Below are 72,089 nucleotides of genomic sequence, written 5' to 3' on the forward strand. Positions count from 1 at the left end.
TCAAATCTGAATTTTATAAGCGGTTTTTCCCTGTTTCGTACCGAAAGGACAAGGGAGCCGAGTTTGCCAATCTGAGGCAAGGGAATATGAACATTGAGGAGTACGTAGCTAAGTTTGACAGCTTGTTGCATTTTGCACCACACATTGCCGACAGTGAAGAAGCCAAAGCCAATCATTTTATCAACGGCTTGAATCCCGACATCTTCACGTTGGTAAACAATGCTAGACCTGATAAATTTGCGGATGCTATGAATCACGCAAAGGGAGCTGAAGCGGGTTCGTGGAGACAGAGAGGGAATCAGATGGTACCTCAGCAGCAGACACAGTCTCAGAACCAACCGTCTCAGTATCAAAATCAACCACCTCAGTATCAGAACCAACAGCAGAGGTATGAAGGTGGAAGCAGTGGGGGAAACAGAAAGGATCAGTACAAAGCAAGAGGGAAACAGTTCAAGAGGCAGGGGAACAGTTCTTCTAGTTCCAGTGGTTCCATGCAATTTGGTTCAGGAAAGAGTTCTGGATCATCGTCTTTGTATTGCAGCAAGTGTGGAGGTAGACACTCACCAGATCAGTGTGTAGGAGTCTTTGGTAACTGCAACACCTGTCAGCAACCGGGACACTTTTCCAAGGTGTGCCCTCAGCGTAGTAGAGATCGAGCTCAGAGTGGGAGTTCATCTAGTCCTACAGCTCAGCCTGAGAGACAGTCTTCTGCAGTTCACTCCTTCCAGCCTCAGAAGCAGAACAGACAGGGAGGTAACCCTAGTGCAAACCAGCCTCCGAGACAGCAGGCATGAGTCTTTGCGTTGACAGAGGATCAGGCTCATGCATCACCTGACGATATTATTGAAAGAGTGGGTGCCCGGTTAGCCAACTTGTGGCTAAGGGCTTTTATGACTCTATGTAAAACAATCTTTTGTTTAATATAATTTACACTTTTATAATGGCATTGACTTTATCTTTCTTCATAATGTTATATTATGATATACTATTGTTTTTTTGATAAAGACCTTGAATATACTATAGTGTATGTAAGATGTGGTAGCACATGGGGATGGCTATCATGAAACACATCTTATAGTCACTGTATATTCTAAACTGTTCCTAGTCAATTGAGCCGTCCGCAAATAAGGATAAGGATCGCTCGAGATTGAGACTAGCATTTGCGATGCCGAGTACCACGTTTCATTGGTATGGAACATAGAGATGTTCAAAGCATGCAAATGGATATTCATATGATGAATGATCGAACTACCCTATTCGGACTTTCCAAGTGGTTATCACTTATCGAGTGGATAAAGTCCGCGGTTTTGGTTGTACACCATTAGTCCTTATTACTTGAAACATCATTGAGACTCTATATGCTAGTACTGTACTTTGACTCATTTACCGACTCTATTGGGGTCATCAGGTGTCGGGATTATGTACAGTTACGACACATATAGGAGTCGATGCTTTGTTGTCAAGGATTCACCACATACTTGCGAGTGTGGATATCCTATACGATCTGAGGAGATATTAGTGTGACGAATCTCTGTCCAGAGTACATGATGTGTTTTAGGTTACTTGGTGTTCCTAGTAACACATGCGATGTCACTAATAGATCTCCAAGATGTTATGCATAGTTATCGAATCTCGAACGACTCTCGATATACCAATGGTTGTTGATTCGATCGGGATATATGGATGAAGGGACCGTACTGTACGCTAACCAAAATCTACTGGTTCTTGCAGGCACTATCAGTAATACCTAGGGAATCATGGGGCGATGTTGCTAGGCGCTCTTACCATGATTCGATGGGTAAGTCGGAAATTGTTGTTCCGAGTCACAAGGAGTTGTGAGCCCACGGCTAGCTGTATTCCTGAACCATTGAGGGTTACACAAGTAATGGATTACTAAAACCCCGTAGAGATAGTTAAATTTAAAGAGTTAAATTTAATGAAAGAGAAGTTGGACTTCTTAACTAAAGGGAGTGGGATTTCCTAAAATGACATAGGGATGGACATTTTTGGAAATTACTGAATTCGGATTCAGAAAAATTATCTTGACTTTAAAAGATGTAGAAATGATTTCTGTGCACATTGGTAAAATCAGTTTATCAATCGGAGTCACGATAAATTTTATATTAATTTCTAGAACAACGGTCTTGGCTTGTTGGGCTTAAGTTATGGATTGTGGGCCCTAAGGAGTTAGAGTCCTAATGCAATTATAACTTAATCTAGTCTAGAAATTATCTATAAATATATGTACTGTGTTTGAAAATTACATGAGATTTCAGTCTTGCAATTTTCGAATTTCAGCCTATATTATTCAAGGGGATTTTCGAAATCCTCTGTCCTTTTTGGAGAAAATTCGGGTTGTGTTTTTGTGAAAAATTACAATCTGAATTAACAGATCATATCTGTTTATTCTCTACGCAAACTTCTGATTGATTTCTAGTGCAGTCAATCGGAGGGTTTTGTTTTCTATTCGTGGACCTGATTGAAGAAACGTTCGTTCATCAGTTCTTGGGATATACAACAAGAGCAGATTAAATTCTGTTGGTGTCCATAATCTCGCTTCGAGATTTCAAGGTAAAATATTTAATAGTGATTATTTGTTTTACTTATACAAATTTAATCGTAAAGTTTTGATACCCAGATATGGAATCGTTCCATATTAATAAAATAAATTTTTAAACTTCCGCTGCACCGGGTATCAATTCTAATTGATCTGAACACAGTTTTCCAACAGTGGTATCAGAGCCAGGTTGCTCAGATCAAACGATTAAATTAATCGATTGTACAAAATTTTTAAGCCTCGATTTTTGAAACAAAACAAAATTACATTGGATCAAGATTAAAAATCCCTCATTTTAAATATGATTTAAAATTGATATCAAGATTAATAAAAAGAGAATTTAAATATTGTTTAAATATTCCTACCTTCCATCAACGATCAATGTATGAGATGTTACCCACGGATATGGTCCGGCTTATATTATTGGGGGGGCCCGTTCGTCGGAAAGCTGTACATTGGATCGACACATGTTGTAAGTTGGGTGGAACTCCCATGGGATTGGCTCATATTATTGGGGATCCACATGGTGACCGTCCATCACAACTTAATATTGATGGGTTATCTTGACATGTCACAATAAACAGCGTCATATTATTGGGCCCTTATTGGACATGAGGTAAAAACATGGGGGTTGCTTTGGAAGTAATTGGGCTCTACCTTTTGAAAATTATGGTTGGCTGATATTATTCGGGATCATGATTTGTCAATTGGACTCCATGTTCTCACTAAGGAAAATAGTTTCCCGTTTTCACTAGAGGGTAGTGAAATCGTTAAAATAGTGGGAGTGTAATTCATAAAATAAAATTCGCCATATTTTATGTCTTAGTAAATTAATTAAACAAATCACTGATTATTGTCTGGTTCCTTTTCAGTATTATATTACGATGAATCCACGCAATCCACTGTTTTCAATTCTCGAACAAAACAAATTGACTGGCGCAAACTATACGGAATGGTTCCGTAAGTTGAAAATTATTCTTACTTCGGAAAAAGCTTTCTACGTGTTAGAGAAGTCGCCTCCGAAGGAAGCCCCGGCTAATACAAGTTCGAAAGAGTTGGCCAAACTTGATTTATGGTGGGACCATGATATCAAGGCCAAATGCTACATGCAGGCTTCGATGTCTGATGAGTTTCAAAGGAGATTCGAGGATGCCGTGAATGCTGCTGACATTCACAAGAACCTCAAGGAACTCTTTGGAGCTCAGTCAAGGTCGGAGAGGTATGCCACCGTCAAAGAGCTCATGACGAGCCACATGCGAGATGGGACTTCGGTCCGTGAGCATGGGGTGCGCATGATTGGGCTCATTGAAAAGTTGGTAACACTCGACTTGACTTTGGAGCATGAACTTAGCGCGGACTTGTTGCTTCTATCACTTCCTTCATCGTTTGATGGTTTTGTGATGAACATCAATATGAACAAGATAGAGGCCACCCTTGAAGAGATGGTCAATATGCTTGTCACATATGAAGCCACACTAAAGAAGGATAAACCGGTACTCTTGGTTGGCTCCTCTTCTAACTCTAAGAAAGGACCAAGTGGAAAGGGTAAGAAACGTTCTGCCCCACCCAAGAAGATTGTACCAAATAAGAAGGGAAAGGCCAAGGCTTCAATTGGGATAAAAGATGAAAACGTTTGCCATTACTGCAAGAAACCCGGTCATTGGAAACGTAACTGCAAGAAATACCTCGAACAGTTGCGAACTGCAAAGGGTATGTTTTACATTGAAATAAATGTTTCGCTTAATACTTCTTCTTGGGTATTGGATACCGGATGTGGATCTCACTTCTGCAATGATTTGCAGGTGATGACAAGGAGTCGTAAGCTAAGGATGAGTGAGACCCAGCTAAGGCTCGGAAATGGTTCTAGAGTCGAAGCCAAAGCTATAGGAGACATTTATTTAGTTTTGCAGAACAATTTTAAGTTATTTTTGAGAGATATTTTATATGTTCCGGATTTGGTCAAAAACATTATATCTATTTCTATACTTGATAGAGATGGTTTTTCTTGCAATTTTGTGAATGGGAATTGCAATATTTACAAGAATGAATGTTTGATTGGATGGACAACTTGAAAACGATCTATATAGCTTAAAATTAAAAGACGTTCCAATTAATTATGTTGATAAACCGGTAACAACAATTAAAAGGAAGGACGATAGTCAAAACCCGGCAAACCTTTGACATGCTAGGCTAGGTCATATTTCCTCAAGGAGGATGAACAATCTAGTGGGAGAGGGCATGTTTGATATGTCTGATATTATCTCTCTATCTACTTGTGAGTCCTGCTTAAAGGGAAAAATGACTAATTCTCCTTTCAAAGGGAAACCTGAGCGTAGTCAAAATCTGTTGGATTTGATCCATACAGAAGTTTGCGGTCCATTTAGGATTGGTACTAAATGTGGCAACACCTACTTCATTACCTTTACTGATGATCATTCTAGGTATGGGTATTTATATTTAATGAAATATAAGTCTGAAGCATTTGAAAGGTTCAAAGAATTCAAGGCTGAAGTAGAAAACAAACTAGGTAAAAGTATTAAGGCACTTCGATCGGATCGAGGTGGAGAATACTTAAGTACCGAGTTTTTGGACTATCTAAAAGAGAATGAGATTCTCTCTCAGTGGACTCCTCCTATGACACCTCAGCTTAATGGTGTTTCGAAGCGTCGCAATCGAACTTTGTTGGACATGGTTCGATCCATGATGAGCTTCACTGAGCTCCCACCTTCGTTTTGGGGCTACGCGCTTGAAACGGCGGTATTGTTGTTAAACAACGTCCACACTAAAGTAGTAAATAAAACACCATATGAGTTATGGAATGGCAAAGTGAAAGAGTGGGTGCCCGATGAGCCAACTTGTGGCTAAGGGCTTTGATGACTCTTTGTATAAACAATCTTTTGTTTAATATAATTTACACTTTTATTAAAGGCAATGACTTTATCTTTCTTCATATTGTTATATTATGATATACTATTGTTGTTTTGATAAAGACCTTGAATATACTATAGTGTATGTAAGATGTGGTAGTGCATGGGGATGACTATCATGAAACACATCTTATAGTCACTGTATATTCTAAACAGTTCCTAGTCGATTGAGTCGTCCGTTAATAAGGATAAGGATCGCTCGAGATTGAGACTAGCATTTGCGATGCCGAGTACCACGTTTCATTGGTATGGAACATAGAGATGTTCAAAGCATGCAAATGGATATTCATACGATGAATGATCGAACTACCCTATCCGGACTTTTCAAATGGTTATCACTTATCGAGTGGATATAGTCCACGGTTTTGGTTGTACACCATTAGTCCTTACTACTTGAAACATCATTGGGACTCTATATGCTAGTACTGTACTTTGACTCGTTTACCGACTCTATTGGGGTCATCAGGTGTCGGGATTGGGTACAGTTACAACACATATAGGAGTCGATGCTTTGTTGTCAAGGATTCACCACATACTTGCGAGTGTGGATATCCTATGCAATCTGAGGAGATATTAGTGTGACGAATCTCTGGCCAGAGTACATGATGTGTTTTAAGAAATGGTTTCTTAGTAGCACATGCGATGTCACTATTTGATCTTCAAGATGTATTGCATAGTTATCGAATCTCGAACGACTCTCGATTTACCAATGGTTGTTGATTCGATTGAGATATATGGATGAAGGGACCGTACTGTACGCTAACCAAAATCTATTGGTTCTTGCAGGAACTATCAGTGATACCTAGGGAATCATGGGGCGATGTTGCTAGGCGCTCTTACCATGATTCGATGGGCAAGTCGGAAATTGTTGTTCCGAGTCACAAGGAGTTGTGAGCCCACGGCTAGCTGTATCCCTGAACCATTGAGGGTCACACAGAGTAATGGATTTTTAATCTCCGTTGAGATAGTTAAATTTAAAGAGTTAAATTTAATGAACAAAAAAGTGGGACTTCTTATTTAAGAGTAGAGGAGTAAGATTTCCTAAAACGACATAGGGATGGACATTTTTGGAAATCACTGAATTCGGATTCAGAAAATTTATCTTGACTTTAAAAGATGCAGAAATGGTTTCTGTGCACATTGGTGAAATTGGTTTATCAATCTGAGTCACGATGAATTTTATATTAATTTCTGAACATGCGGGCTTTGCTTGTCAGGCTTGAACTTATGACTAATGGGCCCTAAGCTGTTAGCAGCCCACATTATAAATAAGTTATTGCAGTACAGAAATGCAACAGAGGTCACAAAATATTTTTGAAAACCCTAGCTGTGTTTTCTTTAAGTGGCCGCCCCCCTTCCCTCTCTTCTCGGGAAAATCCAGCCTGTGAATTTTGAATTTGCAGTCTGGTTTAACGGATCAAATTCGTTAATTCTCTTCATAGAAACTTCTGATAGATTTTCTAGTGCAATCTATCAGAGGGATTAAATCTCTGTTCGTGGACTTGATTGAAGAACAGTTCGTCCATCAGTTCCTGGGAGATACAACAAGAGCAGAGCAATCTGTTGGTGTCCATAATCTCGATTCGAGATTGGAGGTAAAAATTTAATTGTGATTTAATTTTTACACACACAATTTAATCGTAAAGTTTTGATACCCATTATGGAATCGTTCCATATAAAATTTTTAAACTTCCGCTGCACCGGGTATCAATTTTGATTGATCTGATCACCGTTCTCCAAGAGTGGTATCAGAGCCAGGTTGCTCAGATCAAGCGATTAAATTAATCGATTGTACAAAAATTTTTAAGCCTCGGTTTTTGAAACAAAATAAATATTTTAAATAAATTTTTTTTTTTCGGGCAAAACACGGGCAGCGACGGGCTGCCCGGCCCGAGCCCCTTTGGGGCGCGGGCTGCCCGGGAGCGTCCCGGGCGGCCCGGAAAAAATTAATTTTTTTATTTTAAATTAAAATTTTAATATGTTAAAATTCTATTTTTGGTCCTATCCGAGTCCGAAAATTTTAAAATTGATTTTTGGATAAATTTGAATTTTTGGAAAATTTATAGATTTTATCCGTTAAATCAGATTTTATAAAATTAATTATTTTTGGTACAATTGATGATAAGATATGATCTTATGGAAATATTGAGTAAAATATGATTTTATGTATAAAATGGTATTTTATATGTAAAATATGATTTTATTTAATAAAAAGATAAAATATGATTTTGTATGTAAAATAAGATTTTATATATGGAATATGGTTTTATCCTTTTAATTTAAATTGTCATTGCATGTTATCCAATAAATTAATTTTGAATTAAATATTATTGGATAAGGATGATCGATTGCCATGACCAATTTTGTAGGTGTATGTTAGGAATTTACATTTGTTTTTATTGTTGTTGGATTTATTAATGGGCCTGGTTTATGGCCCAATATGAATTGTCATATGTAATAAAAGTGGGCCTGGTTTATGGCCCTTTCCCACCCCTTAAAATGTATCCCCTATTTGTCATGGTTATTTATTGTAAATACATTAGACTTAGTGGGAGATGAAGATTTGAAGACGGAGGTGGGCCCAGCAGACAATAAAGACTGAAGAAATGTAAATTGGAAGCTCAATGTAATAGGATTGCATTGCATACCTGCATATTACCTAGGATTGGACTTAAACTCGTGATTGGCAACCACGGATCGATTAGAAATGGAATCGATCATCCTATATAATATATGATATTATAGACAAAATTGTATGAATCCCGCAAGCATACAAATTTTTAAAATGATGAGACAAATTTTCAAAATTAAAATCCCTCATTTTAAATATGATTTAAAATTGATATCAAGATAAATAAAGGAAATTTAAATATTGTTTAAATGTTCCTACCTTCCATCAACGATCAATGTATGAGATGCTACCCGCGGATACGGTCCGGCTCATATTATTGGGGGGGGCCCGTTCGTCGGAAAGCTGTACATTGGATCGACACATGTTGTAAGTTGGGTGGAACTCCAATGGGATCGGCTCATATTATTGGGGGATCCACATGGCGACCGTCCATCACAACTTAATATTGATGGCTCATCTTGACATGTCACAATAAACGGCGTCATATTATTGGGCCCTTATTGGACATGAGGTAAAAACGTGGAGGTTGCTTTGGAAGCAATTGGGCTCTACCTTTTGAAAATTATGGTTGGCTGATATTATTCGGGACCATAGTTTGTCAATTGGACTCCATGTTCCCACTAAGGAAAATAGTTTCCCGCTTTCACTAGAGGGTAGTGAAATCGTTAAAATAGTGGGAGTGAGATTCATAAAATAAATTTCGCCTATTTTATGTCTTAGTAAATTAATTAAACAATCACTGATAATTGTCTGTTTCTTTTCAGTATTTAATTAAGATGAATTCGCGCAATCCACTATTCTCTATCCTCGAACAAAATAAACTGACTGGCGCAAACTATACGGAATGGTTCCGTAAGTTGAAGATTGTCTTGACCTCGGAGAAGATGCTCTACGTGTTAGAAAAATCTCCTTCGAAGGAAGCACCAGCTGATGTAAGTCCGGAAGAGTTGGCCAAACTTGATACATGGTGGGACCATGATATCAAGGCCAAATGCTATATGCAAGCCTCGATGTCTGATGAACTCTAGAGGCGATTTGAGGATACCGTGAATGCTGCTGACATTCACGTACAACTCAAGGAACTTTTTGGGGCTCAATCGAGAGCTGAAAAGTTCGCTACTGTAAAAGAGCTAATGACGTGTCGCATGCGTGAAGGGACTTCGGTCCGTGATCATGAGGTACGAGTGATTTGGCTCATACAGAAGTTGTTAACGCTTGATTTGGTGTTGGAGCATGAACTCAACGTGGACTTATTACTTCTATCTCTTCCTTCTTCGTTTGACGAATTTGTGGTGAATTTCAATATGAACAAGATAGAGGCCTCCCTTGAAGAGATGGTCAATATGCTTGTAACATATGAATCCACTTTAAAGAAGGATAAACCGGCTTTCTTGGTGGGCTCCTCTTCTTCTGCTAAGAAGGGGCCAAGTACAAAGGGTAAGAAACGTTCTGCCCCACCCAAGAAAACCGAACCCGAGAAGAAGTACAAGACAAAGGCTTCAAACATGGAAAAGTCCAAGGATGTTTGCCATCACTGCAAGAAACCCGGTCATTGGAAACGTAACTGCAAGGAATATCTAGAGCAGTTGCGAACTGCGAAGGGTATGTTCTATATTGAAATAAATGTTTCACTTAATACTACTTCTTGGGTATTGGATACCGGATGTGGATCTCACATTTGCAATGATTTGCAGGTGGTGACAAGAAGTCGCAAGCTTAGAATGGGTGAGACCCAGCTGAGGCTCGGAAATGGTTCTAGAGTTGAAGCTAAAGCTGTAGGAGACGTTTATTTAATTTTGCAGAACGATTTTAAGTTACTTTTGAGAGACGTTTTATTTGTTCCAGATTTAATTAAAAACATTATTTCTGTTTCTATGCTTGATAGAGATGGTTTTTCTTGCAATTTTGTGAATGGGATTTGCAATATTTACAAGAATGAATGTTTGATTGAAAATGGACAACTTGAAAACGATCTATATAACTTAAAATTAAAAGACGTTCCAATAAATTATGTTGATAAACCGGTAACAACAAACAAAAGGAAAATCGATAGTCAAAACCCGGCAAACCTTTGGCATGCTAGGCTAGGTCATATTTCCTCAAGGAGGATGAACAAGATAGTGGGAGAGGGCATGTTTGATATGTCTGATATTAACTCTCTACCTACTTGTGAGTCCTGCCTAAAAGGAAAAATGACTAAATCTCCTTTTAAGGGGAAACCTGAGCGTAGTCAAAATCTGTTGGATTTGATCCATACAGATGTTTGTGGTCCATTTAGAATTGGTACTCAATATGGCCACACCTACTTCATTACCTTTACTGATGATTATTCAAGGTATGGGTATTTATATTTAATGAAATATAAGTCTGAAGCATTTGAAAAGTTCAAAGAATTCAAGGCTGAAGTAGAAAACAAGCTAGGTAAAAGTATTAAAGCACTTCGATCGGATCGAGGTGGAGAATACTTAAGTACCGAGTTTTTGGACTATCTGAAAGAGAATTGGATTCTCTCTCAGTGGACTCCTCCTATTACACCACAGCTGAATGGTGTATCGGAGCGTCGTAATCGAACTTTGTTGGACATGGTTCGATCCATGATGAGCTTCACTGAGCTTCCACCTTCGTTTTGGGGCTACGCGCTTGAAACGGCGGTGTTGTTGTTGAACAACGTCCACACCAAAGCAGTGGACAAAACACCATACAAGTTATGGAATGTCAAAGCTCCTAAGTATTCGTACTGTTGGAGAACGCGGCGATCAGATCAATTAGGATTGATACCCGGTGCAGCGGAAGTTTAAAATTTTTGTATGGAACGATTCCATAATAGGTATCAACCTTACGATTAAATTGTGTGTGTGTAAAAATTAAATAACGATTATAAAATTTTTACCTTTAATCTCGAATCGAGATTTTGGACACCAACAGATTACTCTGCTCTTGTTGTATATCCCTGGAACTGATGGACGAACTGTTCTTCAATCAGGTCCACGAACGGATATTTAATCCCTCTGATAGATTGCACTAGAAAATCTATCAGAAGTTTCTACGAAGAGATTAACGAATTTGATCCGTTAAACCAGACTGCAATTCAAAATTCACAGACTGGATTTTACCGAGCAGAGGGGAGAGGGGTCGGCCACTTCAGAGAGAAAAATAGGGTTTTTTCGAAATTTGTGACCTTGTTGTGTATAATTTCTGTACTGCAATAACTTATTTATAATGTAGGCCACTAACAGCTTAGGGCCCATTAGTCATAAGTTCAAGCCCGACAAGCAAAGCCCGCATGTTCAGAAATTAATATAAAATTCATCGTGACTCCGATTGATAAACCGATTTCACCAATGTGCACAGAAACCATTTCTGCACCTTTTAAAGTCAAGATAAATTTTTTTTAATCCGAATTCAGTGATTTCCAAAAATGCCCATCCCTATGTCATTTTAGGAAATCTTTCTCCTCTACTCATAATTAAGAAGTCCAACTCCTTTGTTCATTAAATTTAACTCTTTAAATTTAACAATCTCAACGGGGATTAAAAATCCATTACTCTGTGTGACCCTCAATGGTTCAGGGATACAGCTAGCCGTGGGCTCACAACTCCTTGTGACTCGGAACAACAATTTCCGACTTGCCCATCGAATCATGGTAAGAGCGTCTAGCAACATCGCCCCATGATTCCCTAGGTATCACTGATAGTGCCTACAAGAACCAATAGATTTTGGTTAGCGTACAGTACGGTCCCTTCATCCATATATCCCGATCGAATCAACAACCATTGGTATATCGAGAGTCGTTCGAGATTCGATAACTATGCAATACATCTTGAAGATCAAATAGTGACATTGCATGTGCTACTAAGAAACCATTTCTTAAATCACATCATGTACTCTGGCCAGAGATTCGTCACACTAATATCTTCTCAGATCGCATAGGATATCCACACTCTCAAGTATGTGGTGAATCCTTGACAACAAAGCATCGACTCCTATATGTGTTGTAACTGTACCTAATCCCGACACCTGATGACCCCAATAGAGTCGGTAAACGAGTCAAAGCACAGTACTAGCATATAGAGTCTCAATGATGTTTCAAGTAGTAAGGACTAATGGTGTACAACCAAAACCGCGGACTTTATCCACTCGATAAGTGATAACCACTTGGAAAGTCCGGATAGGGTAGTTCGATCATTCATCATATGAATATCCATTTGCATGCTTCGAACATCTCTATGTTCCTTACCAATGAAACGTGGTACTCTGCATCGCAAATGCTAGTCTCAAACTCGAGCGATCCTTATCCTTATTATCGGACGGCTCAATCGACTAGGAAAAGTTTAGAATATACAGTGACTATAAGATGTGTTTCATGATAGACATCCCCATGTTCTACCACATCTTACATACACTATAGTATATTCAAGGTCTTTATCAAAACAACAATAGTATATCACAATATAACAATATGAAGAAAGATAAAGTCATTGCCTTTAATAAAAGTGTAAATAATATTAAACAAAAGATTGTTTATACAAAGAGTCATCAAAGCCCTTAGCCACAAGTTGGCTCACCGGGCACCCACTCTTTCAATCTCCCACTTGCCCTAAAGCCAACTAGTCATACTACGTAGACCCATTGCTTCGCGATGTTTGTCAAATAATGGTCCTGGCAAGGGCTTAGTAAGTGGATCAGCGATATTGTCTGCAGAGGCCACTCTTTCGACAGTGATGTCTCCTCTTTCCACAATCTCCCGGATGATGTGGTATTTCCACATTACGTGTTTGGATCTTTGAGGAGACCTTGGTTCCTTTGCCTGAGCAACGGCACCCATGTTGTCACAGTACACCGGGACTGGACCAACAACTTCAGGAATGACGCCCAACTCTTGGACGAAATTCCTCATCCAAACGGCCTCTTTAGCAGCAGCTGATGCTGCAATGTATTCTGCTTCAGTGGTGGAATCCGCTGTGGTGTCCTGCTTGGAACTCTTCCAAGAGACAGCACCGCCATTGAGCATGAACACAAATCCAGAGGTTGACTTTGAGTCATCCACGTCACTTTGGAAGCTAGAGTCGGTATAGCCTTCCAATTTTAGTTCTCTTCCTCCATATACCATGAACATTTTCTTAGTCCTTTGTAAGTACTTAAGAATGTCCTTCACGGCTTTCCAATGCATTTGACCGGGATTAGCTTGATATCTGCCCGTGAAACTCAGAGCAAATGCTACATCCGGTCTGGTAGATATCATCCCATACATGATACTACCTATGGCTGACGCATATGGTACATGTGTCATTTTCCCTATCTCTTCATCAGTCTTGGGACACATAGACTTGGATAGAGTAACTCCATGACACATGGGTAGATGTCCTCTCTTGGACCCATCCATTGAAAACCGTTTCAATATGGTGTCGATGTAGGTTGATTGAGTGAGTCCTATCATTCTCTTAGATCTATCTCTATAGATCTGTATCCCTAGAATATAGGATGCCTCACCCAAATCCTTCATCGAGAATCTACCTGATAACCATATCTTTGTTGACTGCAACATCCCTACGTCATTCCCAATGAGTAGGATGTCATGAACATAAAGTACTAAGAATGTCACAGCATCCTTAACTACTTTCTTGTACACGCATGGTTCCTCCGGATTCTTGATGAAACCAAAATCTTTTATTGTTTCATCAAATTTCTGGTTCCAACTTCTTGATGCTTGTTTTAGACCATAAATTGATCTCTGAAGCTTGCATACCTTATGCTCGCTTCCCATGGATGTGTACCCCTCAGGCTGCTTCATATAGATTTCTTCCTTAATGTCTCCATTAAGAAAAGCAGTCTTCACATCCATTTTCCATATCTCATAGTCATACCATGCAGCTATGGCAATAAGGATTCTTATGGACTTGAACATTGCAACTGGTGAAAAGGTTTCATCATAGTCAACTCCTTGTCTTTGAGTATAACCTTTTGCCACCAATCGCGCCTTGTAGGTCAATACCTTACCATCAGGCCCAAGCTTTCTCTTGTAGATCCATTTACACCCTATTGGAACAATTCCATCGGGAGGATCTACTAAAGACCAAACTTGGTTTGTATGCATCGAATCTATTTCCGACTGCATAGCTTCAAGCCATAAATTTGAATCCGCATCAGAAATTGCTTCCTTGAAGTTTCTTGGATCACATCCAACATCGGGTTCATCTTGATCCCCTTCAAGAAGAAGACCATATCGAATAGGAGGTCTAGAAGTCCTCTCGGATCTTCTAGGTACAGGCGTGTCTATCAATGGTTCCTGAGGTGTAGGATCGTTATTTTGTATTTCGGGTTCTTCTCGAATTTCTTCGAGTTCCATCATCTCGCCTTTCTTATCCAATAAGAACTCCTTCTCCAAGAAGGTGGCATTCGTTGAAACAAACACCTTTGTTTCAGCAGGATAATAGAAATAATATCCGATTGAATTCTTCGGATGCCCTACAAAATAACATAAGGTGGATCGACTATCCAACTTATCTCCCACTGTCCGCTTCACGTAAGCAGGACATCCCCAAATCCTCAAGTACGAATACTTAGGAGCTTTGCCATTCCATAACTCGTATGGTGTTTTGTCCACTCCTTTAGTGTGGACGTTGTTCAACAACAATACCGCCGTTTCAAGCGCATAGCCCCAAAACGAAGGTGGAAGCTCAGTGAAGCTCATCATGGACCGAACCATGTCCAACAAAGTTCGATTACGACGCTCCGATACACCATTAAGCTGTGGTGTCATAGGAGGAGTCCACTGAGAGAGAATCTCATTCTCTTTTAGATAGTCCAAAAACTCGGTACTTAAGTATTCTCCACCTCGATCCGATCGAAGTGCTTTAATACTTTTACCTAGCTTGTTTTCTACTTCAGCCTTGAATTCTTTGAACTTTTCAAACGCTTCAGACTTATATTTCATTAAATATAAATACCCATACCTCGAATAATCATCAGTAAAGGTAATGAAGTAGGTGTGGCCATATTGAGTACCAACTCTAAATGGACCACAAACATCTGTATGGATCAAATCCAACAGATTTTGACTACGCTCAGGTTTCCCCTTAAAAGGAGATTTAGTCATTTTTCCTTTCAGGCAGGATTCACAAGTAGGTAGAGAGTTAATATCAGACATATCAAACATGCCCTCTCCCACTAGCTTGTTCATCCTCCTTGAGGAAATATGACCTAGCCTAGCGTGCCAAAGGTTTGCCGGGTTTTGGCTATCGATTTTCCTTTTGCTTGTTGTTGCCGGTTTATCAACATAATTTATTGGAACGTCTTTTAGTTTTAAGTTGTATAGATCGTTTTCAAGTTGTCCATTTCCAATCAAACATTCATTCTTGTAAATATTGCAAATCCCATTCACAAAATTGCAAGAATAACCATCTCTATCAAGCATAGAAACAGAAATAATGTTTTTAATCAAATCCAACAAATAAAACATCTCTTAAAAGTAACTTAAAACCGTTCTGCAAAATTAAATAAACATCTCCCACGGCTTTAGCTTCAACTCTGGAACCATTTCCGAGCCTCAGCTGGGTCTCACCCATTCTAAGCCTGCGACTTCTTGTCATCACCTGCAAATCATTGCAAATGTGAGATCCACATCCGGTATCCAATACCCAAGAAGTAGTATTAAGTGAAACATTTATTTCAATATAGAACATACCCTTCGCAGTTCGCAGCTGCTCTAGATATTCCTTGCAGTTACGCTTCCAATGACCGGGCTTCTTGCAGTAATGGCAAACATCCTTGGATTTTTCCATGTTTGAAGCCTTTGTCTTGTACATCTTCTCGGGTTCGATTTTCTTGGGTGGGGCAGAACGTTTCTTGCCCTTTGTACTTGGCCCCTTCTTAGCAGAAGAAGAGGAGCCCACCAAGAAAGCCGGTTTATCCTTCTTTAATGTGGATTCATATGTCACAAGCATATTGACCATCTCTTCAAGGGAGGCCTCTATCTTGTTCATATTGAAATTCACCACAAATCCGTCAAACGAAGAAGGAAGAGACAGAAGTAGTAAATCCACGTTGAGTTCATGCTCCAACACCAAATCAAGGGTTACCAACTTCTGTATGAGCCAAATCACTCGTACCCCATGATCACGGACCGAAGTCCCTTCACGCATGCGACACGTCATTAGCTCCTTTACAGTAGCAAACCTTTCAGCCCTCGATTGAGCCCCAAAAAGTTCCTTGAGTTGAACGTGAATGTCAGCAGCATTCACGGTGTCCTCAAATCGCCTCCGGAGTTCATCAGACATCGATGCTTGCATATAGCATTTGGTCTTGATATCATGGTCCCACCATGTATCAAGTTTGGCTAACTCTTCCGGACTTACGTCAGCTGGTGCTTCCTTCGGAGGAGATTTTTCTAACACGTAGAGCATCTTCTCCGAAGTCAAGACAATCTTCAACTTACGAAACCATTCCGTATAGTTTGCGCCAGTCAACTTATTTTGTTCGAGGATCGAGAAAAGTGGATTACGCGAATTCATCTTATGAAATACTGAAAAGAAACAGACAAATATCAGTGATTGTTTAAGCAATTTACTAAGACATAAAATAGGCAAAATTTATTTTATGAATCTCACTCCCACTATTTTAACGATTTCACTACCCTCTAGTGAAAACGGGAAACTGTTTTCCTTAGTGAGAACATGGAGTTCAATTGACAAACTATGGTCCCGAATAATATCAGCCAACCATAATTTTCAAAAGGTAGAGCCCAATTGCTTCCAAAGCAACCTTCATGTTTTTACCTCATGTCCAATAAGGGCCCAATAATATGACGCCGTTTATTGTGACATGTCAAGATGACCCATCAATATTAAGTTGTGATGGACGGTCGCCATGTGGATCCTCCAATAATATGAGCCGATCCCATGGGAGTTCCACCCAACTTACAACATGTGTCGATCCAATGTACAGCTTTCCGACGAACGGGCCCCTCCAATAATATGAGCCGGACCGTATCCGCGGGTAGCATCTCATACATTGATCGTTGATGGAAGGTAGGAACATTTAAACAAATTTAAATTTCCTTTATTTATCTTGATATCAATTTTAAATCATATTTAAAATGAGGGATTTTAATTATAAAAATTTGTCTCATCATTTTTAAAATTTTGTATGCTTGTCGGATTCACACAATTTTGTCTAAAACATGCATACAACTATAATATCACATATTATATAGAATGATCGATTCCATTTCTAATCGACCCGTGGTTGCCAATCACGAGTCTTAGTCCAATCCTAGGTAATATGCAGTATGCAATGCAATCCTATTACATTGAGCTTCCAATTTACATTTCTTCTGTCTTTATTGTCTGCTGGGCCCACCACCATCTTCAAATCTTGATCTCCCACTAAATCTAATGTATTTACAATAAATAACAATGACAAGTAGGGGATACATTTTTAAGGGGTGGGAACGGGCCATAAACCAAGCCCACTTTTATTACATATGACAATTCATATTGGGCCATAAACCAGACCCATTAATAAAACCAACAACAATAAAACAAATGTAAATTCCTAACATACACCTACAAAATTGGTCATGACAATCGATCATCCTTATCCAATAACATTTAATTCAAAATTAATTTATTGGATAACATGCAATGGCAATTTAAATTTAAAAGGATAAAATCATATTTCATACATAAAATCTTATTTTATATAAAAATCATATTTTATCTTTTTATCAAATAAAATCATATTTTATCTATAAAATCCAATTTTATACATAAAATCATATTTTACTCAATATATCCATAAGATCATATCTTATCATCAATTGTACCAAAAATAATTAATTTCAAAATTCAATTTAACGGATAAAATATTTAAATTTTCCAAAAATTCAAATTTATCCAAAAATCAATTTTAAAATTTTCGGACTCGAACAATTCGATCCGACGCCTCGTGGACCAATCAAAAACAATTTTCGATCGGACCAAAAATAGAATTTTAACATATTAAAATTTAATTTAAAAATTAAAAAATTAATTTTTCCGCGGGCCGCTCGGGACATTAAATAACGATTATAAAATTTTTACCTTTAATCTCGAATCGAGATTTTGGACACCAACAGATTGCTCTGCTCTTGTTGTATATCCCTGGAACTGATGGACGAACTGTTCTTCAATCAGGTCCACGAACGGATATTTAATCCCTCTGATAGATTGCACTAGAAAATCTATCAGAAGTTTCTACGAAGAGATTAACGAATTTGATCCGTTAAACCAGACTGCAATTCAAAATTCACAGACTGGATTTTACCGAGCAGAGGGGAGAGGGGGTCGGCCACTTCAGAGAGAAAAATAGGGTTTTTTCGAAAATTGTGACCTTGTTGTGTATAATTTATGTACTGCAATAACTTATTTATAATGTAGGCCACTAACAGCTTAGGGCCCATTAGTCATAAGTTCAAGCCCGACAAGCAAAGCCCGCTTGTTCAGAAATTAATATAAAATTCATCGTGACTCCGATTGATAAACCGATTTCACCAATGTGCACAGAAACCATTTCTGCACCTTTTAAAGTCAAGATAAATTTTTCTGAATCCGAATTCAGTGATTTCCAAAAATGCCCATCCCTATGTCATTTTAGGAAATCTTACTCCTCTACTCATAATTAAGAAGTCCAACTCCTTTGTTCATTAAATTTAACTCTTTAAATTTAACTATCTCAACGGGGATTAAAAATCCATTACTCTGTGTGACCCTCAATGGTTCAGGGATACAGCTAGCCGTGGGCTCACAACTTCTTGTGACTCGGAACAACAATTTCCGACTTGCCCATCGAATCATGGTAAGAGCGTCTAGCAACATCGCCCCATGATTCCCTAGGTATCACTGATAGTGCCTACAAGAACCAATAGATTTTGGTTAGCGTACAGTACGGTCCCTTCATCCATATATCCCGATCGAATCAACAACCATTGGTATATCGAGAGTCGTTCGAGATTCGATAACTATGCAATACATCTTGAAGATCAAATAGTGACATCGCATGTGCTACTAAGAAACCATTTCTTAAATCACATCATGTACTCTGGCCAGAGATTCGTCACACTAATATCTCCTCAGATCACATAGGATATCCACACTCGCAAGTATGTGGTGAATCCTTGACGACAAAGCATCGACTCCTATATGTGTTGTAACTGTACCCAATCCCGACACCTGATGACCCCAATAGAGTCGGTAAACGAGTCAAAGCACAGCACTAGCATATAGAGTCTCAATGATGTTTCAAGTAGTAAGGACTAATGGTGTACAACCAAAACCGCGGACTATATCCACTCGATAAGTGATAACCACTGGGAAAGTCCGGATAGGGTAGTTCGATCATTCATCATATGAATATCCATTTGCATGCTTCGAACATCTCTATGTTCCTTACCAATGAAACGTGGTACTCTGCATCGCAAATGCTAGTCTCAAACTCGAGCGATCCTTATCCTTATTATCGGACGGCTCAATCGACTAGGAACAGTTTAGAATATACAGTGACTATAAGATGTGTTTCATGATAGACATCCCCATGTTCTACCACATCTTACATACACTACAGTATATTCAAGGTCTTTATCAAAACAACAATAGTATATCACAATATAACAATATGAAGAAAGATAAAGTCATTGCCTTTAATAAAAGTGTAAATAATATTAAACAAAAGATTGTTTATACAAAGAGTCAACAAAGCCCTTAGCCACAAGTTGGCTCACCGGGCACCCACTCTTTCACGTACTTGAGGATTTGGGGATGTCCTGCTTACGTGAAGCAGACAGTGGGAGATAAGTTGGATAGTCGATCCACCTTATGTTATTTTGTAGGGTATTCGAAGAATTCAATCGGATATTATTTCTATCATCCTGCTGAAACAAAGGTGTTTGTTTCAATGAATGCCACCTTCTTGGAGAAGGAGTTCTTATTGGATAAGAAAGGCGAGATGATGGAACTCGAAGAATTCGAGAAGAACCCGAAATACAAAATAATGATCCTACACCTCAGGAACCATTGATGGACACGCCTATACCTAGAAGATCCGAGAGGACTTCTAGACCTCCTATTCGATATGGTCTTCTTCTTGAAGGGGATCAAGATGAACCCGATGTTGGATGTGATCCAAGAAACTTCAAGGAAGCAATTTCTGATGCGGATTCAAATTTATGGCTTGAAGCTATGCAGTCGGAAATAGATTCGATGCATACAAACCAAGTTTGGTCTTTAGTAGATCCTCCCGATGGAATTGTTCCAATAGGATGTAAATGGATCTACAAGAGAAAGCTTGGGCCTGATGGTAAGGTATTGACCCATAAGGCACGATTGGTGGCGAAAGGTTATACTCAAAGACAAGGAGTTGACTATGATGAAACCTTTTCACCAGTTGCAATGTTCAAGTCCATAAGAATCCTTATTGCCATAGCTGCTTGGTATGACTATGAGATATGGAAAATGGATGTGAAGACTGCATTTCTTAATGGAAACATTAAGGAAGAGATCTATATGACGCAACCTGAGGGATACACATCCATGGGAAGTGAGCATAAGGTATGCAAGCTTCAGAGATCAATCTATGGTCTCAAACAAGCATCAAGAAGTTGGAACCAGAAATTTGATGAAACAATAAAGGATTTTGGTTTCATCAAGAACCCGGAGGAACCATGCGTGTACAAGAAAGTAGTTAAGGATGCTGTGACATTCTTAGTACATTATGTTGATGACATCCTACTCATTGGGAATGACGTAGGGATGTTGCAGTCAACAAAGATATGGTTATCAGGTAGATTCTCGATGAAGGATTTGGGTGAGGCATCCTATATTCTAGGGATACAGATCTATAGATATAGATCTAAGAGAATGATAGGACTCACTCAATCAACTTACATCGAAACCATATTGAAAAGGTTTTCAATGGATGGGTCCAAGAGAGGACATCTACCTATGTGTCATGGAGTTTCTCTATCCAAGTCTATGTGTCCCAAGACTGATGAAGAGATAGAGAAAATGACACATGTACCATATGCGTCAGCCATTGGTAGTATCATGTATGGGATGATCTCTACCAGACCGGATGTAGCATTTTCTCTGAGTGTCACGAGCAGATATCAAGCTAATCCCGGTCAATTGCATTGGAAAGCCGTGAAGGACATTCTTAAGTACTTACGAAGGACTAAGAATATGTTCATGGTATATGGAGGAAGAGAACTAAAATTGGAAGGCTATACCGACTCTAGCTTCCAAAGTGACGTGGATGACTCAAAGTCAACCTCTGGATTTGTGTTCATGCTCAATGGCGGTGCTGTCTCTTGGAAGAGTTCCAAGCAGGACACCACAACGGATTCCACCACTAAGGCAGAATACATTGAAGCACCAGCTGCTGCTAAAGAGGCCGTTTGGATGAGGAATTTCGTCCAAGAATTGGGCGTCATTCCTGAAGTTGTTGGTCCAGTCCCGGTGTACTGTGACAACACGGGTGCCGTTGCTCAGGCAAAGGAACCAAGGTCTCATCAAAGATCCAAACACGTACTGAGGAAATACCACATCATCCGGGAGATTGTGGAAAGAGGAGACATCACTGTCGAAAGAGTGGCCTCTGCAGACAATATCGCTGATCCACTTACTAAGCCCTTGCCAGGACCATTATTTGACAAACATCGCGAAGCAATGGGTCTACGTAGTATGACTAGTTGGCTTTAGGGCAAGTGGGAGATTGAAAGAGTGGGTGCCCGGTGAGCCAACTTGTGGCTAAGGGCTTTGATGACTCTTTGTATAAACAATCTTTTGTTTAATATAATTTACACTTTTATTAAAGGCAATGACTTTATCTTTCTTCATTTTGTTATATTGTGATATACTATTGTTGTTTTGATAAAGACCTTGAATATACTATAGTGTATGTAAGATGTGGTAGTGCATGGGGATGACTATCATGAAACACATCTTATAATCACTGTATATTCTAAACAGTTCCTAGTCGATTGAGCCGTCCGTTAATAAGGATAAGGATCGCTTGAGATTGAGACTAGCATTTGCGATGCCGAGTATCACGTTTCATTGGTATGGAACATAGAGATGTTCAAAGCATGCAAATGGATATTCATACGATGAATGATCGAACTACCCTATCCGGACTTTCCAAGTGGTTATCACTTATCGAGTGGATAAAGTCCGCGGTTTTGGTTGTACACCATTAGTCCTTACTAATTGAAACATCATTGAGACTCTATATGCTAGTACTGTACTTTGACTCGTTTACCGACTCTATTGGGGTCATCAGGTGTCGGGATTGGGTACAGTTACAACACATATAGGAGTCGATGCTTTGTTGTCAAGGATTCACCACATACTTGCGAGTGTGGATATCCTATGCAATCTGAGGAGATATTAGTGTGACGAATCTCTGGCCAGAGTACATGATGTGTTTTAAGAAATGGTTTCTTAGTAGCACATGCGATGTCACTATTTGATCTTCAAGATGTATTGCATAGTTATCGAATCTCGAACGACTCTCGATTTACCAATGGTTGTTGATTCGATCGGGATATATGGATGAAGGGACCGTACTGTACGCTAACCAAAATCTATTTGTTCTTGTAGGCACTATCAGTGATACCTAGGGAATCATGGGGCGATGTTGCTAGGCGCTCTTACCATGATTCGATGGGCAAGTCGGAAATTGTTGTTCCGAGTCACAAGGAGTTGTGAGCCCACGGCTAGCTGTATCCTTGAACCATTGAGGGTCACACAGAGTAATGAATTTTTAATCCCCGTTGAGATAGTTAAATTTACAGAGTTAAATTTAATGAACAAAGAAGTGGGACTTCTTATTTAAGAGTAGAGGAGTAAGATTTCCTAAAATGACATAGGAATGGGCATTTTTGGAAATCACTGAATTCGGATTCAGAAAATTTATCTTGACTTTAAAAGATGCAGAAATGGTTTCTGTGCACATTGGTGAAATTGGTTTATCAATCTGAGTCACGATGAATTTTATATTAATTTCTGAACATGCGGGCTTTGCTTGTCAGGCTTGAACTTATGACTAATGGGCCCTAAGCTGTTAGCAGCCCACATTATAAATAAGTTATTGAAGTACAGAAATTACACAACAGAGGTCACAAAATATTTTCGAAAACCCTAGCTGTGTTTTCTCTAAGTGGCCGCCCCCCTTCCCTCTCTGCTCGGGAAAATCCAGCCTGTGAATTTTGAATTTGCAGTCTGGTTTAACGGATCAAATTCGTTAATTCTCTTCGTAGAAACTTCTGATAGATTTTCTAGTGCAATCTATCAGAGAGATTAAATCTCTGTTCGTGGACCTGATTGAAGAACAGTTCGTGCATCAGTTCCTGGGAGATACAACAAGAGCAGAGCAATCTGTTGGTGTCCATAATCTCGATTCGAGATTGGAGGTAAAAATTTAATTGTGATTTAATTTTTACACGCACAATTTAATCGTAAAGTTTTGATACCCATTATGGAATCGTTCCATATAAAATTTTTAAACTTCCGCTGCACCGGGTATCAATTCTGATTGATCTGATCACCGTTCTCCAACAGTTTGCTCCTAAGTATTCGTACTTGAGGATTTGGGGATGTCCTGCTTACGTGAAGTAGACAGTGGGAGATAAGTTGGATAGTCGATCCACCTTATGTTATTTTGTAGGGTATCCAAAGAATTCAATCGGATATTATTTCTATCATCCTGTTGAAACAAAAGTGTTTGTTTCAAGGAATGCCACCTTCTTGGAGAAGGAGTTCTTATTGGATAAGAAAGGCAGGATGATGAAACTCGAAGAAATTCGAGAAGAACCCGAGATACAAAATAGCGATCCTACACCTCAAGAATCTTCACAAGACACACCTATTACTAGGAGATCCGAGAGGACTTCTAGGCCTCCTATTAGATATGGTCTTCTTCTTGAAGGGGATCAAAGTGAACCCGACATTGGATGTGATCCAAGAAACTTCAAGGAAGCAATTTCTGATGCGGATTCGAATTTATGGCTTGAAGCTATGCAATCGGAAATAGACTCGATGCATTCTAACCAAGTTTGGTCTTTAGTAGATCCTCCCGATGGAATTGTTCCAATTGGGTGCAAATGGATTTATAAGAGAAAGCTTGGGCCTGATGGAAAGGTATTGACCTACAAGGCACGATTGGTGGCAAAAGGTTATACTCAAAGACAAGGAGTTGACTATGATGAAACCTTTTCACCAGTCGCAATATTCAAGTCCATAAGAATCCTTATTGCCATAGCAGCATGGTATGACTATGAGATATGGCAAATGGATGTAAAAACTGCATTTCTTAATGGAAACATTAAGGAAGAGATCTATATGATGCAGCCTGAGGGATACACATCCATGGAAAACGAGCATAAGGTATGCAAGCTTCAGAGATCAATCTATGGTCTCAAACAAGCATCAAGAAGTTGGAACCAGAAATTTGATGAAACGATAAAGGATTTTGGTTTTATCAAGAACCCGGAGGAACCATGCGTGTACAAGAAAGTAGTTAAGAATGCGGTAACATTCTTAGTACTTTATGTTGATGACATCCTACTCATGGGGAATGATGTAGGGATGTTGCAGTCAACAAAGATATGGTTATCAGGTAGATTCTCGATGAAGGATTTAGGTGAGGCATCCTATATTCTAAGAATTCAGATCTATAGATATAGATCTAAAAGAATGATAGGGCTCACTCAATCAACCTACATCAACACCATATTGAAAAGGTTTTCTATGGATGAGTCCAAGAGAGGACATCTACCTATGTGTCATGGAGTTTCTCTATCCAAATCTATGTGTCCCAAGACTGACGAAGAGATAGAGAAGATGACACACGTGCCATATGCGTCAGCCATAGGTAGTATCATGTATGGGATGATATCTACCAGACCGGATATGGCCTATGCTCTGAGCGTCACGAGCAGATACCAAGCCAATCCCGGTCAAATGCATTGGAAAGTCGTGAAGGATATTCTTAAGTACTTGCGAAGGACTAAGAATTTATTCATGGTTTATGGAGGGAGAGAATTGAAGTTGGAAGGCTATACCGACTCTAGCTTCCAATGTGACGTGGATGACTCGAAATCAACCTCTGGATTTGTATTCATGATCAATGGTGGTGCTGTCTCTTGGAAGAGTTCCAAGCAGGACATCACAACGGATTCCACCACTGAGGCAGAATACATTGCAGCATCAGCTGCTGCTAAAGAGGCGGTTTGGATAAGGAAATTCATCCAAGAGTTGGGTGTAATTCCTGAAGCTGTTGGTCCAGTCCCGGTGTACTGTGACAACACGGGTGCCGTTGCTCAGGCAAAGGAACCGAGGTCCCATCAGAAGTCCAAACACGTACTGAGGAAAAACCACATCATCCGGGAGATTGTGGAAAGAGGAGACATCAGTGTCGAGAGAGTGGCCTCTACAGACAATATCGCTGATCCGCTTACTAAGCCCTTGCCAGGACCATTGTTTGACAAACATCGCGAAGCAATGGGATTACGTAGTATGAGTAGTTGGCTTTAGGGCAAGTGGGAGATTGAAAGAGTGGGTGCCCGGTTAGCCAACTTGTGGCTAAGGGCTTTTATGACTCTATGTAAAACAATCTTTTGTTTAATATAATTTACACTTTTATAATGGCATTGACTTTATCTTTCTTCATAAGGTTATATTATGATATACTATTGTTGTTTTGATAAAGACCTTGAATATACTATAGTGTATGTAAGATGTGGTAGCACATGGGGATGGTTATCATGAAACACATCTTATAATCACTGTATATTCTAAACTGTTCCTAGTCAATTGAGCCGTTCGCAAATAAGGATAAGGATCGCTCGAGATTGAGACTAGCATTTGCGATGTCGAGTACCACGTTTCATTGGTATGGAACATAGAGATGTTCAAAGCATGCAAATGGATATTCATATGATGAATGATCGAACTACCCTATTCGGACATTCCAAGTGGTTATCACTTATCGAGTGGATAAAGTCCGCGATTTTGGTTGTACACCATTAGTCCTTATTACTTGTAACATCATTGAGACTCTATATGCTAGTACTGTACTTTGACTCGTTTACCGACTCTATTGGGGTCATCAGGTGTCAGGATTGGGTACAGTTATGACACATATAGGAGTCGATGATTTGTTGTCAAGGATTCACCACATACTTGCGAGTGTGGATATCCTATGCGATCTGAGGAGATATTAGTGTGAAGAATCTCTGGCCAGAGTACATGATGTGTTTTAGGTTACTTGGTGTTCCTAGTAACACATGCGATGTCACTAATAGATCTCCAAGATGTTATGCATAGTTATCGAATCTCGAACGACTCTCGATATACCAATGGTTGTTGATTCGATCGGGATATATGGATGAAGGGACCGTACTGTACGCTAACCAAATAACCTAAAACACATCATGTACTCTGGCCAGCTCTCGATATACCAATGGTTGTTGATTCGATCGGGATATATGGATGAAGGGACCGTACTGTACGCTAACCAAAATCTACTGGTTCTTGCAGGCACTATCAGTAATACCTAGGGAATCATGGGGCGATGTTGCTAGGCGCTCTTACCATGATTCGATGGGTAAGTCGCAAATTGTTGTTCCGAGTCACAAGGAGTTGTGAGCCCATGGCTAGCTGTATTCCTGAACTATTGAGGGTTACACAAGTAATGGATTACTAAAATTCCATAGAGATAGTTAAATTTAAAGAGTTAGATTTAATGAAAGAGAAGTTGGACTTCTTAACTAAAGGGAGTGGGATTTCCTAAAATGACATAGGGATGAGAATTTTTGGAAATTACTGAATTCGGATTCAGAAAAATTATCTTGACTTTAAAAGATGCAGAAATGATTTCTGTGCACATTGGTAAAATCAGTTTATCAATCGGAGTCACGATGAATTTTATATTAATTTCTAGAACAACGGGCTTGGCTTGTTGGGCTTAAGTTATGGATTGTGGGCCCTAAGGAGTTAGAGTCCTAATGCAATTATAACTTAATCTAGTCTAGAAATTATCTATAAATATATGTACTGTGTTTGAAAATTACATGAGATTTCAGTCTTGCAATTTTCGAATTTCAGCCTATATTATTCAAGGGGATTTTCGAAATCCTCTGTCCCTTTTGGAGAAAATTTGGGTTGTGTTTTTGTGAAAAATTACAATCTGAATTAACAGATCATATCTGTTTATTCTCTACGCAAACTTCTGATTGATTTCTAGTGCAGTCAATCAGAGGGTTTTGTTTTCTATTCGTGGACCTGATTGAAGAAACGTTCGTTCATCAGTTCCTGGGATATACAACAAGAGCAGATTAAATTCTGTTGGTGTCCATAATCTCGCTTCGAGATTTAAAGGTAAAATATTTAATAGTGATTATTTGTTTTACTTACACAAATTTAATCGTAAAGTTTTGATACCTAGATATGGAATCGTTCCATATTAATAAAATAAATTTTTAAACTTCCGCTGCACCGGATATCAATTCTAATTGATCTGAACACAGTTTTCCAACAGTTATAGCAGGTAACTGTTCGATTTTCGGTTATTCTGCTCATGTTTTGATAGATACAGGTGCTTCCCATTCCTTTATTTCTGAGAAATTTGTGTTATTGCATGCTTTGCCTACTGAGTTGTTGCCTACTGTAGTAGCTGTTACTTCGCCCTTGGGTGGAGGAATTGTTTTTGTTCGATTATTCAGGAACTGTGAACTCTGTTTTGAGGGAAATTTGTTAGATTTTGACTGTATTGTACTTGGGATGTCAGATTTTGACTGTATTGTCGTTATAGATTCTTTAACCAAGTACAGGGCAACAGTCGATTGTTTTCTGAAGGTGGTCAGATTCAGACCTGAAATGGCAGACGAGTGAAAATTCTTCGGTAAGGGTTCTCGATCTAGAATTCCTTTGATTTCAGCGTTATCTATGACTCGTTTGCTACAGAGAGGTGCAGAAGGATTTTTGGTTTACACAGTTGATGTACTGAAATCTAGCCCAGCATTGGTTGATATACCAGTGGTTAGAGATTTTTCGGATGTGTTTCCGGAAGATGTTCCTGGATTGACGCCTATTAGAAAAATCGAATTCAGCATTGACTTAGTGTCAGGTACTCAACCTATTTCCAAAGCTCCTTATCGTATGACACCTATTGAACTGAAGGAGTTTAAGGAGCAGCTTGAGGATTTGATTGCCAAGGGATACATCAGACCTAGTGTATCGCCTTAGGGTGCTCCTGTTCTATTTGTTCGGAAGAAGGATGGTTCTATGCGACTCTGTATTGTCTATCGTCAATTGAATTAGGCTACAGTCAAGAACATGTATCCTTTACCCCAAATAGATGACCTTTTTGATCAGCTGCAGGGTTCTTCTGTCTATTCCAAGATTGATCTGAGGTTAGGTTATCATCAGCTGAGAGTGCGAGAGGAAGATGTTCCTAAGATCGCATTCAGAACGAGGTATGACCATTTTGAGTTTATAGTCATGCCGTTCAGTTTGACTAATGCTCCAGCGGTTTTTATGGGTTTGATGAACCGTATCTTTCAGCGTTATTTAGATGAGCTCGTCATTATCTTCATCGATGATATTCTTATCTACTCGAAGAACCGTACTGACCATACCGAGCACTTAAGGATCGTCTTGCAGATTTTGCGAGTTGAACAGTTATTTGCCAAGCGATCTTAATGTGAATTCTGGTTGGATCGAGTTGTCTTTCTCGGTCATATTATTTCAGGAGATGGGATTTCTGTCGATCCCAGCAAGATTGAAGCGGTTATGAATTGGCCTAGACCGACATCAGTAACTGAGATCCAAAGCTTTATGGGATTAGCTGGTTACTATCACCGATTCATCGAGAGTTTCTCTTCTATTGCCAAGCCGATTACCCAGCTGACTCAGAAGAATGCGCCTTTTGTCTGGACTACAGATTGTGAGGCTAGCTTTGTTGATCTGAAGAGGAGACTGACCAGTGCTCCGATTCTTTCTATTCCGAAAGGTACTGGAGGTTTCACAGTCTATTTTGATGCTTCTAACCGAGGCTTGGGTTGTGTTCTTATGCAGCATAAGCATGTGATAGCGTATGCATCCAGGTAGCTGAAACTGCACGAGACTCATTATCCGGTTCATGATCTTGAACTAGCTGCGATCGTATTTGCATTGAAGATCTGACTTCACTATCTTTATGGTGACTCTTTCAAGATCTTTTCTGATCATAAGAGTCTTAAGTACTTGTTTTCTCAGGCAGAGCTGAATATGAGACAGAGAAGATGGTTAGATCTGTTGAAGGATTTCGACTGTGAAATCAAGTATCATCCGGGAAAGTCAAATGCAGTTGCAGATGTCTTGAGCCGAAAGCTATGTTCTTTATCTCTTTCTACTATTGGTGTTTCTCAGTTGATCGATGATTGTTGCACTTCTGGTTTAGAGTTTGAAACAGATAGGAAGACTATCAGTGTGTTTGCTATTCAAGCCAAGCCGAAGTTGTTTATTGCGATCAAAGAAGCACAGAAGTCTGATACGAGCATTCAGGTTTCAGTGGAGAAAGTCAGATCTGGGCATCAGTCTAAATACCAGGTTAGAGATGACTTTTTGTTTGTGAATAACCGTATTGTTGTGCCTGATATTTTGGAGTTGAGTCAGCGTATTCTCCGAGAGGCTCATTGCAGTCTGTTCAGCGTTCACCCTGTAGGACGTAAGATGTATAACGATCTGAAGAACCAGTTCTGGTGGAAGAGAATGAAGAGCGATGTCGCGAGGTTTGTATCTTGATGTTTGAACTGTCAGCAAGTGAAAGAAGAGCGGAAGCGACCCGGTGGTCTATTGCACAGTCCATCTATTCCTGAATGGAAAAGGCATCACATTTCTATGGATTTCGTCACGAAGCTACCACGATCCGTTTGAGGATGCGATGCTATTTGGGTAGTCAATCGATTGACGAAGTCTGCTTGTTTTATTTCGTACAGGATGACGTATCATCACGATCAGATGACTGAGCTACATGTTAGAAATGTTGTGAAATTGCATGGGGTGCCGAAGTCGATTGTTCCAGACCGAGACCCTAGATTCACTTCGCACTTTTGGCATAGTCTGCAGGAGGAACTTGGTACTCGATTGCATCTGAGTACAGCTTATCATCCTCAGACCGACGGACAATCAGAGCGGACTATCCAGACGTTAGAGGATATGCTGCGAGCGGTAGTGCTAGACTTTGGCACTAGTTGGCAAGATTCTTTGTCTCTTGTCGAGTTTTCGTACAACAACAGCTTCCAAGCGAGTATCGGTATGGCGCCTTTTGAGGCTTTGTACGGTAATAAGTGCTGATCTCCGTTGTTTTGGGATGTTTTGTCCGAGTCACCTGATTTGGGACCGGATATGCTTAGAGATATGGCAGAACAAGTTAATATCATTCAGTCCAGAATGAAGTCAGCTCAGGATAGGCATGCGAAGTATGCGAATGTCAGACGTAGGCCTCTGAGTTTTGAGCAGGTAGACCGTGTATTCCTTAAGATTTCTCCTTTCAGAGGTACTGTCAGGTTTGGGAAGAGAGGGAAGTTATCTCCGAGATTCATCGGTCCGTACTAGTTTTCTGAAGGCAGATTAGCGATCACTGCAGCGAGAGCTTTGTTTTATCCTAAGTTTTTCTACGATCAGATACATTCTAGTTTTCGGATGTTGTTAGAATCGTTCGAGATTCGAGTATGTGGTTCTTGGCAGAGTTTTGATCGTTTATTATCTGTCGGTTTTGAAATAGAGCGACGTTCGGATTTGTTATGATTTTTGGAAGCCTATTTTCGAAAATCTAGTTTTGAGATTTGATGAGTTTGCCTTGTTGTTGCTGTCTTAGCATTGTTATGAGTTAGTATCGTTGTTGAACTGCTGTCTACATTTCCGGTATGTTCAGTTTGTAGTCGTTATGCCGCCGATTTGATTTTTTGGGATGTCGAACCGTCTTTGAGTTGTTGAACTTTGGCTTGTGAGTTGATCGTCGTTGTTGATAATCTCTTGTCTTCGTACAGATTAGTTTGGTATTTGTCGAGCCCTGTGTTGACAGCTTTTGGTCGTCAAGAGTTGGACGAAGATGTTGGAAAACTGGCGAGTTCCCAGATCAATCACGATTGATACCCGGTGCAGCGGAAGTTTAAAATTTTTATCATGGAACAATTCCATGGTGTGGGTATCAACCATTCAACGATTAAATTATTGTGTGTGTAAAATTTAAATAACAATTAAATAAATTTTACCTCAAATCTCGCAACGAGATTAATGGACACCAACAGAACAATTCTGCTCTTGTTGTCTCTCCCTGGAACCGATGAACGCCTTCAATCAGGTCCACGAACAGAGGTTTAATCCCTCTGATAGATTGCACTAGAAAATCTATCAGAAGTTTTCTGCGAAGAGAATACACGAATTTGATTCGTTATTCCTTACTGCGATTCAAAATCACAGACCGGAATTTTCTCGGGCAGAGGGAGGGAGAGGCGGCCGAAAACGTTTTGAGAGGGGCTAGGGTTTCGAAAATCCTGTCTCAAAATTATGACCTGTTGTGTGTAATTTCTGTACTGAAATAACTTATTTATAATGCAGGCCACTAACACCTTAGGGCCCATTAGTCATAAGCTGGGGCCCGACAAGCAAAGCCCGCTCGTTCAGAAATTAATATAAAATTCATCGTGACTCCGATTGATGAAACGATTTCACCAATGTGCACAGAAACCATTTCTGCACGTTTTAAAGTCAAAATAAATTTTCCTGAATCCGAATTCAGTGGTTTCCAAAAATGTCCATCCCTATGTCATTTTAGGAAATCCTACTCCCTTACTCTTATTTAAGAAGTCCAACTCCTTAGTTCATTAAATTTAACTCTTTAAATTTAACTATCTCAACGGGGATTAAAACTCCATTACACTGTGTGACCCTCAATGGTTCAGGGATACAGCTAGCCGTGGGCTCACAACTCCTTGTGACTCGGAACAACACTTTCCGACTTGCCCAACGAATCATGGTAAAGCGCCTAGCAACATCGCCCCATGATTCCCTAGGTATCACTGATAGTGCCTACAAGAACCAGTAGATTTTGGTTAACGTACAGTACGGTCCCTTCATCCATATATCCCGATCGAATCAACAACCATTGGTATATCGAGAGTCGCTCAAGATTCGATAACTATGCAATACATCTTGAAGATCAAATTAGTGACATCGCATGTGCTACTAAGAAACCATTTCTTAAATCACATCAAGTACTCTGGCCAGAGATTTGTCACACTAATATCTCCTCAGATCGCATAGGATATCCACACTCGCAAGTATGTGGTGAATCCTTGACAACAATGCATTGACTCCTATATGTGTCGTAACTGTACCCAATCTCGACACCTGATGACCCCCTCAGAGTCGGTAAACGAGTCAAAGCACAGTACTAGCATATAGAGTCTCCATGATGTTTCAAGTCGTAAGGACTAATGGTGTACAACCAAAACCGCGGACTTTATCCACTCGATAAGTGATAACCACTTGGAAAGTCCGGATAGGGTAGTTCGACTATTCATCCTATGAATATCCATTTGCATGCTTCGAACATCTCCATGTTCCCTACCAATGAAACGTGGTACTCCGCATCGCAAATGCTAGTCTCAAACTCGAGCGATCCTTATCCTTATTATCGGACGGCTCAATCGACTAGGAACGGTTTTAGAATATACAGTGACTATAAGATGTATTTCATGATAGACATCTCCATGTTCTACCACATCTTACATACACTATAGTATATTCAAGGTCTTTATCAAAACAACAATAGTATATCACAATATAACAATATGAAGTAATATAAAGTCATTGCCATAAAAGTGTAAATAATATTAAACAAAAGATTGTTTATACAAAGAGTCAACAAAGCCCATAGCCACACAGTTGGCTCACTGGGCACCCACTCTTACAATCTCCCACTTGCCCTATAGCCAACTAGTCATACTACGTAGACCCATTGCTTCGCGATGTTTGTCAAACAATGGTCCTGGCAAAGGCTTAGTAAGTGGATCAGCGATATTGTCTGCAGAGGCCACTCGTTCGACACTGATGTCTCCTCTTTCCACAATCTCCCGGATTATGTGGTATTTCCTCAGTACGTGTTTGGATCTTTGATGAGACCTTGGTTCCTTTGCTTGAGCAACGGCACCCGTGTTGTCGCAGTACACCGGGACTGGACCAACAAATTCAGGAATGACGCCCAACTCTTGGACGAAATTCCTCATCCAAACGGCCTCTTTAGCAGCAGCTGATGCTGCAATGTATTCAGCCTCAGTGGTGGAATCCGCTGTGGTGTCCTGCTTGGAACTCTTCCAAGAGACAGCACCACCATTGAGCATGAACACAAATCCAGAGGTTGACTTCGAGTCATCCACATCACTTTGGAAGCTAGAGTCGGTATAGCCTTCCAGTTTGAGTTCTCGTCCTCCATAAACCATGAACATATTCTTAGTCCTTCGCAAGTACTTAAGAATGTCCTTCACGGCTTTCCAATGCATCTGACCAGGATTAGACTGATATCTGCTCGTGACACTCAGAGCAAATGCTACATCCGGTCTGGTAGATATCATCCCATACATGATACTACCTATAGCTGACGCATATGGTACATGTGTCATATTCTCTATCTCTGCATCAGTCTTGGGACACATAGACTTGGATAGAGAAACTCCATGACACATGGGTAGATGTCCTCTCTTGGACCCATCCATTGAAAACCGTTTCAATATGGTATCGATGTAGGTTGATTGAGTGAGTCCTATCATTCTCTTAGATCTATCCCTATAGATCTGTATCCCAAGAATGTAGGATGCCTCACCCAAATCCTTCATCGAAAATCTACCTGATAACCATATCTTTGTTGACTGCAACATCCCTACATCATTCCCAATGAGTAGGATGTCATCAACATAAAGTACTAAGAATGTCACCGCATCCTTAACTACTTTCTTGTACACGCAAGGTTCCTCTGGGTTCTTGATGAAACCAAAATCTTTAATTGTTTCATCAAATTTATGGTTCCAACTTCTTGATGCTTGTTTTAGACCATAAATTGATCTCTGAAGCTTGCATACCTTATGCTCGCTTCCCATGGATGTGAACCCCTCAGGCTGCTTCATATAGATTTCTTCCTTAATGTCTCCATTAAGAAAAGCAGTCTTCACATCCATCTGCCATATCTCATAGTCATACCATGCAGCTATGGCAATTAGGATTCTTATGGACTTGAACATTGCGACTGGTGAAAAGGTTTCATCATAGTCAACTCCTTGCCTTTGAGTATAACCTTTCGCCACCAATCGCGCCTTGTAAGTCAATATCTTACCATCAGGCCCAAGCTTTCTTTTGTAGATCCATTTACACCCTATTGGAACAATTCCATCGGGAGGATCCACTAAAGACCAGACTTGGTTAGTATGCATCGAATCCAATTCTGATTGCATAGCTTCAAGCCATAAATTCGAATCCGCATCAGAAATTGCTTCCTTGAAGCTTCTTGGATCACATCCAATGTCGGGTTCATCTTGACCCTCTTCAAGAAGAAGACCATATCGAACTGGAGGTCTAGAAGTCCTCTCGGATCTTCTAGGTGCAGGCGTGTCCAGCAATGGTTCCTGAGGTGTGGGATCGTTATTTTGTATTTCGGGTTCTTCTCGAACTTCTTCGAGTTCCATCATCTCGCCTTTCTTATCCAATAAGAACTCCTTCTCCAAGAAGGTGGCATTCCGTGAAACAAACACCTTTGTTTCAGCAGGATAATAGAAATAATATCCGATTGAATTCTTCGGATACCCCACAAAATAACACAAGCTGGATCGACTATCCAACTTATCTCCCACTGTCCGCTTCACGTAAGCAGGACATCCCCAAATCCTCAAGTATGAATACTTAGGAGCTTTGCCATTCCATAACTCGTATGGTGTTTTGTCCACTGCTTTAGTGTGGACGTTATTCAACAACAATACCGCCGTTTCAAGCGCATAGCCCCAAAACGAAGGTGGAAGCTCAGTGAAGCTCATCATGGATCGAACCATGTCCAACAAAGTTCGATTACGACGCTCCGATACACCATTAAGCTGTGGTGTCATAGGAGGAGTCCACTGAGAGAGAATCCCATTCTCTTTTAGATAGTCCAAAAACTCGGTACTCAAGTATTCTCCACCTCGATCCGATCGAAGTGCTTTAATACTTTTACCTAGCTTGTTTTCTACTTCAGCCTTGAATTCTTTGAACTTTTCAAATGCTTCAGACTTATATTTCATTAAATATAAATACCCATACCTAGAATAATCATCAGTAAAGGTAATGAAGTAGGTGTGGCCATGTTGAGTCCCTACTCTAAATGGACCACAAACATCTGTATGGATCAAATCCAACAGATTTTGACTACGTTCAGGCTTCCCCTTAAAAGGAGATTTAGTCATTTTCCCTTTTAGGCAGGATTCACAAGTAGGTAGAGAGTTAATATCAGACATATCAAACATGCCCTCTCCCACTAGCTTGTTCATCCTCCTTGAGGAAATATGACGTAGTCTAGCGTGCCAAAGGTTTGCCGGGTTTTGACTATCGATTTTCCTTTTGTTTGTTGTCGCCGGTTTGTCAATACAATTTACTGGAACGTCTTTTAGTTTTAAATTGTATAGATCGTTTTCAAGTTGTCCATTTCCAATTAAACATTCATTCTTGTAAATATTGCAAATCCCATTCACAAAATTACAAGAATAACCATCTCTATCAAGCATAGAAATAGAAATAATGTTTTTAATTAAATCTGGCACAAATAAAACATCTCTCAACAATAATTTAAAACCATTCTGCAAAATCAAACAAACATCTCCAATGGCCGTAGCTTCAACTCTGGAACCATTCCCGAGCCTCAGCTGGGTCTCACCCATTCTAAGCCTGCGACTTCTTGTCATCACCTGCAAATCATTGCAAATGTGAGATCCACATCCGGTATCCAATACCCAAGAAGTTGTATTAAGTGACATGTTTATTTCGATATAGAACATACCCTTTGCAGTTCCCAACTGCTCAAGATACTCCTTGCAGTTGCGCTTCCAATGACCCGGCTTCTTGCAGTAATGGCAAACATCCTTGGATTTTCCATTGTTTGAAGCCTTTGTCTTTTGCTTCTTCTCGGGTTCCACTTTCTTAGGTGGGGCAGAACGTTTCTTGCCCTTCATACTTGGCCCCTTCTTAGCAGAAGATGAGGAGCCCACCAAGAAAGCTGGCTTATCCTTCTTAAGTGTGGATTCATATGTAACGAGCATATTGACCATCTCTTCAAGGGTGGCCTCTATCTTGTTCATATTAAAATTTATCACGAATCCATCAAATGAAGAAGGAAGAGATAGAAGCAGCAAGTCCACATTGAGTTCATGCTCCAACACCAAATCAAGGGTCGCTAACTTCTGTATGAGCCAAATCACTCGTACCCCATGATCACGGACCGAAGTCCCTTCACGCATGCGGCACGTCATCAACTCCTTAACAGTAGAGAACCTTTCAGCCCTCGACTGAGCCCCAAAAAGTTCCTTGAGTTGCGTGTGAATGTCAGCAGCATTCACCGTGTCCTCAAATCGCCTCTGGAGTTCATCAGACATCGAGGCTTGCATATAGCATTTGGTCTTGATGTCATGGTCACACCATGCATCAAGTTTGGCCAATTCCTCCGGACTTATGTCAGCTGGTGCTTCCTTCGGAGGTGCTTTCTCTAACACGTAGAGCATTTTCTCCGAAGTTAAGACAATCTTCAACTTCCGGAACCATTCCGTATAGTTGGCGCCAGTCAGCTTGTTTTGTTCGAGGATCGAGAATAAAGGATTTCGCGAATTCATTGTATGAAATACTGAAAAGGAAAAACAGACATATATCAATGATTGTTTAACAATTTACTAAGACATAAAATAGGCAAATTTAATTTTATGAATCTCACTCCCACTATTTTAACGATTTCACCACCCTCTAGTGAAAACGGGAAACTTTTTCCTTAGTGAGAACATGGAGTCCAATTGACAAACTTATGGTCCCGAATAATATCAGCCAACCATAATTCTCAAAAGGTAGAGCCCAATTGCTTCCAAAGCAACCCCCATGTATTTACCTCATGTCCAATAAGGGCCCAATAATATGACGCCGTTTAAAGTGACATGTCAAGATGACCCATCAATATTAAGTTGTGATGGACGGTCGCCATGTGGATCCCCCAATAATATGAGCCGATCCCATGGGAGTTCCACCCAACTTACAACATTTGTCGATCCAATGTACAGCTTTCCGACGGACGGGCCCCCCCAATAATATGAGCCGGACCGTATCCGCGGGTAGCATCACATACATTGACCGTTGATGGAAGGTAGGAACATTTAAACAATATTTAAATTTCCTTTATTTATCTTGATATAAATTTTAAATCATATTTAAAATGAGGGATTTTATTTATAAAAATATTTGTCTCATCATATTTAATTTATTGCATGCATTGCCGGATTCACGCAATTTATGTCTAAACATGCATACAATCATAATATCACATATTATATAGGATGATCGATTCCATTTCTAATTGACCCGTGGTTGCCAATCACGGGTCTTAGTCCAATCCTAGGTAATATGCAGTATGCAAATGCAATCCTATTACATATGCTTCCAATTTACATTTCTTCAGTCTTCATTGTCTGCTGGGCCCACCATCTTCAAATCTTGATCTCTTACTAAATCTAATGTATTTACAATAAATAACAATGACAAGTAGGGGATACATTTTTAGGGGGTGGGAACGGGCTATAAACCAAGCCCACTTTTATTACATATGACATTCATATCGGGCCATAAACCAGGCCCATTAATAAAACCAACAACAATAAAGACAAAATGTAAATTCCTAACATACACCTACAAAATTGGTCATGGCAATCGATCATCCTTATCCAATAACATTTAATTCAAAATTAATTTATTGGATAACATGCTGTGGCAATTCAAATTTAAACAAGATAAAATCATATTTTATATATAAAATCACATTTCACATATAAAATCATATTTTATCTCCATATCAAATAAAATCATATTTTATCTATAAAATCCAATTTTACAAATAAAATCATATTTTATCTAATATATCATAAGATCATATCTTATCATCAATTGTACCAAAATAATTGATTTCAAAATTCAATTTACGGATAAAATATTAAAATTTTCCAAAAATTCAAATTTATCCAAAATCAATTTTAAAATTTACGGACTCGAACAATTCGATCCGAAATCTCGTGAACCAATCAAAAACAATTTTTGACCGGACCAAAAATAAAATTTTAACATATTAAAATTAATTTTTAATAAAATATTAATTTTTCCCGCGGGCCACCCGGGACACTCCCGGGTTGGCCCGCACCCGGGGCGCGGGCCGGGGCAGCCCGGCTGCCCCCTTAGGGCAGCAACGCTTGCTGCCCTGGCGGCGCCTGGCGCCGCCGCTGGGCGGCGCCGAGCGCTGCCCTGCGCAGCGCCCAGCGCTGCGCTGGGCAGCGCACAGCGCTGCCCTGGGCAGCGCCGTGCGCCGCCCCTGGGGGCAGCGACCATCGCTGCCCGGGTTTCGCCCCCGAAAAAAAAAAAATTTTTTTATTAAAAATATTTATTTTGTTTCATAAACCGAGACTCAAAAATTTTGTACAATTGATTAATTCAATCGATTGATCTGAGCAACCTGGCTCTGATACCACTGTTGGAAAACTGGCGAGTTCCCAGATCAATCACGATTGATACCCGGTGCAGCGGAAGTTTAAAATTTTTATCATGGAACAATTCCATGGTGTGGGTATCAACCATTCAACGATTAAATTATTGTGTGTGTAAAATTTAAATAACAATTAAATAAATTTTACCTCAAATCTCGCAACGAGATTAATGGACACCAACAGAACAATTCTGCTCTTGTTGTCTCTCCCTGGAACCGATGAACGCCTTCAATCAGGTCCACGAACAGAGGTTTAATCCCTCTGATAGATTGCACTAGAAAATCTATCAGAAGTTTTCTGCGAAGAGAATACACGAATTTGATTCGTTATTCCTTACTGCGATTCAAAATCACAGACCGGAATTTTCTCGGGCAGAGGGAGGGAGAGGCGGCCGAAAACGTTTTGAGAGGGGCTAGGGTTTCGAAAATCCTGTCTCAAAATTATGACCTGTTGTGTGTAATTTCTGTACTGAAATAACTTATTTATAATGCAGGCCACTAACACCTTAGGGCCCATTAGTCATAAGCTGGGGCCCGACAAGCAAAGCCCGCTCGTTCAGAAATTAATATAAAATTCATCGTGACTCCGATTGATGAAACGATTTCACCAATGTGCACAGAAACCATTTCTGCACGTTTTAAAGTCAAAATAAATTTTCCTGAATCCGAATTCAGTGGTTTCCAAAAATGTCCATCCCTATGTCATTTTAGGAAATCCTACTCCCTTACTCTTATTTAAGAAGTCCAACTCCTTAGTTCATTAAATTTAACTCTTTAAATTTAACTATCTCAACGGGGATTAAAACTCCATTACACTGTGTGACCCTCAATGGTTCAGGGATACAGCTAGCCGTGGGCTCACAACTCCTTGTGACTCGGAACAACACTTTCCGACTTGCCCAACGAATCATGGTAAAGCGCCTAGCAACATCGCCCCATGATTCCCTAGGTATCACTGATAGTGCCTACAAGAACCAGTAGATTTTGGTTAACGTACAGTACGGTCCCTTCATCCATATATCCCGATCGAATCAACAACCATTGGTATATCGAGAGTCGCTCAAGATTCGATAACTATGCAATACATCTTGAAGATCAAATTAGTGACATCGCATGTGCTACTAAGAAACCATTTCTTAAATCACATCAAGTACTCTGGCCAGAGATTTGTCACACTAATATCTCCTCAGATCGCATAGGATATCCACACTCGCAAGTATGTGGTGAATCCTTGACAACAATGCATTGACTCCTATATGTGTCGTAACTGTACCCAATCTCGACACCTGATGACCCCCTCAGAGTCGGTAAACGAGTCAAAGCACAGTACTAGCATATAGAGTCTCCATGATGTTTCAAGTCGTAAGGACTAATGGTGTACAACCAAAACCGCGGACTTTATCCACTCGATAAGTGATAACCACTTGGAAAGTCCGGATAGGGTAGTTCGACTATTCATCCTATGAATATCCATTTGCATGCTTCGAACATCTCCATGTTCCCTACCAATGAAACGTGGTACTCCGCATCGCAAATGCTAGTCTCAAACTCGAGCGATCCTTATCCTTATTATCGGACGGCTCAATCGACTAGGAACGGTTTTAGAATATACAGTGACTATAAGATGTATTTCATGATAGACATCTCCATGTTCTACCACATCTTACATACACTATAGTATATTCAAGGTCTTTATCAAAACAACAATAGTATATCACAATATAACAATATGAAGTAATATAAAGTCATTGCCATAAAAGTGTAAATAATATTAAACAAAAGATTGTTTATACAAAGAGTCAACAAAGCCCATAGCCACACAGTTGGCTCACTGGGCACCCACTCTTACAGAAGAACGGTAAAGAGATTTCCTTGAGCCGTTGATTGTTGTTTAGGTTGTATAGTTTTTGATACAATCTTTTGTTGTAGCTATCCAGAGTTGGAACTACTGCATTGAAAGGTAAAAGCAGTCATCGTTAGCGGGATAGCATACTCGGGATAGTTGGTTCTTGAGTTTCCCTTAAAATCACATATTGCATCAATACTTATTCTAGCATGTGGAACAGGTATTTTGTTGATTGATTGAGATTTTGTTATGTGGCTTATGTTTTATGTTTTGTTATGCATTCCTTCGATTTCAGCGGGCAGAACAGCCCTTTTTGTTTAGACGTTTTGGGAGCTTACTATGAGTGGCCTGGGTGTAAAGGTTCACCTAGTGTCAGCATAATCCTTATAGTTGCACCAAAGTCTAGGGGAGTGGGATACGTGGCACCACCTCGATTGGTAGAGTCGGTGAGTCGATACGTGATCTCATCCTCGGGATCCCAAAAGTACAGCAGCAATCTCCCGTTTATCAGAATTGATATCCCGATTTAAAGACACGAATTTCATTATCTTGATTTGATTATGTTGTCTTGAAAGCATGTTGTTGAGATATTACATGTATTACTTGTTATGTTTCTTTTACTGGGAATACCATTCTCACCGGTTTATCCGGCTGTTGCTTTGTTTTGTATGTGTACTTGGCAACGGGTGGGGCAGGACCAAGTCAGAAGAGGCATGGTAAGCTTCGGGATCAAGGGATAGAAGTGAGACTCGGTTTAGAAGTCGTGTCAGCATGTCTACCTAGTGATGTTGGAACATGTTTAGATATCGAACTTCGTTATTATGTTGTATTGTTTATGCGAACTTTTTGATTTAATGTGTTGTTGCATGTCCTATACTTTGAGCAGTTGTTAAGCTCTAAAACTTCATGTATTAGTTGGAAGAACTGCTTTTGTAATGCATGATTTTGATTTGAACGTGTTGGAATCAAGTTTCTGAGTTTCTACTCTGATTTGGCTGTGCAGCAAGGAGCGCACGGTCTTCTGTTTTTAGCAGACCGAGCGCACCCCCTTTTAAAAAAAATGTATTGCTTTGCTTTTAGTCTTGGATCTTGAATGCCTAATTATTGTTTAATCCGAGATTAGTTGTTTAGAACCGAGGTCTCACAGAGCTTGAGACTAGTATTTGCGCTGTGAGTACCACGTTTCATTGGTAGGGGACATGGTGATGTCCAAGCATGCAAATAGGTGCTCCTTGTAGAGTGCATTGAACAACCCTCCCTAAAGGATTTTCCAAGTGGTTCTCACTTATAGAGTGGAATAGTCCTAGTTTATGGTTGTACACCATTAGTTCTTATGACCCGGGACAACATGGAGACTCTATATGCTAGTGCTTCACTTTGACTTTTTTACCGACTCAACTGGGGTTATCAGTTGGCAATGTTGGGTTTTGTGACGAAACATATAGGATTCGATGCATTGTAGTCAGGGATTCACCGCTTACCTTCGGGTATGGATATCCTATGTGATCTCATGCATATGTAGCTTGAAATCTCTGATCAGAGTAGGTGGTAATTAAGAAATGGGTTTCTTGAATTACACCTTCGATGTAACTACGGCATGACACATAATTATCGATTCATTGACAACTCTCGATAAACTAATGGTTGTCGAATCGGTCGGGATATATGTGTTGAAGGGACCGTACTGTACGCTAACCATATTTGATTGGTTCTTGCAGGCACTATCGTTTGATACCTAGGGAGTCATGTAAGCGATGCTCCTAAACGTTTAATATGACTCATTGGGTACTATGAGACTTGAGTTTTCTGACGTTCTTATTATCAAGGGCTTGATTAATAAGAATGAAGCTATATAAGGTATGCCCATATAAGGGACTTGTTGATCCCGAATCATATGGAGATGTGAACCCACTTCTAGTTGTATCAATGAACCATTGAGGGTCTCACAAGTACTAGCTTTCTAGATCCCGTTGAGATTAAAATTAGTTCAATGTGTTGAACAACTTATAAAGGAGTTTATAAGTAAAATAAATTAGAAGTATGACTTCTAATGAAGAATAAATGGGAAAGTAAGTTTTAATTTGTGAATGCGTTCCAAGATTAAAAGTTGACTTGAATAAATAATTAGTTTTTAAAAATGGTGATTTTCAAAACTATTATTGTAAGGCCCGAAAATATTAAGTTATTAATTACGGGATTTAAGATTTAAATTCTGAATATGATAAAATATGAATTTGAGAAATGTCAGAATTAGAGATTTAAATTTCGTGTCAAAAATATTTAATTTGAGAATTTTTCGGATTTTAAGATTTTAATATCCGGAATTTTTAAATTAAAAGACTAAAAATATTTGAATTGATATTTATGGAATTTAAGATGTAAATTCCAAAATTATAAATATCAAGGATTGACTTTGAGGATGAAATCCGAGCAAGGGCCAATTTGAAAATATTGAGAAATTCAAGGACTAAAATGCGATAAGGTCCGAAATGATTTAATTTTAATTCGAGAATATTTAATTTTAGAATATTTATAGTTTAGAATTAAATTCTACTATTCTTAAATTATTTAGGATTGAAATTGAATTAAATCGCTTGTCCGGGGACTGATTTGCAATTAGGCCAAAGTTCAGGGGCCAAAATGCAATTTCCTTGCAACTTGGCCATAAAAACGTGTAAAGTGGAATAGAATGCATTAGAATCTCAGCCCACTCAGCCCAGAAAACCGAGAGAAGAAGGAGAAGGGTTCCAAGTCCGTTTTCAACCTTTCAAACTCCGATAAAAATTGATCCGCCCGGTAGAATTTCCGATTGATCATATATTTGCGATCATGGCTTTGAGTGCTACGTTTTGACGTAAGTTTTATGAAGTTCTACCATGTTTGAATTTTATGATGTTGCTAGAATTAAGATTTGATTGTATAAACATGTTCTAGCATATACGACGAGAGCATATCTAAGACGGATCGAGAAAAGATCGTTGTTTGAACAAGTTATTGAATTATCGAATATTTTCTGAAAATGTTAGCTGCTGGTCACGTGTGTAAGATGCTGAATTTGTGATGATATTGAGTTTAAATTCTTGTTAAGAAGATGTTAAAGCCTTTGGGATTTCCGGTTTCGAACAGTTACGCCGTCGGTTGATATTTGATGAATTTCTGGTAATACATGCGGCTGATTTCGAAATTGCAGCAATGAAATCATAATTATATGAGTTATATATCAATGTTTAGATGATGATTTAGTTTCTAGATTTACGGTTTCGAAATCGGTATGTCGTCGGTTGAAATTTCGGTTCTTTGATCAAGATTTGAGATTTGTTTAAGTCTTGATGAGTTGAAATAAGTTTGAGAGCTGATATGATATTGTTTAACACTTCATTTCAGACATGAATAGATTATAATGAGATTGAATCGAAGATTATAGAAGTCAAATCGACTAGTCAAGTTCAAATGACTTGACGTGTTGAATGTTCAAGATGTTTTACAGTATTAATGCATACAGATTATGTTGCATTCATCTTGAACCCTACCTTAAAAGCACAGAGGGCTGATTGGCCTAGAGTGTATATGACGTTTGGAGGACTGTAGTTGAGTGGCAAGGAATGTAGATTTACTTCCAGAGCTAGAAGACTCACTTTAGTTGCACCAAAATCAGGGAAATTGAGATATTTAACGCCACCTCGATTGGGTAAGTTGCTGGTCGGTTAAAGAATTTATTTCCCCGGGATCCCAAGAACTAAGATTTATTGGTATCAGATTTGATAGCCTATTCCTTGAAACACGCATTGCATTTATGCATTAACCTAAAGATTTCTATGGTTTAGAATATGCAGTTATAAATGCTAGCCTGTTGTGATATGTCATTCTAGATATGAATGCATTGATATTGTAAGGCCCGGGATTATTTGAATTAATCCAAAAATAATTGAGTTTTAATCCGAGAATATTTAATTTGAGAATATTTAGAGTTTTTATTTAAATTCTAATATTCTTAAATTATTTAGGATTGAAATTGAATTAAAAAGATTTGCCGAGGACCGATTTGCAAATAAGCAAGAATTGAGAGGCCAAAGTACAAATATGGAAAATTGACTTGGACACTTGGCTTTATATGAGTTTGTACGTGTAACTGAAGGAATTATTCATCACTTTCAGCTGCCAAAAACGTGAGAAGTCCAGAAATCCATTCTCAAGTCCATTCTTCATCTTAAAAGTTCAATATCTTTTGATCCGTTCGTCCGATTTCAATTCCGAAGATAGTTTTGGAATCCTTGCAAGAATGGCTATCAATTTATGTAAGTATTATCTTGATCTAGATGATTTCAAAATTATGATATGGGGCAGAAATCAGATTTGATCATGTATTGATGTTCTAGAGCTTCTATGCATTGTTATATCGAAACCGGATCGAAGATTGGATGTCGTTTGGATTTGCCATGAATTTCCAGCTTATACTCAAGATTTGTATGCTTTTATTATGCTGGTTTATGATGGTTTAAATGCTGATATGTGTTGGTTAAGAGAATAAGATTGATATATATTACGATATCGAAGTAAAACCAAAGAACAATTGTCGTTTGTAATCGCCATGATTTTTCAGAAGTTATCTTCGAATTTATGCTTCTGAATTAGCTGATATTTGATGATATTCAGCTGTTATAAGATGTATATGAAGCGGATATAAATGATAGAGTTGATAGAAATGTGTTACGGTTGCCGAAGTTTAATCGTTACGTCGTCAAGTCAAGAATTTGTACGTGTTTGAATCTAGATTGATTGAGCTGAGTGTGAATTGAATTATTTCTGATGTTCTTAGACTTATTTGCTGTCATTTCAGATTTACAACAGGTACTTCAAGTTAAGAATATCGACTTCGAAACCGATCGACGAAAGAATAAGGTTTGATTTGAAGATTAGCTTGCTAGAATTAGTTTGTTGAGCAGACTTTTAGTGAGATTTGTTATGTGCAGCTTTTGAAGATTTAAGAGGTTGAAACCAAGATAAGAAAGGTATAAGACAACCTTTACATAAAGGGTTTGCACAGTCAATATGATTCTATTGAGTATCCCTTTCTAAAACCACATATTTTGTGCTTATATGCTTGATATTTGCATATATGCTTACTTGCTTGATTTAGCTTGTTTGTATAGTTGGTTTTTAGTTATGCTTTTGAATTTTGTTGCATTCATATTGGGCCAACTTTTTTTCGAGTTTTGATGGCTGAATTTCCAAGATGAGATGATAGGAAGTTTGGACGTATATTGAGGAGCTTAGGTGATTGATTCATCCCTAACGCTTGACGCTCGATATAGTGGACCAAAGTCCGGGAATAAACACTCAACGTCACCTTGAATGGAGAGTAGGTAGATGGGTTGATGTGTTTCTTTCCCAGGGATCCCAAAAGAACCGATACCGAGATGATAACCGATTTTAAATCATGCATCGCTTTCGATTGAAATAGATGAATTTCTATTACTTTGCGTAAGTTGAGATATTGCATGATTGATTGAAGAATTGAGATTGATTATTGATTTGACATGAGTTCTTTTTGTTTACAGCATGCCTTGCTTGGAATTGTATGAGTTTGAATGCTTGTCAAATTTTTACAAGCTGAGTTACTTGAGTAAATGCATGCTGATGTTGTTTTATACTGGGATTCAATTCTCACCGGAGTCTCTCCAGTATTGTCTTGTTTGTATGTGTGCATGACAATAGGTGGGCCTGGAACGAGTCAGAGAAGACTGTGAAGTATTGAGATCGAGATAAATGTGGAGATTTCGGGTTTATGACTAGATCTTGCTGTCCCAACATGCTGTCAAACTTGTACTATGAACTAGTTATGAGATGTTTCAGAACTTGTGATATTTAGAGGCTTTGTAAATTTGATATTTTAGCCAACCTAGATATGGTTGTAACAAACTTTGATCACATGATGTGTATCTATTGAATTGAAAGAGTGGGTGCCCGGTGAGCCAACTTGTGGCTAAGGGCTTTGATGACTCTTTGTATAAACAATCTTTTGTTTAATATTATTTACACTTTTATTAATGGCAATGACTTTATCTTTCTTCATATTGTTATATTGTGATATACTATTGTTGTTTTGATAAAGACCTTGAATATACTATAGTGTATGTAAGATGTGGTAGAACATGGAGATGTCTATCATGAAACATATCTTATAGTCACTGTATATTCTAAACTGTTCCTAGTCGATTGAGCCGTCCGATAATAAGGATAAGGATCGCTCGAGTTTGAGACTAGCATTTGCGATGCAGAGTACCACGTTTCATTGGTAAGGAACATAGAGATGTTCGAAGCATGCAAATGGATATTCATATGATGAATGATCGAACTACCCTATCCGGACTTTCCAAGTGGTTATCACTTATCGAGTGGATATAGTCCACGGTTTTGGTTGTACACCATTAGTCCTTACTACTTGAAACATCATTGAGACTCTATATGCTAGTACTGTGCTTTGACTCGTTTACCGACTCTATTGGGGTCATCAGGTGTCGGGATTGGGTACAGTTACAACACATATAGGAGTCGATGCTTTGTTGTCAAGGATTCACCACATACTTGCGAGTGTGGATATTCTATGCGATCTGAGGAGATATTAGTGTGACGAATCTCTGGCCAGAGTACTTGATGTGATTTAAGAAATGGTTTCTTAGTAGCACATGCGATGTCACTATTTGATCTTCAAGATGTATTGCATAGTTATCGAATCTCGAGCGACTCTCGATATACCAATGGTTGTTGATTAGATCGGGATATATGGATGAAGGGACCGTACTGTACGCTAACCAAAATCTATTGGTTCTTGTAGGCACTATAAGTGATACCTAGGGAATCATGGGGCGATGTTGCTAGACGCTCTTACCATGATTCGATGGGCAAGTCGGAAATTGTTGTTCCGAGTCACAAGGAGTTGTGAGCCCACGGCTAGCTGTATCCCTGAACCATTGAGGGTCACACAGTGTAATGGATTTTTAATCCCCGTTGAGATAGTTAAATTTAAAGAGTTAAATTTAATGAACGAAGAAGTTGGACTTCTTATTTAAGAGTAGAGGAGTAAGATTACCTAAAATGACATAGGGATGACCATTTTTGGAAATCACTGAATTCGGATTCAGAAAAATTTATCTTGACTTTAAAAGGTGCAGAAATGGTTTCTGTGCACATTGGTGAAATCGGTTTATCAATCGGAGTCACGATGAATTTTATATTAATTTCTGAACATGCGGGCTTTGCTTGTCGGGCTTGAACTTATGACTAATGGGCCCTAAGCTGTTAGTGTCCTACATTATAAATAAGTTATTGCAGTACAGAAATTACACACAACAGGTCATAAAATAATTTTTCGAAAACCCTAATTTTATTTATTGTGGCCGCCGCCCCCTCTCCCTCTGCTTGAGAAAAATCCATCCTGTGATTTTGAATTACAGTCTGGTTTAACGGATCAAATTCGTTAATCTCTTCGTAGAAACTTCTGATAGATTTTCTAGTGCAATCTATCAGAGGGATTGAATATCCGTTCGTGGACCTGATTGAAGAACAGTTCGTCCATCAGTTCCAGGGATATACAACGAGAGCAGAGAAATCTGTTGGTGTCCAAAATCTCGATTCGAGATTAAAGGTAAAAATTTTATAATTGTTATTTAATTTTTACACACACAATTTAATCGTAAGGTTGAAACCTATTATGGAATCGTTCCATACAAAAATTTTAAACTTCCGCTGCACCGGGTATCAATCATAATTGATCTGATCGCCGTGTTCTCCAATAGTGGTATCAAAGCCCTGTTGCTCAGATCAAGCGATTAAATTAATCGATTGTACAAAAATTTTTTAGGCCTCGGTTTTTGAAACAAAATAAATATTTTTAAAATAAAAATATTTTTTTCGGGCAAAAACCCGGGCAGCGATTGGATCGCTGCCCGGGGCAGGGGCAGCGATGTGATCGCTGCCCAGGGCAGCGCAGCGCAGGGCAGCGATCGTCGCTGCCCGGCCCGGGAATGTCCCGGGCGGCCCGCGGGAAAAATTATTTTTAATTTTTTAAATTAAATTTTAATATGTTAAAATTCTATTTTTGGTCCGATCGAAAATTGTTTTGATTGGTCCACGAGGCGTCGGATCGAATTGTTCGAGTCCGAAAATTTTAAAATTGATTTTTGGATAAATTTGAATTTTTGGAAAATTTTAATATTTTATCCTTAAATTGAATTTTGAAATTAATTATTTTTGGTACAATTGATGATAAGATATGATCTTATGGATATATTGAGTAAAATATGATTTTATGTATAAAATTGGATTTTATAGATAAAATATGATTTTATTTGATAAAAAGATAAAATATGATTTTGTATGTAAAATAAGATTTTATGTATGAAATATGATTTTATCCTTTTAAATTTAAATTGCCATTGCATGTTATCCAATAAATTAATTTTGAATTAAATGTTATTGGATAAGGATGATCGATTGCCATGACCAATTTTGTAGGTGTATGTTAGGAATTTACATTTGTTTTATTGTTGTTGGTTTTATTAATGGGCCTGGTTTATGGCCCAATATGAATGTCATATGTAATAAAAGTGGGCTTGGTTTATGGCCCGTTCCCACCCCTTAAAAATGTATCCCCTACTTGTCATTGTTATTTATTGTAAATACATTAGATTTAGTGGGAGATCAAGATTTGAAGATGGAGGTGGGCCCAGCAGACAATAAAGACAGAAGAAATGTAAATTGGAAGCAAATGTAATAGGATTGCATTGCTTACTGCATATTACCTAGGATTGGACTAAGACTCGTGATTGGCAACCACGGGTCGATTAGAAATGGAATCGATCATCCTATATAATATGTGATATTATAGTTGTATGCATGTTTTATACAAAATTGTGTGAATTCGACAAGCATACAAAAATTATAAAAATGATGAGACAAATTTTCATAATTAAAAATCCCTCATTTTAAATATGATTTAAAATTGATATCAAGATAAATAAAAGAAATTTAAATTTGTTTAAATGTTCCTACCTTCCATCAACGATCAATGTATGAGATGCTACCCGCGGATACGGTCTGGCTCATATTATTGGGGGGGCCCGTTCGTCGGAAAGCTGTACATTGGATCGACACATGTTGTAAGTTGGGTGGAACTCCCATGGGATCGGCTCATATTATTGGGGGATCCACATGGCGACCGTCCATCACAACTTAATATTGATGGGTCATCTTGACATGTCACAATAAACGGCGTCATATTATTGGGCCCTTATTGGACATGAGGTAAAAAACATGGAGGTTGCTTTGGAAGCAATTGGGCTCTACCTTTTGAAATTATGGTTGGCTGATATTATTCGGGACCATAGATTGTCAATTGGACTCCATGTTCTCACTAAGGAAACCAGTTTCCCGTTTTCACTAGAGGGTTGTGAAATCGTTAAAATAGTGGGAGTGAGATTCATAAAATAAATTTCGCCTATTTTATGTCTTAGTAAATTGCTTAAACAATCACTGTTATTTGTCTGTTTCTTTTCAGTATTTCATAAGATGAATTCGCGTAATCCACTTTTCTCGATCCTCGAACAAAATAAGTTGACTGGCGCAAATTATACGGAATGGTTCCGTAAGTTGAAGATTGTCTTGACTTCGGAGAAGATGCTCTACGTGTTAGAAAAATCTCCTCCGAAGGAAGCACCAGCTGACGTAAGTCCAGAGGAGTTAGCCAAACTTGATACATGGTGGGACCATGATATCAAGACCAAATGCTATATGCAAGCCTCGATGTCTGATGAACTCCAGAGGCGATTTGAGGACACCGTGAATGCTGCTGACATTCACGTTCAACTCAAGGAACTTTTTGGGGCTCAATCGAGGGCTGAAAGGTTCTCTACTGTAAAGGAGCTAATGACGTGTCGCATGCGTGAAGGGACTTCGGTCCGTGATCATGGGGTACGAGTGATTTGGCTCATACAGAAGTTGGTAACCCTTGATTTGGTGTTGGAGCATGAACTCAACGTGGACTTACTACTTCTGTCTCTTCCTTCTTCGTTTGACGGATTTGTGGTGAATTTCAATATGAACAAGATAGAGGCCTCCCTTGAAGAGATGGTCAATATGCTTGTGACATATGAATCCACATTAAAGAAGGATAAACCGGCTTTCTTGGTGGGTTCCTCTTCTTCTGCTAAGAAGGGGCCAAGTACAAAGGGTAAGAAACGTTCTGCCCCACCCAAGAAAATCGAACCCGAGAAGAAGTACAAGACAAAGGCTTCAAACATGGAAAAATCCAAGGATGTTTGCCATTACTGCAAGAAGCCCGGTCATTGGAAGCGTAACTGCAAGGAATATCTAGAGCAGTTGCGAACTGCGAAGGGTATGTTCTATATTGAAATAAATGTTTCACTTTATACTACTTCTTGGGTATTGGATACCGGATGTGGATCTCACATTTGCAATGATTTGCAGGTGATGACAAGAAGTCGCAGGCTTAGAATGGGTGAGACCCAGCTGAGGCTCGGAAATGGTTCCAGAGTTGAAGCTAAAGCCGTGGGAGATGTTTATTTATTTTTGCAGAACGGTTTTAAGTTACTTTTAAGAGATGTTTTATTTGTTCCGGATTTGATTAAAAACATTATTTCTGTTTCTATGCTTGATAGAGATGGTTATTCTTGCAATTTTGTGAATGGGATTTGCAATATTTACAAGAATGAATGTTTAATTGGAAATGGACAACTTGAAAACGATCTATACAACTTAAAACTAAAAGACGTTCCAATAAATTATGTTGATAAACCGGCAACAACAAACAAAAGGTAAATCGATAGCCAAAACCCGGCAAACCTTTGGCACGCTAGACTAGGTCATATTTCCTCAAGGAGGATGAATAAGCTAGTGGGAGAGGGCATGTTTGATATGTCTGATATTAACTCTCTACCTACTTGTGAATCCTGCCTAAAAGGAAAAATGACTAAATCTCCTTTTAAAGGGAAACCTGAGCGTAGTCAAAATCTGTTGGATTTGATCCATACAGATGTTTGTGGTCCATTTAGAGTTGGGACTCAATATGGCCACACCTACTTCATTACCTTTACTGATGATTATTCAAGGTATGGGTATTTATATTTAATGAAATATAAGTCTGAAGCATTTGAAAAATTCAAAGAATTCAAGGCTGAAGTAGAAAAAAAGCTAGGTAAAAGTATTAAAGCACTTCGATCGGATCGAGGTGGAGAATACTTGAGTACCGAGTTTTTGGACTATCTAAAAGAGAATGGGATTCTCTCTCAGTGGACTCCTCCTATGACACCACAGCTTAATGGTGTATCGGAGCGTCGTAATCAAACTTTGTTGGACATGGTTCGATCCATGATGAGCTTCACTGAGCTTCCACCTTCGTTTTGGGGCTATGCGCTTGAAACGGCGGTATTGTTCTTGAACAACGTCCACACTAAAGCAGTGGAAAAAGCACCATATAAGTTATGGAATGGCAAAGCTCCTAAGTATTCGTACTTAAGGATTTGGGGATGTCCTGCTTACGTGAAGCGGACAGTGGGAGATAAGTTGGATAGTCGATCTAGCTTATGTTATTTTGTAGGGTATCCGAAGAATTCAATCGGATATTATTTCTATTATCCTGCTGAAACAAAGGTGTTTGTTTCAAGGAATGCCACCTTCTTGGAGAAGGAGTTCTTATTGGATAAGAAAGGCGAGATGATGGAACTCGAAGAAATTCGAGAAGAACCCGAAATACAAAATAACGATCCTACACCTCAGGAACCATTGATAGACACGCCTGTACCTAGAAGATCCGAGAGGACTTCTAGACCTCCTATTCGATATGGTCTTCTTCTTGAAGGGGATCAAGATGAACCCGATGTTGGATGTGATCCAAGAAACTTCAAGGAAGCAATTTCTGATGCGGATTCAAATTTATGGCTTGAAGCTATGCAGTCGGAAATAGATTCGATGCATACAAACCAAGTTTGGACTTTAGTAGATCCTCCCGATGGAATTGTTCCAATAGGGTGTAAATGGATCTACAAGAGAAAGCTTGGGCCTGATGGTAAGGTATTGACCTACAAGGCGCGATTGGTGGCAAAAGGTTATACTCAAAGACAAGGAGTTGACTATGATGAAACCTTTTCACCAGTTGCAATGTTCAAGTCCATAAGAATCCTTATTGCCATAGCTGCATGGTATGACTATGAGATATGGCAAATGGATGTGAAGACTGCTTTTCTTAATGGAGACATTAAGGAAGAAATCTATATGAAGCAGCCTGAGGGGTAAACATCCATGGGAAGCGAGCATAAGGTATGCAAGCTTCAGAGATCAATTTATGGTCTAAAACAAGCATCAAGAAGTTGGAACCAGAAATTTGATGAAACAATAAAAGATTTTGGTTTCATCAAGAATCCGGAGGAACCATGCGTGTACAAGAAAGTAGTTAAGGATGCTGTGACATTCTTAGTACTTTATGTTGATGACATCCTACTCATTGGGAATGATGTAGGGATGTTGCAGTCAACAAAGATATGGTTATCAGGTAGATTCTTGATAAAGGATTTGGGTGAGGCATCCTATATTCTAGGGATACAGATCTATAGAGATAGATCTAAGAGAATGATAGGACTTACTCAATCAACCTACATCGACACCATATTGAAACGGTTTTCAATGGATGGGTCCAAGAGAGGACATCTACCCATGTGTCATGGAGTTTCTCTATCCAAGTCTATGTGTCCCAAGACTGATGAAGAGATAGAGAAAATGACACATGTACCATATGCGTCAGCCATAGGTAGTATCATGTATGGGATGATATCTACCAGACCGGATGTAGCATTTGCTCTGAGTGTCACGAGCAGATATCAAGCTAATCCCAGTCAAATGCATTGGAAAGCCGTGAAGGACATTCTTAAGTACTTACGAAGGACTAAGAATATGTTCATGGTATATGGAGGAAGAGAACTAAAATTGGAAGGCTATACCGACTCTAGCTTCCAAAGTGACGTGGATGACTCGAAGTCAACCTCTGGATTTGTGTTCATGCTCAATGGCGGTGCTGTCTCTTGGAAGAGTTCCAAGCAGGACACCACAGCGGATTCCACCACTGAAGCAGAATACATTACAGCATCAGCTGCTGCTAAAGAGGCCGTTTGGATGAGGAATTTCGTCCAAGAGTTGGGCGTCATTCCTGAAGTTGTTGGTCTAGTCCCGGTGTACTGTGACAACACGGGTGCCGTTGCTCAGGCAAAGGAACCAAGGTCTCATCAAAGATCCAAACACGTACTGAGGAAATACCACATCATCCGGGAGATTGTGGAAAGAGGAGACATCACTGTCGAAAGAGTGGCCTCTGCAGACAATATCGCTGATCCACTTACTAAGCCCTTGCCAGGACCATTATTTGACAAACATCGTGAAGCAATGGGTCTACGTAGTATGACTAGTTGGCTTTAGGGCAAGTGGGAGATTGAAAGAGTGGGTGCCCGGTGAGCCAACTTGTGGCTAAGGGCTTTGATGACTCTTTGTATAAACAATCTTTTGTTTAATATTATTTACACTTTTATTAATGGCAATGACTTTATCTTTCTTCATATTGTTATATTGTGATATACTATTGTTGTTTTGATAAAGACCTTGAATATACTATAGTGTATGTAAGATGTGGTAGAACATGGAGATGTCTATCATGAAACATATCTTATAGTCACTGTATATTCTAAACTGTTCCTAGTCGATTGAGCCGTCCGATAATAAGGATAAGGATCGCTCGAGTTTGAGACTAGCATTTGCGATGCAGAGTACCACGTTTCATTGGTAAGGAACATAGAGATGTTCGAAGCATGCAAATGGATATTCATATGATGAATGATCGAACTACCCTATCCGGACTTTCCAAGTGGTTATCACTTATCGAGTGGATATAGTCCGCGGTTTTGGTTGTACACCATTAGTCCTTACTACTTGAAACATCATTGAGACTCTATATGCTAGTACTATGCTTTGACTCGTTTACCGACTCTATTGGGGTCATCAGGTGTCGGGATTGGGTACAGTTACAACACATATAGGAGTCGATGTTTTGTTGTCAAGGATTCACCACATACTTGCGAGTGTGGATATCCTATGCGATCTGAGGAGATATTAGTGTGACGAATCTCTGGCCAGAGTACTTGATGTGATTTAAGAAATGGTTTCTTAGTAGCACATGCGATGTCACTATTTGATCTTCAAGATGTATTGCATAGTTATCGAATCTCGAGCGACTCTCGATATACCAATGGTTGTTGATTCGATCGGGATATATGGATGAAGGGACCATACTGTACGCTAACCAAAATCTATTGGTTCTTGTAGGCACTATCAGTGATACCTAGGGAATCATGGGGCGATGTTGCTAGACGCTCTTACCATGATTCGATGGGCAAGTCGGAAATTGTTGTTCCGAGTCACAAGGAGTTGTGAGCCCACGGCTAGCTGTATCCCTGAACCATTGAGGGTCACACAGTGTAATGGATTTTTAATCCCCGTTGAGATAGTTAAATTTAAAGAGTTAAATTTAATGAACGAAGAAGTTGGACTTCTTATTTAAGAGTAGAGGAGTAAGATTTCCTAAAATGACATAGGGATGACCATTTTTGGAAATCACTGAATTCGGATTCAGAAAAATTTATCTTGACTTTAAAAGGTGCAGAAATGGTTTCTGTGCACATTGGTGAAATCGGTTTATCAATCGGAGTCACGATGAATTTTATATTAATTTCTGAACATGCGGGCTTTGCTTGTCGGGCTTGAACTTATGACTAATGGGCCCTAAGCTGTTAGTGGCCTACATTATAAATAAGTTATTGCAGTACAGAAATTACACACAACAGGTCATAAAATAATTTTTCGAAAACCCTAATTTTATTTATTGTGGCCGCCGCCCCCTCTCCCTCTGCTTGAGAAAAATCCAGCCTGTGATTTTGAATTACAGTCTGGTTTAACGGATCAAATTCGTTAATCTCTTCGTAGAAACTTCTGATAGATTTTCTAGTGCAATCTATCAGAGGGATTGAATATCCGTTCGTGGACCTGATTGAAGAACAGTTCGTCCATCAGTTCCAGGGATATACAACGAGAGCAGAGAAATCTGTTGGTGTGCAAAATCTTGATTCGAGATTAAAGGTAAAAATTTATAATTGTTATTTAATTTTTACACACACAATTTAATCGTATGGTTGATACCTATTATGGAATCGTTCCATACAAAAATTTTAAACTTCCGCTGCACCGGGTATCAATCATAATTGATCTGATCGCCGTGTTCTCCAACATGAAATGCATGTTTAAATTGAGTTTGAGGTTGTTATCTTCAGTTTTAAGTCTTTGGAGATGAATATGTGTGTGATTATACCTTAGAAACTCACAAGGATAGTACAAGAACCAGCTGTTGTATTTTCGAGCTGAGATTGGCGCGCTCAATCGGCATAATTGCACCGATCGAGCGGAGCCACTTTGGGCTCAAACCCGAGCCTATCTCGCAGCCTATCTCGCTCGATCGGTGCAACTTCACCGATCGAGCGAGGGTCCACTTTATAAAAAACAATATTTTTTTCTATTGATTTGGTTCTTGTCTGATCTTTGTTCTTAATATCGGATTGATATTAAGTATTGGTTGAAATTAAGATTAGTACCCGAGGTCCCCACAATAGGTGGTATCAGAGCGTAAGTTCCTCAGACTGAGATAGAAGCAAGTGAGCGGGGTAGATCGAGTCCTCTTACTTGCTTTATACTAGCATGAGATTGATTTGAATGTTGTATTACATGACTTACATGCTAGTATGATATATGCTTTCATGTTTTCAGATTATTGAATCACATGATTTTGTGATTTAAAATTATCAAGCATGTTATCATGGTATTTGTTTTATGTCTTCGGATTGTTTGATCGCATGATCTTGTGATTCAAATAATAAACGTTATTTATGCTTACGAAGTACATGCTTACCTGACTATCTGAGTTGATAGGAAGCATGTATTAATTGAAAATGAAGTAGAACTGGTTCTTGATCAGAACTCGAGTTATTGAGAACATGAATAGTCTGATCAGAAGAGGAATAAATAGAATTGTGGATTAGGATATGATGAGATATGATGTTATGTGCTAATACTCTTGAATATCAAATATGCCTCGTCGTCGAATGAGTACTAGACAGACAGTGGCAATTCCTCAGTCAGAATAGATAAATGAAGCACAGACAGTGCCAGAACAGGTGAATGTATCCCCGACAGTGCCGTAAACACCTACAGTTTCGAGAACAGAACAGGGTAGTACATCCAGAGATATGATGTTCAATCTTTCAAGCCACCTACCATGAAAGGAACTGAGAATTCAGTGGAATGTGAAGGCTGGTTAGAAGATATTGACATGATGTTTGATTCCCTTGATTATGCAGATGATAGACGAATTAATCTGATTGGGTACCAATTGCAAGATATTGCAAAGAGCTGGTGGATTACAACCAAGAAGGCTCTTGAGTATTCGAGTTATGACAATTACTTGGAAAGCTTTTAAAACTGAATTTTATCAATGTTTCTTTCTAGTGTCGTACAAAAAAGATAAGAATGCAGAGTTTTCCATTCTGAAGCAAGGAAATCTGAACATCGAGGAATATGTTGCTAAGTTCTCTGCTTTGCTAAAATTCGCTCCACATGTAGCTGAGAACGAAGAGGCTAAGGCTGATCAGTTCATCAATGGACTGAATCCCGATGTAATTACTTTGGTGAATGCTGGAAGGCCTAATAACTTTGCTGATGCACTTGATAAAGCAAATGGAGCAGAGGCTGGTTTGATTAAACAACGAGAAGTTTTGTTTTTTCCACAGTCTCAAAGACAGCCACCGACTGAGTTTCAGCAATCATTCCACAGATTTGAGGAAGGTAGCAACAACAGTGGTAAGAGAGATTTTTTGACAGTAAGAGGAAAGCAGTTTAAGAAATCAGGGAGCAGCTCATCTGGCTCTAGTGGACAGAGGCAAATGAGTACAGAGTATGCAAGAGTTTATTGCAATAAATGTGGAGGGGGTACATCCCAGTAATCAATGCAGAGGTGTACTTGGAAGTTTCCACATATGCCATCAAGCGGGACATTTTACCAGAGTATGTCCACAGCGAGGTTTGAGAAGATCACATGGTGCAGAGTCATCAAGAGAAGTGGCTCAGCCTGAAAGCATCTCTTTGGTATATTCCTACCAACCACAGCCTCCACCACAAAGGCATCTCTTTGGTATATTCCTACCAACCACAGCCTCCACCATAGATTATACCAGGAGGAAGCCAGATTGAGAGCCAACCTCCGAGACAACAAGGCCGAGTCTTTTCCTTGATTGAAGAACAAGATCCGGCAGCACTGGATGACGACATAGCTGGTAATTGTTCTCTTTATTATTATTCTGCTTATGTACTCGAAGCATTCCATATTTTATCTCTGAACAAATTGCCATATTATGTGCATTACCTGTTGATGTATTATCTACTGTGGTATATCTTCTCTCTTTTTGGAGGAGGTGACATCTGTCAGAAATTGTATCCTACAATTTGAAGGTAATGTGAGAAAGATAGATTATATTGTGCTTGGTTCGTCAGATTCTAATTGAATTATAGGCTTAGATATGTTAACCAAGTACAGGGATATTCTAGATTGACTCAGAAAGTTATGAGATTCAGAACTGAATTTACAGAAGGATGGGAATTCTACGGTAAGAGTTTGAAATTTCGAATTCCTATGATATCTATTCTATCTATAATTTGATTATTGCAGAAAAGTGCAGGGGAATTCCTTATTATGCAAGAGATGTGACGACAACTAGCCCATAATTGGCTGATTTGCCAATGTTTAGTGAATTGTTGATATTTTCCAGATGAGATTCCGGAATTACTTCCAGTTTTTGAGATGGACTCCAATATTGAACTGATGCCAGATATATTACACCTTATAGAATGACACCAGCGGAATTGCAAGAATTGAAATAAATACAGATTAGTGAGATTTTGTGTTCATTATCAGCAATTGAATAAGGCCACGATGATGAATTGTTATCTTGTTGCCTTGACTAAATGATTGATTTAAGCAGTTATCGAGTTTATCGATTCCGACATATGAAATATGAATGAAGATGTGATAGAATTCGATGTTCTAAAAGCCTAAACTGTCAATGAATTAGACTGAACGACGTCAATCGAATGATTTATGAACAGTTTAGTAGTTTAGAATCGAAATGAGAGCAGATTCTGTTGAATTTTATTCTGAAACTATCTATATCAGCATGAGATTGTGATATAATTTCTAATAGTCTTGGCAGATGGAATAATATGTTGTATTTGAAGTTATACAATATGATGAAATAGCTAGTAGCTATGAGAGAAATATTATTCCTTGTTATGAAAGATCACCAAAGGAGTTTGATTCTAGAATTGATATGACTTGATAATATTGCAGAGATGGTGAAATCTAGTGTGTCAGAGTAATCTTTTGAGTTAATTTTTGCTTATTGTGACACAGATTGTCATGAGTTTGCGATTTGAATTGAGATAGATGTCAACTAAATTCAATAATATGCTGTATTGAATATGATACATATATAAGAAGATAGCTGTAAAAGAAGTTAATGACATGATGAGATAACAGGAATTACTAAAAACTATTGTCGAGTTGGAGACGTTAGATTTATTTGATAGACTGTGGCACCGATTGTCAGATATTTGAGTGTTTGGTTGTATGTGATTTCATTCTACCATCCTCTGATCAATGGATTGTCTGAGTTGACCATCCAGAGTTTGAGGAAATGCTCAGAACTCTAGTACCTGATTCGGTATTAGCTGACTAATTTTGCCACTCGAAAATTCATGTAACAGCTCTCTAATGGATATAATGATACTGTTCTGAATTGTGAAATGATGAGAAAATCAGAAATTCTCTGAATTGAGATAATATTTCAGAAATATCAGTTATCGGATCAGACATGATTTGAGAAATAACAGAGAAAGAGAAACTTATTCAGAAGAGAATGAAAATAGTTTATGATTGAGAAGCAAAACATACGAATATCAGACAGCGATCTTTATGTTTTGTATAAGGAGTTAGAGTATGTTGGTAGATTTTTATTTTCGGAAGCATTGTCTGATTTGGCAAGCAAAGAAAATTATCTCTAAGAAGTATCAAATCTTATGAAACTCCTGAAGAATAGGCAATCTTGCCTATTGAATTTTATAGTCTTCATTTCTTTTTGATCTTCACGATATATTTTATGCTGCGGAAGTATTAGAATGAGATTTCTTAAGTACATCAGCCAAATAAGATTGTGAGACCTCGTTTCTAATCAACTAATACCAGACAACAATCGATAAGTAAACAAGAAACCAATAATATATATTTTTTTTAAAAGAAGGCTCGCGCTCCCGCGCTGACATCAGCGCGCCCGCGCCTAAGCCCCGCTAAAACCAGCGCGCCCGCGCTGATGCTGCGCAAAAACTAGCGCGCCCACGCACTAAGTAAGAGTGCCCATGCCCATACCTCGCAAAGAGGCCGCGCGCCTGCGCCAACAACCGCGCGCCCGCGCCGTCCTCTCGCCCAGAAGAGTTAAGGAACTGAAATAAATTCAATCAAAACCTAAACACTTGCATTAAGTGTATTTGACATGCCAATAACAATACAAGTAAGGTTTAGGGAAGAGAAACATTCAATAAGGTAGTACCTACATCGATTCTTGCTTACAAAACAAATACGAGAAGTTCGAATGACTAAACATTTTCGCAAAACATAACTAGGTTGACATGCTGATTCGACTTTTAAACGAGTCTCACTTCTATCTCTTGCTCTGGACACTAACCAGGTCTATGCTGACTTGATCCTACCCTTCCTGTTGCAAAGTACACATACAAAACAAAGCAACAGCCGGATAAACCGGTGAGAATGATAATCCCAGTAAAAGCAACATATCAAGTAATACAACAATAAACATGCTTTCAAGACAACAACACAATCAATAACAACGTAATGAAATGCATGTCTTTAAACCGGGATATCAAATTTGATAAACAAAGGATTGCTGCTGTGCTTTTGGGATCCCGAGGACGAGATCATGTGACGACTCACTGACTTTCCCAATCGAGGTGGTGCCACATATCTCACTCCTCTAGACTTTGAGTAACCATAATGAGTATGCTAGCACTAGGCGATACGACTACGACCTAGGCCACTCAATCATAGTTCCCAAACATCCAAACAAAAAGGGCGGTTCTGCCTGCTGAATCAACGTAGGCTCAAGATGAATGCATAACAAAAACATAAAACATAAGCCACATAGTCAAAAGCAAAATCAATCAACAAGACACAAGTTCCTTATGCTAGAACAAGTGTAGATGCAATATGTGATTTGAAAAGGGAAACTCGAGAACCAACTGTCCCGAGTATGCTATCCCGCTACGATGACTGCTTTTACCTTTCAATGTCGTAGATCCAACTCCGATCAAGCTACAACAAAAGATTGTATCAACAACTATACAACCTAAACAACAAACAACGGTTCAAGGAAATCTCTTTACCGTTCTTCGTCCAACTCTCGACGAACAATGCTGCTAACACAGGGCTCGACAAACTCCAACGAATTTGTACGAATACAAGAGTTGATCAACAACCATGATCACTCACAAGCCAAGGCTTCAATCAATACAAAAACGTTTCGAAAACCCCAAAACTCAAACCGACGGCATAACGACTATAAATTGAACAAACCGGAAATGCAGACAGCAGTTCAATACCGATATAACCTCATATCAATGCCCAAAACCACAATAACAAAGCAAACCCATCAATCTCAAAATCCACATTTTCGAAAATGGCTTCCAAAAATCATAACAAATCCGAATGTCGCTCTAATTCAAAACCGACAGATAATAAATGATCAGAACTCTGTCTAGAACAACATACTCGAATCTCAAACGATTCTAACATCCAAAAACTAGAATGTATCCGATCGTAGAAAAACTTACGATATAACGGAGCTCTCGCTGCAGTGATCGCTAATCTGCCTTCAGAAATAAATTCCAACGGCCGGATCGAGCTCGGACTGAAATCTGGAAGCTTGGGAAAAGCTTGGAGGCGTTCTAATGGAGGGAGACGGCTATGGAGGAGAAGATGAAGACTTCTCAACAATAAATCTAAGTGTAGATAATATATAAAATCCATAATTTGCGTTTTAGTCCCTGAAAAATCCAATTTTTGCAAAAAGAACCCTGATCAAAATCAAGTCGGCTCGTGAACTCTGTAATCTCCGATTAACTCAAATAAACTCATTTAAAATAAAAATGGGGCGTTACAATTCTCCCCCATTAAGAAGAGATTTCGTCCTCGAAATCAACAAGAACCACAACTCATAAGATAGAATAAAGAACTAAAGACAGTAAGAAGAACTCACGTCATCCGAATAACTCCGGAAATCGCTGTCTCATGTCAGATTCTGTCTCCCAATTCGCTTCCTCGATGCCGTGACGGCTCCACTGCAGTTTCACTAACGGGATCGACTTGGTTCTGAGTTGTTTCTCCTTCCGATCAAGGATCTGAATTGGTCGTTCAAAATAGCTCAGAGTCTCGTCTAGCTCGGCTTCATCAGGCTGAAGGATATGAGAAGGATCTGGATGATACTTTCGCAGCATAGAGACGTGAAAACCGTCGTGAATACCAGATAAAGACGGAGGAAGTGCAAGTCTATAGGCAAGATCGCCTATCTTCTCGAGAATCTCGTACGGCCCGATGAATCTCGGAGATAACTTCCCTCTCTTACCGAATCTGACAGTGTCTCTGAACGGAGAAATCTTCAGAAAGACTCGGTCTCCCTGATCAAAACTCAGAGGTCTACGCCTGACATTCGCATACTTTGCCTGCCTATCTTGAGCTGACTTAATTCTGGTCTGAATGATCTTAACCTGCTCTGCCATATCTCAAAGCATCTCCGGTCCCAAATCTGGTGACTCGGACAAATCATCCCAAAACAACGGAGATCGGCACTTCTTACCATACAAAGCCTCAAAAGGCGCCATACCGATACTCGCTTGGAAGCTGTTGTTGTAAGAAAACTCGACAAGAGGCAAAGAATCCTGCCAACTAGTGCCAAAGTCTAGCACTACCGCTCGCAGCATATCCTCTAATGTCTGGATAGTCCGCTCTAACTGTCCATCAGTCTGAGGATGATAAGTTGTACTCAGATGCAATCGAATACCAAGTGCACCCTGAAAACTGTGCCAGAAGTGAGAAGTGAATCTAGGATCTCTGTCTAAAATGATCGACTTTGGCAAACCATGCAATCTCACAACATTGCTAACATACAACTCAGCCATCTGATCATGACGATACGTCATCCTGTACGGAATAAAACATGCAGACTTCGTCAATCGGTCGATCACTACCCAAATGGCATCGCATCCTCGAACGGATCATGGTAGCTTCGTGACGAAATCCATGGAAATGTGATCCCACTTCCATTTAGGAACAGATAGACTGTGCAACAGACCTCCTGGTCGCTTCTGTTCTGCTTTTACTTGCTGACAGTTCAAACACCGAGATACAAACCTCACGATGTCGCTCTTCATTCTCTTCCACCAGAACTGAATCTTCAAATCGTTGTACATCTTACGACCTCCAGGATGAACGCTGAACCGACTGCAATGAGCCTCTCGGAGAATACGCTATCTCAACTCCGAAATATCAGGCACAACAATACGGTTATTCACCAACAAAACATCATCTCTAACCTGGAATTCAGACTGATGCTCAGATATGACTTTCTCTACTGAAACCTGAATGCTCGGCTCAGACTTCTATGCTTCTCTGATTGCAACAAACAACTCCGGTTCGGCTTGAATAGCAAACACTCTGATAGTATCCCTATCTGTTTCAAACTCTAAACCAGAAGTGCAACAATCATCGATCAACTGAGAAACACCAATAGTAGAAAGAGATAAAGAACATAGCTTTCGGCTTAAGGCATCTGCAACTGCATTCGACTTTCCCGGATAATACTTGATTTCACAGTCGGAATCCTTCAACAGATCTAACCATCTTCTTTGTCTCATATTCAGCTCTGCCTGTGAAAACAAGTACTTAAGGCTCTTATGGTCAGAAAAGATCTCGAAAGACTCACCATAAAGATAGTGACGCCAGATCTTCAGAGCAAAAACAATCGCAGCTAGTTCTAGATCATGAACCGGATAACGAGTCTCGTGCGGTTTCAGCTGCCTTGATGCATACGCCACCACATGCTTATGTTGCATAAGAACACAACCCAAGCCTCGGTTAGAAGCATCACAATAGACTGTGAAACCTCCAGTACCCTTCGGAATAGAAAGAATCGGAGCACTGGTCAGTCTCCTCTTCAGATCAACAAAGCTAGCCTCACAATCTGCAGTCCAGACAAAAGGCGCATTCTTCTGAGTCAGCTGGGTAATAAGCTTGGCAATAGACAAGAAACCCTCGATGAATCGGCGATAATAACCAGCTAAACCCATGAAGCTTCGGATCTCAGGTACTGATGTCGGTCTAGGCCAATTCATAACCGCTTCAATCTTGCTGGGATCGACAGAAATTCCATCTTCAGAAATAATATGACCGAGAAAGACAACTCGATCTAACCAGAATTCACACTTAGACAGCTTGGCAAACAGCTGCTCAACTCGCAAAATCTGCAGTACGGTCCTCAAGTGCTCTGCATGGTCAGTACGGTTCTTCGAGTAGATAAGAATATCATCGATAAAGATAATGACGAACTCATCTAAATAACGTTGAAAGATACGGTTCATCAAACCCATAAAAACCGCTGGAGCGTTAGTCAAACCGAACGGCATGACTATAAACTCAAAATGACCATACCTCGTTCTGAATGCGGTCTTAGGAACGTCTTCCTCTCGCACTCTAAACTGGTGATAAACTGACCTCAGATCAATCTTAGAGTAGACAGAAGAACCCTGCAGTTGATCAAAAAGGTCATCTATTCGGGGTAAAGGATACCTGTTCTTAACTGTAGCCTGATTCAATTGGCGGTAGTCGATATAGAGGCGCATAGAACCATCCTTCTTCCGAAAAAAAGCACACCAAGGTGATACACTAGGTCTGATGTATCCCTTGGAAATTAAATCCTCAAGCTGCTCCTTCAATTCTCTCAATTCAATAAGTGCCATATGATACGGAGCTTTTGAAATAGGTTGAGTACCTGGCACTAAGTCAATACTGAATTCGATTTCTCGAATAGGTGGCAAACCAGGAACATCTTCCGGGAACACATCAGCAAAATCTCTAACCACTGGTAAGTCAACCAAAGCTGGGCTAGATTTTAGTACATCAACCGCATAAACCAAATATCCTTCTGCACCTCTCTGTAGCAAACGAGTCATAGATAACACTGAAATCAAAGGAATTCTAGATCGAGAACCCTTACCAAAGAATTTCCACTCGTCTGCCATTTCAGGTCTGAACCTGACAACCTTCAGAAAACAATCGACTGTTGCCCTGTACTTGGTCAAAGCATCTATACCGACTATACAATCAAAATCTGACAATCCAAGTACAATACAGTCGAATTCTAACATATTTCCTTCAAAACAAAGTTCACAGTTCCATGCAATAACACAAATTTCTCAGAGATAAAGGAATGGGAAGCACCTGTATCTATCAAAACATGAGCAGAATAACCAAAAATCAAACAGTTACCTACTATAACATCATCAGGTGCTACCTGAGCCTGATCCTCTGTCAAAGCAAAGACTCGTGCCTGCTGTCTCGGAGGCTGGTTCGCACTAGAGTTTCCTCCCTGTCTATTCTGCTGCTGAGGCTGGAAAGAGTGCACTGCAGAAGACTGCCTCTCGGGTTGAGCTATAGGTCGAGATGAACTCCCACTCTGAGCTCGATCTCTAAAACGCTGAGGGCACACCTTAGAGAAGTGTCCCGGTTGCTGACAGGTGTTACAATTACCAAAGACTCCCACACATTGATCCGGTGAGTGTCTTCCCCCACACTTGCTGCAGTACAAGGATGATGACCCAGAACTCGGTCCTGAACCGAATTGCTTCGAACCACTGGAACTGGAAGAACTGTTTCCTTGCCTCTTAAACTGCTTACCTCTTGCCTTGTACTGATCCTTTCTTTTTCCCCCACTGTTTCCACCTTCATACCTCTGCTGCTGTTTCTGATGCTGAGGTGGCTGATTCTGATACTAAGATGGTGGGTTCTGATACTGCCTCTGTTGCTGAGGTTCTACCTGGTTACCTCTTTGCCTCCACAAGCCTGCTTCTGCTCCCTTTGCGTGATTCACGGCATCCGCAAAGTTGTTAGGCCTGTTGGTGTTAACCAACGTGAAGACGTCGGGGTTCAACCCATTGATGAACTGATCTGCCTTAGCTTCTTCATCTCCGGCAATTAGCGGTGCAAAACGCAACAGACTATCAAACTTGGCAACGTACTCTTTGATGTTCAGATTCCCTTGCTTCAGATTTGCAAACTCTGCTCCCTTATCCTTACGATACGAGATAGGGAAAAACCGCTTATAAAACTCAGATTTAAAAAGAGTCCAAGTAACCTCCGTACCTCTACTCTCTATTGCTTTCTTTGTCATGATCCACCAGCTCTTAGCACCACCACGCAGCTGATGAATTACTAAACTGATTCGGCGATCATCGGTTTAGTCAATGGAATCAAACAACTGATCCATATCATCCAACCAACTCTCATAGTCAACTGGATTTTCTGAACCCATCAACAACGGCGGATTGAACGACTGAAACCTCTTCAGCAAGGTTTCCATAGGAGTCGCTGAAGCATCCAACTGATCAACTTCAGTGCTAGCTTGCTCAGTCGTAGAAATAACTGGCGGTGTGTTTCTGTTTATCACTCGACGAGGACCCATCTGATAATCAAAGGTTAGGACACGATATATCTCAATCGCTACAACCGGTGCCCCTTTACAACCGCTCAGAAAAACCGGATACCAGTCGATAACATAAGTAGTTATATCTCAAGTAGATCATGCTTTATAAAAGTAAATCACATAACCATGTAATTCAAATAATTCTCAACAATAAAGCATGCTCGCAAGGAGTTAATTATACAGCTAAAATAATTCAAACACATGCGAGGAGCCAATACACGCAGACTCGATCTACCCGCTCACTCTAGTTCAACCAAGAATCTTATCGCTCTGATACCACTTATGTGAGACCTCGTTTCTAATCAACTAATATCAGACAACAATCGATAAGTAAACAAGAAACCAATAATATTTTTTTTTTGTTAAAAGAAGGCTCGCGCGCCCGCGCTGACATCAGTGCGCCCGCGCCTAAGCCCCGCTAAAACCAGTGCGCCCGCGCTGATGCTGCGCAAAAACTAGCGCGCCCGCGCTCTAAGTAAGAGCACCCGCGCCCATACCTCGCAAAGAGGCCGCGCGCCCGCGCCGTCCTCTCGCCCAGAAGAGTTAAGGCACTGAAATAAATTCAATCAAAACCTAAACACTTGCATTAAGAGTATTTGACATGCCAATAACAATACAAGTAAGGTTTAGGGAAGAGAAACATTCAATACGGTAGTACCTACATCGATTCTTGCTTACAAAACAAATACGAGAAGTTCGAATGACTAAACATGTTCTCAAAACATAACTAGGTTGACATACTGATTCGACTTCTAAATGAGTCTCACTTCTATCTCTTGCTCTGGACGCTAACCAGGTCTATGCTGACTTGATCTTGCCCTTCCTGTTGCCAAGTACACATACAAAACAAAGCAACAGCCGGATAAACCGGTGAGAATGATAATCCCAGTAAAAGCAACATATCAAGTAATACAACAATAAACATGCTTTCAAGACAACAACACAATCAATAACAACGTAATGAAATGCATGTCTTTAAACCAAGATATCAAATCTGATAAACAAAGGATTGCTGCTGTGCTTTTGGGATCCCGAGGATGAGATCATGTGACGATTCACCGACTTTCCCAATCGATGTGGTGCCACATATCTCACTCCTCTAGACTTTGAGAAACCATAATGAGTATGCTAGCACTAGGCGATACGAATACGACCTAGGCCACTCAATCATAGTTCCCAAACGTCCAAACAAAAAGGGCGGTTCTGCCCGCTGAATCAACGTAGGCTCAAGATGAATGCATAACAGAAACATAAAACATAAGCCACATAGTCAAAAGCAAAATCAATCAACAAGACACAAGTTCCTCATGCTAGAACAAGTGTAGATGCAATATGTGATTTGAAAAGGAAAACTCGAGAACCAACTGTCCCGAGTATGCTATCCCACTATGATGACTGCTTTTACCTTTCAATGTCGTAGATCCAACTCCGGTCAAGCTACAACAAAAGATTGTATCAACAACTATACAACCTAAACAACAAACAATGGTTCAAGGAAATCTCTTTACCGTTCTTCGTCCAACTCTCGACGAACAATGCTGCTAACACAGGGCTCGACAAACTCCAACGAATATGTACGAATACAAGAGTTGATCAACAACCATGATCACTCACAAGCCAAGGCTTCAATCAATACAAAAACGATTCGAAAACCCCAAAACTCAAACCGACGGCATAACGGCTATAAACTGAACAAACCGGAAATGCAGACAGCAGTTCAATACCGATATAACCTCATATCAATGCCCAAAACCACAATAACAAAGCAAACGCATCAATCTCAAAATCCATATTTTCGAAAATGGCTTCCAAAAATCATAACAAATCCGAATGTCGCTCTAATTCAAAACCGACAGATAATAAACGATCAGAACTCTGTCTAGAACAACATACTCAAATCTCAAACGATTCTAACAACATCCAAAAACTAGAATGTATCCGATCGTAGAAAAACTTACGATATAACGGAGCTCTCGCTGCACGGATCGCTAATCTGCCTTCAGAAATAAATTCCAACGGCCGGATCGAGCTCGGACTAAAATCTGGAAGCTTGGGAAAAGCTTGGAGGCGTTCTAATGGAGGGAGACGGCTATGGAGGAGAAGATGAAGACTTCTCAACAATAAATCTAAGTTTAGATAATATATAAAATCCATAATTTGCATTTTAGTCCCTGAAAAATCCAATTTTTTGCAAAAAGGACCCTGATCAAAATCAAGTCGGCTCGTGAACCTTGTAATCTCCGATTAACTCAAATAAACTCATTTAAGATAAAAACTGGGCGTTACAAAGATTGAGTTTGATGAGACATTGATCTATGTCGAACAGTTGATACTGATATTTGATTAGAAAGAAAAGCAACTCAGAAACAAGACCATTCCGCTAATGATAGTTCAGTGGAGTCGTCGTAGAACTGAAGAAGCAAATTGAGAAGTTGAATCCGATACGAGACAGTGGTATTCTAAGTTATTCTACTGATGTGAATTCTTATTCAGTATTTCTATTCCTCCTTATCTTATGTGCGTACAGATGGCTTAAGATTTTGGGGACGAAATCCGATCTTAGAGGGGGAGAATTGTAAGGCCCGGGATTATTTGAATTAATCCAAAAATAATTGAATTTTAATCCGAGTATATTTAATTTGGGAATATTTAGAGTTTTGATTTAAATTTTAATATTCTTAAATTATTTAGGATTGAAATTGAATTAAAAAGATTTGCCGAGGACCGATTTTCAAATAAGCAAGAATTGAGGGGCCAAAGTGCAAATATGGAAAATTGACTTGGACACTTGGCTTTATATGAGTTTGTACGTGTAACTGAAGGAATTATTCATCACTTTCAGCTTCCAAAACGTGAAAAGTCCAGAAATCCATTCTCAAGTCCATTCTTCATCTTAAAAATTCAATATCTTTTGATCCGTTTGTCCGATTTCAATTCCGAATGTAGTTTTGGAATCCTTGAAAGAAGGGATATCAATTGATGTAAGTATTATCTTGATCTAGATGATTTCAAAATTATGATATGGGGCAGAAATTAGATTTGATCATGTATTGATGTTCTAGAGCTTCTATGCATTGTTATATCGAAACCGGATCGAAGATTGTACGCCGTTTGGATTCGCCATGAATTTCCAGCTTATACTCAAGATTTGTATGCTTTTATTATGCTGGTTTATGATGGTTTAAATGCTGATATGTGTTGGTTAAGAGAAGAAGATTGATATATATTACGATATCGAAGTAAAACCAAAGAACAATTGTCATTTGTAATAACCATTATTTTTCAGAAGTTATCTTCGAATTTATGCTTCTTAATTAGCTGATATATGATGATATTCAGCTGTTATAAGATGTATATGAAGCGGATATAAATGATAGAGTTGATAGAAATGTGTTACGGTTGCCGAAGTTTAATCGTTACGTCGTCAAGTCAAGAATTTGTACGTGTTTGAATCTAGATTGATTGAGCTGAGTGTGAATTGAATTCTTTCTGATGTTCTTAGACTTATTTGCTGTCATTTCAGATTTACAACAGGGTACTTCAAGTTAAGAATATCAACTTCGAAATCGATCGACGAAAGAATAAGGTATGCTTTGAAGATTAACTTGCAAGACTTAGTTTGTTGAGCAGACTTTTAGTGAGATTTGTTATGTCAGCTTTTGAAGATTTAAGAGGTTGAAACCAAGATAAGAAAGGTATAAGACAACCTTTACATAAAGGGTTTGCACAGTCAATATGATTCTATTGAGTATCCCTTTCTAAAACCACATATTTTGTGCTTATATGCTTGATATTTGCATATATGCTTACTTGCTTGATTTAGCTTGTTTGTATAGTTGGTTTTTAGTTATGATTTTGAATTTTGTTGCATTCATATTGGGCCAACTTTCTTTCGAGTTTTGATGGCTGAATTTCCAAGATGAGATGATAGGATGTTTGGACGTATATTGAGGAGCTTAGGTGATTGATTCATCCCTAACGCTTGACGCTCGATATAGTGGACCAAAGTCCGGGAATAAACACTCAATGTCACCTCGAATGGAGAGTAGGTAGATGGGTTGATGTGTTTCTTTCCCAGGGATCCCAAAAGAACCGATACCGAGATGATAACCGATTTTAAATCATGCATTGCTTTCGATTGAAATAGATGAATTTCTATTACTTTGCGTAAGTTGAGATATTGCATGATTGATTGAAGAATTGAGATTGATTATTGATTTGATATGAGTTCTTGATGTTTACAGCATGCCTTGATTGGAATTGTACGAGTTTGACTGCTTGTCAAATTATTACAAGCTGAGTTACTTGAGTAAATTCATGCTGATGTTGTTTTATACTGGGATTCAATTCTCATCGGAGTCTCTCCGACTATTGTCTTGTTTGTATATGTGCATGACAATAGGTGGGGCTGGAATGAGTTAGAGAAGACTGTGAAGTATTGAGATCAAGATAGATGTGGAGATTTCGGGTTTATGACTAGATCTTGCTGTCCCAACATGCTGTCAAAATTTTACTATGAACTTAGTTATGAGATGTTTCAGAACTTGTGATATTTAGAGGCTTTGTAAATTTGATATTTTAGCCAACCTAGATATGGTTGTAACAAACTTTGATCTCATGATGTATATCTATTGAAATGCATGTTTAAATTGAGTTTGAGTTTGTTATTTTCATTTGTAAGTCTTTGGAGATGAATATGGGTGATTATACCTTAGAAACTCACAAGGATAGTACAAGAACCAGCTGCTGTATTTTCGAGCTGAGCTTGGCGTGCTCGATCGGCACAATTGCACCGATCGAGCGGAGCCACTTTGGGCTCAAACCCGAGCCTATCTTGCAGCCTATCTCGCTCGATCGGTGCAACTTCACCGATCGAGCGAGGGTCCACTTTATAAAAAATATATTTTTTTCTATTGATTTGGTTCTTGTCTGATCTTTGTTCTTAATATCGGATTGATATTAAGTATTGGTTGAAATTAAGATTAGCACACGAGGTCCCCACAGATATGCTTGATATGATATTGCTTTAGATGAATAACTATGCTTTAAGGATTTAAGAATGGAGTATATTTCTATGATTACATGTTGTTACATGTTTTGATGATTTAGAGTTCTTATAGCATATAGATTAAATATGCTGCTATGGTGTATATGAATGTCTTTCATACTGAAATTTATTATCACCAGAGTTATCCGGCTGTTGCTTTGTTTGTATGTGTGCATTGCATCAGGTTTGGGGCCTGAGCGAGTCAGATGTGGCTTGGATAGCTCGAGATTGAGAAAGATTAGCATGTGGTGACTTCGGTATGAATAGATTGTTGTAAAACAC

This window comes from Henckelia pumila, chromosome 4, assembly GCF_033568475.1.
Source record: "Henckelia pumila isolate YLH828 chromosome 4, ASM3356847v2, whole genome shotgun sequence".
In the NCBI taxonomy this organism is placed as follows: domain Eukaryota; kingdom Viridiplantae; phylum Streptophyta; class Magnoliopsida; order Lamiales; family Gesneriaceae; genus Henckelia; species Henckelia pumila.